This window comes from Ornithorhynchus anatinus, chromosome X1, assembly GCF_004115215.2.
Source record: "Ornithorhynchus anatinus isolate Pmale09 chromosome X1, mOrnAna1.pri.v4, whole genome shotgun sequence".
Lineage (NCBI taxonomy): Eukaryota > Metazoa > Chordata > Mammalia > Monotremata > Ornithorhynchidae > Ornithorhynchus > Ornithorhynchus anatinus.
Window position 1 is genome coordinate 41,447,325 of NC_041749.1, and position 61,585 is coordinate 41,508,909.

A 61,585-nucleotide genomic window follows, 5' to 3' on the forward strand; every position below is an offset into this window, starting at 1 on the left:
AGTCCCTCTCCCACATGGAGCTCACATCTCAATCCCCATTTTATGAATGAGGTAACTGAAGCACAAAGAAGTGAAGTAGTAATGTTGGTATTTAAGTGCTTACTATGTGCAGAGCACTGTTCTAAGCACTGGGGTAGATACAGGGTAATCAGGTTGTCCCACGTGAGGCTCACAGTTAAACCCCATTTTACAGATGAGGTAACTGAGGCCCAGTGAAGTGACTTGCCCACAGTCACACAGCTGACAAGTGGCAGAGCCGGGATTCAAACCCATGACCTCTGACTCCCAAGCCCGGGCTCTTTCCACTGAGCCACGCTGCCCCAAGGTCACACAGCAGACAAGCGGCAGAGCTGAGATTAGAATCCAGATCCTTCTGACTCCCAGGCCCAGGTTCAATCCATTAGGCCATACTGCTTCTCTGCAATCTGAAGTGTTTACTGCTCTCCTGCCCTGTAGGAAGGAAGCTGGCCCTGGAACCAGGAAACATTCTTCCAACCATGAGAGCCTGTTGGGGCTCAGCATGCCGCCTCATTGAAGAGAGTTTGTGCACATTTGCTTGGCATCTGAACAGGGGCACAGTACAGCACAAGTTTACTTTAATGCAAAGTTTCCCTCACATTCTAGAAGAACCCCAAGTCTTCAATTTTCACCCCTCAAGAGCTAGTGGAGAGCAAGAGGCTGCTAGTTATCTCAGGAAGAGGAAGCTTGGGAGGTTCAGGAACCCTTGGACGCCTAGCAACTGCACACCATGTGGTCAACAATCCTCTGGAAACATTGTCCTAACAAACCTCCTCAGAAGGGAGGGGTAGAGAGAGGGTGGGAATGAGGGAGGAAAGAGAGAGTAAGGGCAGAGTGTGTAAAGGGGAAAGGGAGGGATGGAGATGGAAAAGGTGATGGGCTGGTTTTTGAGGCCCAGTGGCTCAGGCTGTGATTGATTCATTCAATCGTATTGAGCACTTACTGTGTACAGAGCACATACTAAGCACTTGGGAGTGTACAAAATAACAATAAATAAACACATTCCTCTTTCCTCTCCATCCAAACTGCTACCTTGCTGGTACAAGCTCTCATAATATCCCGACTGGATTATTTCATCAGCTTCCTCTCTGATCTCCCATCCTGCTGTCTCTCCCCGCTCCAGTCTATTCTTCATTCTGCTGCCTGGATCATTTTTCTACAGAAACTCTCTAGGCATGTCACTCCCCTCCTCAACAACCCCCAGTGGTTGTCTATCCACCTTCACATGAAACAAAAACTCCTCACTCTTGGCTTCAAGGCTCTCCATCATCTAGCCCCCTCCTACCCACCTCCCTTCTCTCCTTCTACAGGCCACCCTGTTCACTCCGCTCCTCTGCTGCTAACTTCCTCAAGGTCCCTCGTTCACGCCTGTCCGGTCGCTGACCCCTGGCCCATGTCCTACCACTCACCTGGAATGCCCTCACCTGGAATGCCCTCCCTCCTCACATCCACCAAACTAACTCTCTTCCCCTCTTCAAAGCCCTACTGAGAGCTCACCTCCTCCAGGAGCCCTTCCCAGACTGAGCCCCCCTTCCCTCTGCTCCTTCTTCCCTGCCCATTCCCCCTTCTCCCTCCCTCTGCTCTTCCCCCTTCCCCTCCCCACGGCACTTGTGCATATTTGTGTATATTATTTCTCTATTTTGTTAATGATGTGTATATATCTATGATTCAATTTATCTTCATGATATTGGCGCCAGACTACTTGTTTTGTTTGGTTGTCTGTCTCCCCCGTTTAAACTGCGAGCCCATTGTTGAGCAGGGATTGTCTCTCTCTGTTGCCAAATTGTACATTCCAAGCGCTTAGTAAAGTGCTCTACACATAGTAAGTGCTCAATAAATATGATCGAATGAATGAAACGTTCCCTGTCCACAATGAGCTTACAGGGTAGAGAGGGAGACAGGCATTAATATAAATAAATTACAGATATGTACATAAGTGCTGTCGGGTTTGGAGGTGGCAGTGAATGAAGGGAGCAAATCAGGGCGACTCGGAAGGAAGAGGGAGAAGAGAAAAGGAGGGATTAGTCAAGATAGGCCTTTTAGAGGAGATGTGCCTTCAGTAAGGCTTTGAAGGGGGAAAGAGGAGGAGGGAGGGCATTACAAGCCAGGGATAGGACAGGGGCGAGAGGTAGGCGGCTAGATAGATGCAATCAAGGTACTGTGAGAAGGTTAGGATCTAACCTTAATCTTTGACTGAGATACCCCGGACCCTGTGTGGATCCTGCCATTAGTTTCCGAAGTATGAATAAGCTGCTTTCTTTAGGAATGGAAACCAACTCACATTTTTCTTCATATCGCATCTCTGGGGTTTAGTGTGGGAGAGCAGAAGAAAGGACTAAGGAGCCTGGTGGGAGGAGGAGATGAGAGAAGGAAGAGGAAGAAGGGAGGAGGCAAGGTAGAAGAGAGAAGGGGGAGAGAGAGAGAGAGAGAGAGAAAGAAAGGAAGGAAGGAAGGGGGGGAAGAGAGATTAAGTTATACAGAGTTCGTTTCCTGTGTGTCTGAGGGAATTGAAAGTCAATCAAGACCTCAGGGGCTCAGAGTTAACACACTACCCAGGTTGGAGCAGTTTGTGAATTGAAAACAGGGTGGCCTAATGGAAAGAGCAAGGGCCTGGGAGTCAGAGGACCTAGGTTCCAATCCCAGCTCTGCCACTTATTTGTTGTGTGACTTTGGGCAAGTCACTTCACTCCTCTGTGCCTGTTTCCTCAACTGTAGATGGAGATTGAATACCTGTTCTCTCTCCTAGTTAGACTATGAGTCCCATATTAGGCAGGGACTGTGTCTGACCTAATTAACATGTACCTACCCCAGCGCTCAGAACAGTGTTAGACACATAGTAAGCACTTAACAAATACCATTAAAAATTAAATAAATAATAGAGAAAGAGAGCTCAATAATGGTGGTTGCTGGGAGCTTCTTCCTCTACTAGACCAAGGTGGCTATGTGAAGGAGGAGAAGAAAGAAGTTGACACTTAATTGAATGTAGAGAATAGAAAGCAGTATTGGCTAGTGGTAGAGCGCAGGCGTAGGAGTCAGAAGGACCTGGATTCTAATCCCAGCTCTACCACTTTTCTGCTGTGTGACCTCGTGACCTTGTGTGACTTGGGCAAATCACTTAACTTCTCTGTGCCTCATCTGTAAAATGGGGATTAAGACTGTGCACCTATGGGATATGGCCTGTGTCTATCCTGATTAGCTTGTATCTGCCCCAGTGCTTAGTACAGTGCCTAGTTCATAGTAAGCATGTAACAGATACCATAAAAAATTTGGCAACCAGCCCTATTAGGCTGGGGAAGAGTCGCTCAAGAGATGAGTCTTTGTTGCTGAAGAAAAGGCTAAGGAAGCTTAGTAGGGTGGCCGTTTGTCCAGCTTTTTTCCTGGATAGTCTGTTTTTCAGCCAGTCTTTCCAATCATCTCTTATGTACGCTATTTTTTGTTTGTAAATGCCCAACAATGATATTGAAAAATTTGCCAATCCTGAAAATAACTTTTTTTGTATGTCCCTAGGATGTCTTCCTGACATTACAAGACTGTTGCTTGGACATCAGTGAACACGAAAGGGTTGTCTTCTTACTAGTTTAAAAATGAAAAACTTACAAATGTAGCCAGAAAGGCACAAAAGTACAAACACTAGTCATTTCTAATAGGTAAATCTTCACTGGTTTTAATTTCTGATATTTGCAATCTAATCGATCAATCAATGCTATTTATAAAGTGCTTACTGTGTGCAGGGCACTGTGTTAAGCACCTGGGAGAGTACAATATAACATTGTCAGTAGACACATTCCCTGCCTGTAATGAGCATGATAATTATTATTTTCATTTTTAAAAATAAAACTGAGTTTGGGAAGCCTGGGGCAGGAGGGGAGGAGATGATCAGCACAGAGGTATCCAGAATTCTCTAGTGACATTAGTGACCACTCTAAGGGAAGGGAATCGGAAGTTGCTGGTCTCTTATGACTCTGAACAAGTTGTATTTAGGGTAGCTCAACTCAGTCCTGGAAAAGTGAGTAAAATAAGGACCTATCTTTCTTGTTTTACTCTCAGGCTATCTGAGGAAGGCAGGGATTACAGTCAGCTCTCTTCAAATGTGGGGCATTCATTGTTGAAGTATCCCATGTTCAGGAACTTGTGTTATAACATGCACTCCCTAACAGGTGCTATGTGTCTGTACCTAAACTTTTCTTTCGATCTCATTTCCCCTTCTATCCGGACAGATGCATACCTTCTGAAGACAGTGCCCTAATTCACCCACAGTGTTCTATTCAAAATTTGTTGTGAAAATATGCTATGGAGGAGAATGCTATATGCCGAAGGGAAATCTAGTTTTCCACAGGAAAAAAGGGCATAGGTTTTCACTCCAAAATGAACTCATAATTCGGAATTTCAAAATAACATTCTCAGTTTGAGCAATCTCAATAAAAAGATACACACATATATGTATAATATATATATATACAGTACTTGTTAAGCATTTACTATGTGTCAGGCACTGTACTAAGTGCTGGAGTAGATACAAGCAAATCAGGTTGGTCACGTCCCTGTCCTACATGGGGCTCACAGTCTTAATCTCCATTTTACTGATGAGGCAACTGAAGCACAGAAAAGTGAAGTCACTTGCCCAAGGTCACACAGCAGACAAGTGGCGGAACCAGGATTAGAACGCATGACCTTCTGACTCCCAAGCTCATACTCTATCCATTAGGCCATGCTGCATCTCTCTACATATGTACTTTTATGGACGTACATATACAAATACCTTTATACCCCATTGTTTCCTCCTATCTGTAACATATTTTAGCGTTTGCCTCCATGGCTAGATTGTAAGCTCATTGACGACAGGGATCATGTCTCCACTGTATTCTCCCAAGTGCTTAGTTCTGAACTCTGCACAGTGGGAGCTCAGTAAAAGCAACTAATTGATAAAGGTTTAGAGGAACAAAAAACCCAGCTCCTGTGTAGGAAAGGAACTAAAACACGAAGTTATTTGGTACCTAGTTAAGCATAAGGTTTATTAGTTTAATAGCTTTGTCTAATGGTAAGAGATCTTCCTTTCTACACTGTAAACTCCTTGAGGGCAGAGATAACATCTATGAACTATGTTGCGTTATGCTTTCCCGAGACCTTAGGACAGTGCTCTGCACACAACAAGTGCTTAATAAATACCATTGATTAAATGATTGATGGCAGGAAAGAGACTGATTAAGGAAAACAAGATTACCTAAGTTTTGCCAAGTATCTGCATACGAACAGATAGTCAATAAACATACGATACAATTGACTGTGTCTGTCTGTAAAGTCTGCAAAAATATTTAAATGTCTGTAAATACGGGGACTGTCACACGAGTTGGGAAAGGAGGAATTATTGGCATCTTCAACTGTTCACTCTCCACTAGCTTTTTCCCCACTGCTTTCAAATATGTTCATGTCTCCCCTATCCCCAAAAAACCCTCTCTTGACCCCATGACTCCCTCCAGTTATCACCCCATCTTCCTCCTTCGATTCCTCTCCAAATTCTTTGAGTGAGTTGTCTTCATGTGCTGTCTCCAGTTCTTCTTCTCCTAGTCTCTCCTTGACCTCTCCAATCTGCTTCTGTTCCCTTCACTCCACTCCACAGAAACTGCCCTCTCAAAGGTCACCAATGCTCTACTTGTAAAATACAATGGCCTCTACTCTGCCCTAATCCTCCTGGACCTTTCAGCTGCCTTAGACACGGTTGACCACCCCCTTCTCCTTGAAACATTATCCAACCTTGGCTTTGCTGACACTGTTCTCTCCTGCTTCTCCTCCTCTCTCTCTGGCTGCTCATTCTCAGCCCCTTTCAAGAGTCCTCCTCTGCCTCCCACCCCCTATGTGTGGGAGTGACTCAGGGTTCAATTCTGAATCCCCTTCTATTCTCCGTCTACACCCACTCCCTTGGAGATCTCATCTGGTCCCATGGCATCAAATACCATCTCTTGCGGATGATTCCCAAATCTGCATCTCCAGCTTTAAACTCTCTTCATTTCTGCAATCTTGCATATCCTCTTGCCTTCAGGACATCTCTAATGGGATGTCCTACCATCATCTCAAAATTAACATGTCCAAATCAGAACTCCTTATCTTCCCACCCAAACCCTGTCCTCCCCCTGACTTTCCCATCACTGTAGACACAATCACCATTCTCCCTGCCTCAGAAGCCCATAAGCTTGGTGTTATCTTTGACTCATCTCTCTCATTCAATCTACATATTCCATCTGCTATTATATCCTATTAGTTCAATCTTCACAACATCACTAAAATCTACCCTTTCTTCTCCATCCAAAGTGCTACTATGTTAATCCAAGTGCTTATCCTATCCTGCCTTGATTACTATATCAGCCTCCTTGCTGACCTCCATGCCTCTGGTCGTCTGTCCCCACTCCAGTCCATACTTCACTCTGCTGCCTGGATCATTTTTCTACCAAACTGTTCATTCCATGTTTCCTCACTCCTCAAAAATCTCCAGTGGTTGCCCATCCACCTCCACACATCCTGCCAATCTCCACTTTCTCAATATTAAAAGCCCTAGAAGAATCATATTTCCTATTAGTGGCCTCCTTCAGTGCCTAAGGCCTTATTTCCCCCTATTCGCTCTCCCTTCTGCATTGCCTATGCACTTCATTCATTCAATCGTATTTATTGAGCACTTACTATGTACCGAGCACCATACTAAGTGCTTAGATCTGTTCCCCTTAAGTGCATGAAATTCATGCCGCTTCCTGCCTCACTGTATTTATATATATGTCTTTATCTGTAATTTATTTTAATGTCTATCTTCCCTTCTAGTCTGTAAGCTCTTTGTGGGCACAAATCTTGTCTACCCTCTCTATTGTTTTGTTCTCCCCCAAGTCCATAGTACAGTATTATGCACGCAGTAAGTGGTCAGTAAATACCATTGATCAATTGATTGACTGAAAAAGTGCCTTTGTGTTGGGCCCTTTTCCCCCAGGAGCAGGTGGGGACAGAGGGACAAGTGCTTTCAAAGGAAGGGGTGGACTGGAGACAGGGAATTAGCTAAAAACACAAAACAAGTGATATTACTGGTTGTCCATCGGATGGGCTGTTGGAGTGTACTGGAGGTCCAGGAAGCCTTGTGGGGGATGAGTGGGGCTGTGTAAGACACTGGTTGGGGAGGGGTGGGGGTGGACAGATGCTCTGAAGCTCTGATGCTCTCACACAGAGGGATCCACCATACTGCTACCAAGGAGGGCGGGGAAATGGAAGTCAGAGTGGTCACTGGGAGACCACAGGACTGACTAAGGCCTCCAGACCCCCACCCAGAGTGTCTGCCCCCAGCCACTGAATCAAAGAACCCACCAAACCCAAACCCTGTCTGTTGGTCTACAACGATACCAGGCGGAGGCAACCTCCTCAACTATCACTGCGAGAGACCAAGCGGGCACGACACTATGGGACAGGGCTGTGTCCAAAACAATTTGCTCGTATCCACCCCAGCACTTAGTACAGTGCCTGGCAAGTAGTAAGTGCTTAACAAATACCATGATTATGAAGGTTTTCCTGGCAGCATCTTGAACCAAAAGAACACCTCTCCCCCACCACAAAATAATATGCATGATATCACATTTCCCTCTCTGAATTGTTTCTTGTATCTTGTGGTGTGGGGCCGGGAGCTGTGCTTTGAACAGTTTCCTCAGAGCTCCACATCGTCTGAAGCTGGCCTGGGCTGCAAGAGCTTCAGGGAGAGGTCAAAAGGCATTTACACCCGCTAAACTCTTCTTCAGCATCAGCTTCCTCTCTGACTCCCTGCCTCCTGTCTCTCCCCACTCCAGTCCTTACTTCACTCTACTGCCCAGATCTTTGTTCTACAAAACTGGTCAGCCCATGTTTCCCCATTCTTCAAAAATCTCCAATGGCTGCTCATCTATTTCCACAGCAAACAACTCCTTACCATCGGGTTTTAGGCCCTCGATCAGTTCTCCACTTCTACTGTACCTTGCTGTTCTACTACAACTCAGCCCATAAGTTTCACTCCTACAACTCCAACTTGCTCACTATATCATGATCTTGTCTGTCTCACCATCGCCCTTGTCCATGTTCCCCCTCTGACCTAGAGATGCCTCCCCCTTCATATTTTTTAATGGTGTTTATTAAGTGCTTATTATATGTCAAACACTCTTCTAAGCACTTGGGGTAGATACAAATTAATCAGGTCAAAGACAATCCCTGTCCCACATGGGTCTCACAGTCTAAATAGGAGGGAGAACAGGTAATACATCCCCATTTTGCAGGAGAGGAAACTGAGGCAAAGAGAAGTTAAGTGACTTGCTCAAGGTCACCCAGCAGGCAAAGTGGCAGAGCTGGGATTAGAATTATGGTCCCTGGCTCTCAGACCTGTGCTTTATCCACTAGGCTGACTAATCCTTCATATCCTAAAGACCATCAGTCTCATCACCTTCAAAGCCTTAGTAAAATCATGTCTCTTCAAGAGGCCTTCCCCGACTAAGCCCTCATCTCCCCTACTCCCTCTCCCTTCTGTGTCATCTGTGTACTTTAATATTCACTCATCCTCAGCCCCGCTGTACTCACATACAATTCTTCATGCTCTCACATTTCCCCTGTCTATAATTTACTGTGATGTTTGTCTGGCCTAGACTGTAAGCTTCTGGTGGTCAGGGATCATGTTTTCCAACTCTTTTGTACTATACTCTCTCAAGTACAGTGTTAGGCATACATTAAACACTAAATAGGTATCACTGATTGATTGATTTCAGCATTGTTTTGGGCCGGTCTTCTGTGTAAAGGCCAGACATTTGAGATTGGGCTGTTCTCCAGATGATGCTTGATTCTCATAGTCCTGTTGATCCATATTGATACTGTTTTCAGCTTCAAACTTCTGCTTCCACATCTCCATCCTTCATATTTTTCCCCTCAGTGCTTGGACCATCCAAGCAGAGTTGGGCAAGTGAACTGGTTGGCCACTCATGTGGTTTCCTGCTGGCCTCAGGCCTCAGCCCCACAACACCAATGTACATCTCTGTAAATGATTTATTTATTTTAATGTCTGTCCCCATCACCAGACTGTAAGCACAGTTTATTTTGTTTTTTTTTTAAATGGCAATTGTTAGGCAATTGTTAATATTTGCCAGGCACTTTGTTAAACTCTGGTGTAGATACAAGATAATCAGGTTGGACACAGTCCCTATCCCACATGGGGCTCACAATCTTAATCCCCATTTTACAAATGAGGGAACTGAACATAGAGAAGCTAAGTGATTTGCCCAAGGTCACGCAACAGGCAAATGGCAGAGCTGGCATTAGAACACAGTTCCTCTGACTCCCAGGCCTACACTGTATCCACTTCTCATTAGGCCACACTGGGCAGGGAACATGTCTACCAATTCTGCTGAATTACACTCTCCCAAACACTTAGTACAGTGCTCTGCACACACTAAGCCCTCAGGGAATACGATGGAATGATTGATTGAGTGATTGATTGGTCTGTCCCCTCTCTGATACAGACAAAACCCCGGCATTGTTTCAGCACCCAGCGTCCCTCCACTGCGGTTTCTGCCACCGAACCCCGCTGCTCGAACATGGTGCCTTTGGTCTCAGGGACCCAGGAAGGCAAAGCAAAGGCTGTGGAAGAAGTGGGAGTGTCACGCCTCCTCCCCTCACCCGCCGAGGAAACACTCTATGACTTGGATGGACCTTGGCAAAATAGCACCTAGGACATCATTATGGTTCACTTCATGGCTCATTGTGGGCAGGGAACGTGACTACCAACTCTGGTGTTTTATACTCTCCCAAGCGCTTAGTGCAGTGCTTGGCGCATCATAAATGCTCAAAAAATATGGACTCATTGGTTGACTGGTTGATGCTCAGCAAAACGCACATGATGTCACATGCATCTCCTTGTTGTTTTAGAGAAGTAGCATGGAGTACTGGATAGAGCACGGGTCTGGGAGTCAGAAGGCAATGGGTTCTAATCCCTGCTCTGCCACTTGTCTGCTGTGTGACCTTGGGCAAATCATTTCACTTTTCAATTACCTCATCTGTAAAATGGAAATTGAGACTGTTAGCCCCACGTGGAACAGGGACTGTGTCCAACCCCATTTGCTTGTATCCACCCCAGCGCTTATTACAGTGTCTAGTGCATAGTAAGTCCTTAACAAATACTACAGTTATTATTATTATTATTATCTGTGAGGGGTGTGGGTGGTCGCTGCACAAACAGAGGAAAATGGTAAGGGGGAGATGTACATAGGGCTGCAATGAATGAATGAATCAAACGATTGCATTTATTGAGGACTTACTGTGTGCAGAGCACTATCCAACTCTTGGAAGAGTACAAATAGAACAATATAACAGAGTTGGTGGATACATTCCCTGTGTACAATGGGCTTGCAGTGTATAGAGAAAGACACCAAGATGAAAGATATCCACAAAACAACAGCCCAAAATTGAAGAAGGGACGGCAACAGACCAGAAGCGGTCGCCTAAAGGCATCTGATCCAGACGTCGATGTCGAGAGTGTAACTGGAAAACATATCAGCCAGTCTGACTGGTGAGATGAAGTCTGCCAGTGCCTTCCGCCGCCTTTAGACACTGGGCATCAGGAAATCTGGCTGGCTGAAAAGCTACCAGGAAGTTTGGGAAATAACTGGTCGGACAAGTGCACCGGTAGTCAGAACTCTGAGAGCAGGAGTGCTGAGTTCGTTCATCTCAATGTTTTTTAATTAAAATAGATGACTCCAATTGAGACAGGCTGCAAGGTCATTTCTCAACAACTGTGCTTTCCAACTTCCACTCCACTTGTTCCACAACATTGTTCTCACTCCCATTCCCTGGTCCCATCCCTATGATTCCAACATCACCGGTTTTTCCCTCTGATTGTGTTTATCATTTCTCCAGTTTAGCTTCTCTGTTTCTCGTAACTTCATTGTCACCTTCCGGCCTTGAGTGGAAAAGTGCCCCGAAGAAGATCCAGTTATTCCAAAGGTGTCTTCCGTCATCTTGTTACAATTTATTCCTTTGATCTCTCGCACAAATGTCACTAGTTTGTCCTTAAACAAAGGAAAGCTAGTCTTCAGACTTTTGCACGTTTGGTTATGGGTGTTATTTCTCTTCAAAGGAAGGAAAAAAAGAATGTTAATTGACATTCCTGAGTGGGGAAAAAAATCCCAGTCTTTCTCTTTCTCCCGAGCCCCATGAATACAAGTTAGCAGGGGTCCTCTCCCCAACTCCAGAAGACCAGAATTCCTCCTCCATCCCTCTTAAATGTCACCGAGCAGCAGTGCGGCCAAATGGAAGGAGCACAGACCTGGGAGTCACAGGACCTGGGTTCTGATCCTGCCTCTGCCATTGCTTGCTGTGTGACCTTCAGCAACTCGCTTTAATTTTCTGGGCCTCAGTTTCCTTGTCTGTCAAATGGGATTCGATTCCTAGTCTCCCTCCCATGAGATTGTGAACCCCATGTGGGACAGGAACTGTGTCCATCTTGATTAACTCTGATCTCCCCCCAGCACTTAGTGCTTGACACATAGTAAGTCTTTAACAAATATCATCATTATTTTTATTATTAATACCTACCACAATTATCATCATTAATATCATTATTTTCCAAAAGTCATACTTTTCTGTGAATCTTATTAAGATGGCAATTGGGAGTTCAGAATAATAATACTGGACTTTACATTTCAAAAAGTCAGGAAAACACACTTTCCACAATCCAGGGCAATGACATATAAATAGTTCCTTATAAAGAGTCCATTTTCCGAATATCATGACAGAGCTAGGGTGAGGACATTTAAACCTCATTTTGTTTGACATTTTATAAGCTATGATGTGTATAAGAAAGGCAGACTAACTCATCTCTGGCCCACTGACAGACTTTTAAACAGAAGTATCCATAAGAGGCAGGGATTGTTCAGTCAGCTGTGAGCAATCTTTTCTGTTGGCAGCCATTTAGGCTGGGAACTGAGAGACTGCAGAACCTAAATAAGCTCTACATTGGTCACGCAAAATGTGACACTCAGAAGTAGCAGACCCAGATACATATGTGGCTTCACACGCATTATGCTGGACAGGCAGTGTACCATAAAGATGTCATACATGTCGTTTTGTAGAAGTAAGTCTGAGACTTCTGTAGCCTAGAACATTTCTCCGTGGGGACTCCTGACTTCCTAAATGCTCCAGATCTGGTGCATTCCTGGAACAGGTCCACGAGAATGCAGGTGCCATTTCCAAGCTGGGACAACTCAGTGGCGAAAGCCAAGGTGGAGGGAAGTCGGGGCCTGAAAATAAAATTCCAAGCCCCTGGAGGGAAGTAATTCTGTCTACCAACTCTCCAAGTAGAGATATCTATCTTTCCCATCACTGAAGACAACACCACCACCCTGCCTACCTCACAAGCCTGTAACCTTGGCAGCCTTGCCTAGAGGAATGAGCATGGGCCTGGGAGTCAGAGAACCTGGGTTCTAATTCCAACTCTGCCACATGTCTACTGTGTAACCATGGGCAAGTCACTCCACTTCTCCATGCCTCAGTTACCACATCTGTAAATTGGGAATAAAAGCCTATTCCCTCCTACTTAGATTGTGAGCCCTATATGGAACAGAGACTGAGTCCAATCTGATTATCTTGTATCTACCCCAGGGCTTAGTGCAGTGCCTGGCACATAGTAAGCACTTGACAAATACCATTAAAAAAAAAACAGCCACCTCACTGACCTCCCTGAATCCTGTTTCTCCGCTCTCTAATCACTTATTCATTCAATTACATTTATTGAGTGTTTTCCGGGTGCAGAGCACTGTACTAAGTGCTTTGAAGAGTACAATACACCAGTAAACAGACACATTCCCTGGCCTAGTCCATACTTCACTCTACCTCTCAGATAAGTTTTCTGAAAACTGTTCAGTCCATATCGCTCCACTCCTCAAAAATCTCCAATGATTGCCCAACCACCTCTGCATCAAACAGAAATTCCTTTCCCATAGCTTTAAAACACTCAATCAGCTCTCACTCACCTATTTTACCTTACTCCTCTCCTACTACAATCCAATTTGCACACTCCACTTCTCTTACATCAACTTATTCTGTGTACCTTGATCTCGTCTATCTTACCACAGACTCCTGGCCCACATTCCCCCTTGGGCCTGGAACTCCTTCCACTATGTATCCATCAGACCACCACTCTCCCCACCTTCAAAATCCTCCTAAAGCCACATCTTCTCCAAGAAGTCCTCCTGCTATAGCCTTTATTTCCCCACAGGGCTTTTTTTAAAAATGGTATTTATTAAGCACTTACTATGTGCCAGGTACTGTACTAATCACTGGGCTAAATACAAAATAATCAGGTTGGACACAGTCCATGTCCCATGTGGGGCTCACAGTCTTAATCCTCATTTTTTAGATGAGGTAACTGAGGCCCAGAGAATTGAAGTGACTTGACCAAGGTCACACAGCAGACAAGTGGTGGAGGAGGGATTAGAATACAGATCCTTCTGACTCCCAGGGCTGTGCTCAATCCACTAAGCCATGATGCAGAGGCCCTCCCCTCTGCGGTGACTATGCACTTGGCTGAGTACTCCCTAAGTACTTTGATACTCACCCCAGCCTCACAGTAGTTACATACATATTCATTCAATCATATTTATTGAGCGCTTACTGTGTGCAGAGCACTGCACTAAGCGCTTGGAAAGTGCAATCCTTATACCCTACTCTTTCTGTAAGACTGTAAGCTCTTCTTGGTCAGGGATCGCAACTACCAACTTTATTATATTGTACTTACCCAAGTGCTTAGAACAGTGCCCTGCACATGGTAAACACTCAATAAATACAACTGATTTATTCATGCCCAGTTAGAATCAATAGTATGTTGAAATTTCCCTGGTATGAAGCTCTATTACTAGTCGTACTAGAATTCTGCTAATTCTGCTGTATTGTACTCTCCCAAGTGCTTAGTACAGTGCTCTGTCTGCCCCTTCTCAGCTGTGTGATTGTGGGCAAGTCACTTCACTTCTCTGTTTCCTCCTCTGTAAAATGGAGATGAAGACTGTGAGCCTCATGTGGAACAACCTCATTGCCCTGTATCTAACCCAGCGCTTAGAACAGTGCTCTGCATGTAGTAAGCGCTTAACAAATACCAACATTATTATTATTATTAATACATACCAGTGATTGATTGACTGACTGATTGTACTGTCTCTCAGATTAATAGTGTGAACAGATCTTTACTAAAGAATAAACCACCAGAGATCGGCTCAGTAGCAAGACACAGGTTCAGTTCTTTTTAAAATTATAAACATTTTTAAAGAGCAATAAATGCATTATTCCACCCAGCAGCTTTTACAATTATCAATATTTTTAAAAGTTTAAAAACTGAATGCCAACTCACATGTAATTCTGAACAGACATTTTGCAGGGCTTTCATGTTTTGTGTAACTCTTTGCAACTTTGAATCAGATTTGTTGGTCAACATTTGGTGGAGCGAGACGATAAACATCTGCGTATATTCAGCAAAGCAAGGCCGACACTGAAATAAATAGGCCATTACAGTTATAAATCTCACATTAAAATCTGTCTCAAATGTACATGCCGATAGCTAAGGAGACATGGCGATAGCTCAGGAGATGAACAATTTTTGAAGAGTAGTGGTAGATTGAAACATTAATCAAATCTCTTTGATCCCAAGATAACTGAAATAATGCTAATCAGTCAATGATATTTATAGTGTTTACTGTGTGCAAAGCACTGTTCATTTATTCAGAACTCTAGGTGGTAGGTTTATAAAATCAGCATGGTTTAGTGGAAAGAGCATGGGCCTGGGCATGAGTGGACTTGGATTCTAATTCCAGTTCTGACATCATAGCTACTGTGTGACCTTGGACAAGCCATTTAACTTCTCTATACCTCAGTTCTCTCCTGCAAAGTGGGGTTCAATACCTGTTCTCCCTCCTGTTTAGACTGTGAGCCCCTTGTGGGACCTGATTATCTTGTATCTACCCCAGTGCTTAGTACAGTGCTTGTGCACAGTAAGTACTTAACAAATACCGCAAATATTAATTGTAGGTATTGAGCAAACCACTAGGCACAGGGTATTGTACAAAGTGCTCTGGAAGTACAAAACACTGCAGTGGCATTTTCCCTGCCCACAAAGAGTTCACATTCAAACAGGGAAGAGGGACATCAATGCATTTACTAATAAAGCAATCAAAATGAATAGTAGATGGGCAGTGGAATAGACATATATATCTAAATCCTGAGGAGGGGAATAAATAAGAACATGAGGGCTAGAGGTGGATGATAGGTTTCTATGAGCTGGGGTGCTGATAGTCAATATGAGTAGGCTTTTTTTGAAGTGGCAGAATTTTAGGAGGTTTGAATATTGGGAGAGTACACATGTACTTATCTTAGCACTCACGTGCTAAATCTGGTCAATTTATTTATTTTGACAGTCTTCTAAATATTTTGATGTCCCTCTCCCTCATTAGAGTTCAAGCTCCTTGTAGACAGGGAACATGGCACTTCATTTTTCTGTACTTCCCATATGCCTAGTTCATTGCTCTGTGTTATTTCTACTATCAATCAATCGTATTTCAATCAATCAGTGACATTTTTTGGAGCTCTTACTGTGTGCAGAGCACTGTATTAAGTGCTTGGGAGAGTACAGCGTAACAGAGTTGGTAAACATGTTCCATGACCACAGTGAGCTACTCCTACTCCTCTACACTTATATTACTATCATTAGGCTCTGAGCCCCATGTTGGACTTGTGTCCAACCTGATTATTTTGTACCTACCCCAGTGCTTAAAACAGTGCTCGGCATATAGTAAGTGCTTACAAGTGTCATTATTACGATTACTACTACGGGTCTCTCTCAAGGTCACAGCTGGAGAGTTTCTAGTACTCTACCGGTCATGACTACAGGAGGGAGAGTTAAGCAGAGGCCTGTCCATTCCATTCCTAGAGAGTGGAAGACAATCTGCTACAAGTCAAAACTCACCTGTGCTAGACTGCAGCGGCACGGGAGAGAGTCGAGAGCAGAGACTCATTTACTGCACGGAAGGAGGCATTGGCAAATCACTTCCGTATTTTTACCAGGAAAACTCTATGGATATACTACCAGAACGATTGCAGGGGGAAGCGGGGCGTTCTGGGAGAGATGTGTCTATGGTGTTGCTATGGGTTGGACATGACTTTACAGCATAAGACAACAACAACTACTATGGGGGAAGCAGCATGGCATAGCTTGGGCCTGGGAGTCAGAAGAGCTCTGCCACTTGTGTGCTGTGTGACCTTGAGCAAGTCACTTCACTTCTCTGTGTCTTCACTTCTCTGGTTCAGATGAGTCACCTCATCTGTAAAATGGAGATTGAGACTGTGATCCCTACGTGGGGCAGGGACTGTTCCAACCTAATTTGCTTGTATTCACCCCAGCCATTAGTACAGTACCTGGCACACAGTAAGCACTTAACAAATACCACAATTATTATTATTATTGCTAGTACTATTACCACTATTGTCCAAGTCAGAGGAACCATGTGAGGGGACTGAGGCAGGAGACTTGAGGGGAAGGAAGAGAGGGAGCTGAAGAACAGTAGGTGAAGAGAGCGAATGGGTGGGAATTGGTGGAGAGCCCGGAGGTCAGTTGTGGGGAGCCTTTGTTGGATGCAGAGGGACAGAAGGACCCCTTGGAGGGTTTGGGGGAAGGGAAAAGTGGTCACTAAGCAATATGTCAAGAAGATGATTCATGGTGCAGTGTAGATTCAAGTGAGGAATGACTAGAGTCAATGAAGCAGGCAGTAAGAAAACAACCTAGCTGTGATATGACTAATGCTTGTCCTGAGGTTGTAGCTGTGGGTGGAGGGGACGGAATAGATCTGGAAAGTAATGTGTAGAAAGACTAAGCAGGACTTGGCAGTAGATGGCTTTTTTAAGGCAGTGAAAACTAAAAGTAACTAATAAGTAATAAAAAGAAAAACCTATTTGCTCCACGCCTTTCATTAATGTTTTTATATTGCACTATAACTTTCTGATGATCCACTTCAGTGATGAAATGTTTTTTGCTCTATCTTTAGCTTTGAAAAGAGAGGCCTGAACTTCCAGTCCATTTCCTTATTGCAGGAAATTCCTTATAAATCCACTGGGTCAGTCCAGTCCTTAGTGGTGGGAATTCCCCTACTTCTCTACAAGTGACCATTTCATAATCCAGTAAATTTCATCCTCAGGGAATTTCCCCGGGGAATTAATAAATTGAACTGATTTTACATTCTTTTCTAGTGATTTTCTTTTCCAAATGCAAATCAGATTAGAAATTTAACGGTGCCTGGAATTTTAAGAGAACTGCAAATCTTCATAACAACCCTCTGAAAGAAAATTATGCAGCAAAAATCTCATGAATGAAAACCTGCGGAGGCTTGAAAATGGACACTGTTTTGGCCTGAGGCAAAGAGCGCAGGCCTGAAAGTCAGAAGATGTGGTTTCTAATCCTGACTCTGCTACTTGCCTGCTACTTGACCTTGGGCAAGTCACTTACCTTCTCTTCATCTTCATTTCCTTGTCTGTAAATTGGGATTTAATACCTGTTCTCCCATCTTAGACTGTTAGCCTCATGTGGGATAGGAACTGTGTCCAACTTGATTACGCTGCATTGACCACAGCACTTACTACAATTTTTGGCTCTTAGAGCCAATTATTATTATTATTATTAGAAATGAGGAACCTGGTCCTCAGGGAACATGTCTACCAACTCTGTTGGGTTGGACTCCCAAATGCCTAGTACAGTGCTCTGCACACAATAAGTGCTTAATAAACACCACTGACTGACAGATTGATTGTTGCTGAAGCAAGAGGAATGAGAAGATTCCTACATCTGCCGAGAGGCTAAGGAATGGCAAGAAGCACGTGAGCATGTGCCTGGAAGGAAAGGGGAGAAACAGGTGGGAGCTCTCAGCTTCTAACTTGAGGTTTGGACAACTTTAGTAGTCTAGAGACCGAGGTCAATTGTCCTGAGCCTGGAACTACAACTGGACATGTATTTGGTGGGGGGTGGCGGGGAGAGTGCTCCAATCTGCTTAGTGGGACCCCTCCCCATCTCCAAAGCCCTTCTGAAATCTCACCTCCTGATTCGTTTTTTTCTTTTCACTAGATCGTGTCCTCTGACAGCTCAATACATTCAGTCAGTCATATTTATTGAGCACTTATTGTATGCTTCTCTGTGCCTCAGTTTCTTCATCTGCAAAGTGGGAGTTAAGTACCTGTCCTTTCTCTCCCTTAAGCTGTGGGACAGGGACTGTGTCTGGCCTGATTATCTCATATCTACCCCTGCACTTAGAACAGTGCCATTATTATTATTATTATTATTATTGTTATTATTGTTATTATTATCATGAATGATGCCATAATGACAAGCCAGTAGAGAATTCAGTCAGTGCTCCTAGAACATGAGGGTTGCATTTCTGATTAACTCTGTATTAAGAAAAACTTGTAACACTCCAATCATTCCTAGAGTCCCTATTTAAGGGACTGTACTGTACTAAGCACTTGGGAGATACATATAAACACTGTGGTTGAGTAAAATAGATTAGTTAAGATGAGAACTGAAATCTTAGTACAGCAGAATCAATCAGTGGTACTTATTGAGAGTTTACTGTGTGCACAGCACTGTGCTAAGCATTTCTCTATCTTCCTATTCTCTTTTTCCTCCTATCTTCATTATTTTGAGTCTGTCTCCCCCGTTAGCTTGTAAACTTCCCAAGGTCAGGGAGCATGACTTTTAACTCTATCGTGTGCTCTGTGGACAGAAGCGGCTTAATAATTACTACTGATTAACTGAGACAGTCACCTCCAGCCCAGGTCAAGAGACTTGAAGGAATCCAATTTTCAGGGTCACTGAGCAAAGGTCAGAAACTGCCACTTCCCTTTCTCTGTCACCCCTACTCCAGTTTGAATTTGTACTCATTACTACCCAGCAGGGTCATCCTTCAGTACCCTGAGGTTCCAGAGGAGTTAATAATAATGATAATAATAATTATAATTTTAATGGTCAATAGTTGTATTGACTATTTAAAAGGGTCCCTAGGTGACTATTGTTTGAAAAAACATGAATGGTGAAATACAATTAATTAAATTACAATTAATTAGCTTACAATTAATTAAAAGAATCAGCATGGCTTAGTGGATAGAGCACGGGCCTTGGAGTCAGAAGGACCAGGGTTCTAATCCCGTCTCTGCCACATGTCTGCTGTGTGACCTTGGGCGAGTCAGTTAACTTCTCTGGGCCTCAGTTACCTCATCCGTAAAATGGGGTTAAGAGTGTAAGCTCCATGTGGGACAGGGGCTATGTCCAACCTGATTAACATGTATCTATCCCAGTGCTTAGTACAGTCCTTAGCATATAGTAAGTGATTAACAAGTATCATTATTAAATACATAAGAACCGAAGTTTATAATAAACGTTTTCTACTCTTTGCCCTCTCCTCCTATGATCCGAGACAAGAAAATGTGCTCTTGGGGATGGAGCTGGGAGATGATTGACAATGGGGGTTCTCAGGCCCCTTACTCAAGATGCAGTGAAAGACACCCCATTGCATCTGGGCTGCATATTTGGAGGCTACATTTCTGGCACCCAAATGGGCCTTGGCTTTCCAGGGACAGTTCTCGACTCCCTGTGAACCTAGTTCAGCTCGAGAGAAGAACGCTGGAGATAGACTAAAGAATAGTGGAAATGAAATTGATTCAATTCCCTAACATTCTTCTTGTTTGTAGCATAAGCTTGGGGAGGGTCTCCAGCAATAACCAGAAGAAGTAATCGTCTCATACTATCAGGCAAGTAGCATGGCCTAGTAGAAAGAGTATGGATGTGGGTTCTAACCCTGGCTGCCCCCTTTTCCTGCTACATGCCCTTGGGCAAGTCGCTTGACTTCTCTGTGCCTCAGTTTCTTCATCTGCAAAGTGGGGGTTAAGTACCTGTCCTTTCTCTCCCTTAAGCTGTGGGACAGGGACTGTGTCTGGCCTGATTATCTCATATCTACCCCTACACTTAGAACAGTGCCATTATTATTATTATTATTATTGTTATTATTATCATTAATGATGCCATAATGACAAGCCAGTAGAGAATTCAGTCAGTGCTCCTAGAACATGAGGGTTGCATTTCTGATTAACTCTGTATTAAGAAAAACTTGTAACACTCCAATCATTCCTAGAGTCCCTATTTAAGCAATGTTGCAAAATGAGGCTTCTTACCTCTAAGTTCTTTGGTGTGGTAAAGCGACCCTGAAAGCAATGAAAATCAGTCAGTTTCATCTTTTAAAAATGAAAAGAACAAGAAAATGTTAAAAAAAACCACACTTACATTATGTTCTTCCTTGTCCTCTTGAAGATCGTGCAAAATTTCAGAACAGAGGATAGTAGCATTAGGTGGGGAAAAGGATGATATCTTCAAAGGTACAGAGCGGCTGTGGACCCCCAGACCGAAAAACATTAAGAATATATACTTGTACATTGTAATTAGATCTAGAAACTTCTTTCTTATCCACATGCCAAACTCGATGTCAGTTAAAATTGATGTCCCTATATATGCTTGTCTGAGGAAATGGTTTGCTCTTTATCAAATTCATCAATAGTTCAAAGAGGGAGGGAGGAAGGGCCCTTATCGTGGGGGCAGAATTAGCTGTTTATTTGATTTTTAGATATATTGCTAACTGTTTGGAATACAACTTTATAATGTGATTAGTGATTCCTGGTTTGAATACAGTTAAAGGTCTTGAAATCAGAAGAGATCTTCCTTACTCTGTACCATAAAAGCAACAAAACATGGTTTCTCATAAATAAGTACCCTTTGGATTGCTATCATAATAAATTGGTAAGCTCATTTTGGGCAGGGACGGTGTCTGCTAACTCTCTTGTATTGTACTATCTCAAGTGCTTAGTTCAGAGCTGAGTACATAGTTAGTGCTCAGTAAATACCACTGATGATGATGATGATGATGATGGTGGTGGTGATGATGTTAGTCTCTTTTCTTCTAATCATGGTGGATTCTACTGGAGTCACAAGTCTTTAATACTGTTTGTCTTTACCAATATCAAACAAACTTTCTAAGCCTCCATGAGCATAACGGAGGGCAGGATTTTTTTTCTACCTTATGTGTCTACCAACTCTGTAATATTGTACTGTACTCTCCCAAGTGCTTAGTACAGTGCTCTGCACATGGTAAGCTCTCAATAATAATAATGATGGTATTTGTTAAGCACTTACTACGTACCAAGCACTGTTCAAATACAATTGATTGATTGATAGTCTCTGTCCTCTAAGACCCCTCATTCCAAAAATGACACTTCAGACATGGGCCTCAGATAGTGAGGGTTGTTTTTAAACATGAGGAAATCCGAGGAAAAAAAGCATTAGCCAGAATTCAGTCTGAATTCTAAGGGGAATTCTGGAACTTTCTGAGAGCAGTGACTACTTCTCCAGGGCTCTGAAATCATCTTCCTTCAGGATTCCTTCCAGGACTTCCAGATGTTTACCACAGGAAAATGTGAGTGGTAAAGTTACCAGTAGGTTCAGGAAAGGATATATTTATGGACGCTGGACCAGGAGTGGATTAATAACAGTAGTAATGATAACTATAAAAATCAGAGTATTTATTAAGGCTTATTCTTGCCAAAGCACAATGCCTAGGCCTGGGGTAGGCACAAGATACTCAGTTGGGCAGAAGGGATTTGCATTTAGGTGGTGGGGAGAGCAGAAATTGTATTCTTATTTTGCAGATGAAGAATTGAGGCAAGGAGGAGAGAGGATGGCCAAAAATGTCAAAGCCAGCTGAGAGTTTGAGAAAGCTCAGGATGGACTAGAGGCTGTTGGATTTAGCAAGAAGGAGATCATTGGTGACCTTTGAGAAAGGAATTTCTATGGAGTGAAGGGGGCAGAACCCAGATTGGAGGTCTAAGAGAGAATTTTAGGAGCAGAACTGGAGATAGTGGGAATAGATAACTTGCTCAAGGAGTTTTGAGATGAATGTGGGAGGGAGATGGGGTGATAGTTGGAGGGAGCTGTGAGGTCAAGGGAGATGTTTTTTCTGGATGGGGAGACATGAGCATGTTTGAAAGCAATGGGAAAGGAGCCACTGGAGATGGAACAGTTGAAGATGACAGTCAGTCTTCCCTGAGGGAAGAAGGAGGGGGCAAGCACTTTGATAAGGTTCAAAGGGATGGGGTCAGAGGCACAGGTAGATGGGGTGGATTTTGAGAAGAAGCAGGAGATCTCTTGAGATACTGCTCAGAAAGATGGGAGTGTTGAAGAAGGGCCAGGAGGAGGGAGGGACTAGAGAGAAGCAAGGGAGATTTGGGGGAGATCATGCTTGAAGTTTTCATTTTTCTCAGTAAAGTATGTGGCCCAATCATTAGGAGCAAAAGATGAGGGAGGTTGAAAGACGGGGTTTGAGGAGTGAGTTAAGTGCCTGGAACAACTGGAAAGGGCAATGGGCATGGCTGTCAGTGAGTGGAGAAATAAAGTAGCCAGACAGAGGAGAAGGCAAGGTGGATGAAGGGAAGGGTGAGTTTGAGGTGGATGAGGTCGGTCTGATATCTGGATTTCTGCCAACAGTACTCTGCGGCTCAAACACAGGAGTGAAGGAGGAGGACTGTAGAGATGATCCAGGGTTGTGAGTTCATGGTACAAAATCAACGAAGGGATAGGTGATCGAGTGAGTTGAGTTCAGTAGAGAGGATTGTAGAGGGTGTCAATTTGGTTGTCAAGGGCAGGTAGTTTTAGTATGGAGACTAAATAGGGCACGTTCACTTGAGAAAATTGAATGAGGTCAAAAGGTCAGATGTCTTTGTGGAAGAACAGGACAGATTTGTGGGGAGGCAGATGTGCGGAAGAGAAGGCAGAAGAAGGAGAGAAGAATGGGTATTGAATTCTCATTTTAACAGATGACAAAACCGAGACCCGACTAAGTTAAGTGTATTGTCCAAGTTTACACAACAGGCAAGTGGCAGATAAGGAATTAGAATCCAGGTCTTCTGACAACAACCCCTGCTCTTTGCACTAGAGCACACTGCTTCTTGCCTTGCACCCATGGGTGGGTGGACATGAGTCTGACCCAGGATAATAATTTCGTATTTGCAGAGTACTAAGAACTGGGGTGGATATAAGCAACTTGTGTTGGACAAAGTCCCTGTCTCACATTGGGTTCACATTCTTAATTCCCATTTTGCAGATGAGGTAACTGAGGTACAGAGAAGTGAAGTGAGTCCAAGGTCACACAACAGACAAGTGAAGGACCTAGGATTAGAACCCAGTTCCTTCTGACTTCCAAGCCCCGGCTGTAGCCATTATGTCATTATTTAGCCTCTTGTAGCCTTCATTGGGTAAATTTATGACCTCCTCTATGATTCCAGGGACAAAACCCGAAACTATGGTCATGCACATAATTATCTCCCCAAAATGTACTTCCACAGTCTCCCAGAGTGAGGAATGAGCAATTGTACGTTTGCTTAAATCTCATTGTCTGGCAAGGGACTTTTTGGGACAGTCATTTCCACACTGACCCAAAAGAAAAATCCAGTGGTAGTGAGTCAGTGTTGCAGGTGTTTCTGGGTTAGACAATTAAGTCTTCCAGTGATCCATAGTAGAAAGTAGAGAACGAAGAACCAGATTCTTCATTTTAATAACACTTTTTTTTATCCTAAACTTCTGTTTGAAAGTGCAGTGCCCCAGCCATTGTGCAAGGCAAAATCCAAGATACTGTTGAAGAGATCAGCATTTAAACCCATCATGTTAATGATTTATAAAATCCCATGACAGTTATTTTTAATATTTAACTATGATTAGAGATTAAGCAATGCAAATTTTTTTTATTTAAATACTCCAATCTGGATTGAAAGGACAATCAAAATGACTCAAGAAAACTTATTCTCATGAATTCTCAAAACCAGATTAGCCAGAATGTTTAGGAATTTGGAAAGTATCTGATACAGACAGAAACCTCAACCCCCTTTAAAATTCATCCTGATAGAATCTGTGAGTCATAGAGTTAATTGCCAAAGGAAACTCTTAAATAAATAAATTCATAAATGAAAGTTTATTAGTGCTCCAAATATAATATTTTAAAATACCAAATAAAAGGGAGTCATTTACATCTACAAAAAAAGGGCCTCTAGTCCATCACAGCACATAAAAACCTTTAAAACCCAAATGATCTGAAGAATTTGTGTGGCCTGGGGAAGGAGCGCTGGCCTGGGGGCAGAGGGCCTGTGTTCTAATCCTGCCATTTGTTTGCTGTGCGACCTTGGGTAAGTCACATAACTTCTCTCTGTCTCAGCATCCTCATCTGTAAATTGAGAATGAAATACCTGTTCTCCCTCCTCCTTAGGCTGTGAATCCAATATAGGACAGAGATTGTGACTGACCTGATCATCTAGTATCTACCTTAGTGCCTAGTGAAGTGTTTGGCACATAGGAAATGCTTCACAAGTACCCCAATTATTAACAAGTAGAATCTCTGACACTGCAGTTGTAGAATTGTGGCCCCTTCAAGAAAAACAGTTTTAAAGACTTCTGCGGGATTTCTACTTGTATGTGGGTTGCAGGGTTAAGGGAAGTTAAAAAATGTAATCTAGTAATGTGGCAGAAAGAAACTGTGATGGCTTCTCACTCATGTCTCACTTCTAGGGAATTAGACATGTTTTCATTTTCAAAATCATAAGAGTCAGAAATTCATCTAAATACTTTAAAATATTCATGTCCTCATCCAGTATTCATTTTGCAGGTAGTTTCAAGTTTTTCCCATACAAATGAAACAATTTGGCTTTCAAATCACGAAACAATGTTAGCAATCATCTTATGTTATGTGGTGTTTTTAAAATGTATATTCAACCCGGTAGATAAATAAGCAGTTGTGGAAAATCATCTCTAGCCTTCCAGTGTATCAGAGAATCGAGATGCTTCTCCTGACACCCAACTGCTCCCCTATTGCATCATCCACAGCCCCAATCCTAATATGCCTTGCTCCGCCCTGGAAGAAGGCACAAAAGCAATGACCACATGTCTCCTCCACAGAATGCAGAACCTCAGAATGCTGTAGCTGTGGTGATTACCCTCTTTTTTTTTTAAATCCCTGCCCTTGTCTTGAATTTTGCTTTTGTGTGGCTACTGGTAATGTTTTCCTTTTGTGACTGCGTCCCCTCCTCTCTCCTGCCTTTATTTTATTTGTAATGCTATTTGTTAAGGGCTTACTACATGGCAAGTGCTGTACTAAGCTCTAGGGTAGATGTAAGCCAATCAGTTTGGACACAGTCCCTGGCCTAAATGGGGCTCACCGTCTTAATTCCCATTTTACAGAAGACATAACTGAGGCCCAGAGAAGTTATGTGACTTGTCCAAGGTCACCCAGACAACAAGCGGCTGATCAGGAATTAGAAGCCAGGTTCTTCTGACTCCCAGGTGTGGGCCCTATCCACTAGGTCATACTATTTCTCCTTTCCTAGTTCTAGACTGTGACTCCCTTGAGGGCCAGGGAACCTGTCTAATTCTCACCCATGTATTCTTTCCCGGCACTTAGTTCAGTGCTTTGCACACAGTAAGCACTTCATTCAGTCGCATTTATTGTGTGCTTACTGTGTGCAAAGCACTGTACTAAGCCCTTGGAAGAGTACAATATAAAAATATACAGATACATATTCCCTGCCTGCATTAATGAGCACTTTTACTAGTAGAAGGCAAAATATTCAAGGCAGAGACCGAAACCTTGGAAGAGCACTCAGTAGGCTTTGTCAGAGTTCTAGGATGGAAATCAGTGGGAAATGTTTAAGTTAGGAACCCCAGGGAGAGCCCGACAGGAGAACCCACATCAAGAAGTCAGACTGAGGTGTCACATCTAGGCCAGCAAACATAGATTCAATATCTAGAACAGTGAAATAATTAAAGTGACCTAGAGGAAAGAGCACAGAACTGGGAGTCAGAGGATCTGGGTTCTATTCCCAGCTCTGCCTCTTGTCTGCTATGTGAGCAGGGGCAGGAGCAGGGACAGGGGCACTATATTAACAGTATAACAGAGTTATTTATGTATACCTCTGTTATACATGTATAACAGAGTTGGTAGACATGTTCCCTGTCCACAAAGAGCTTACAGTCTAGAGGGGAAGGCAGACATTAATATAAATAAATAAATTATAGGTATATACATAAGTGCTGTGGAGCTGAGGGAAGGTTGAATAAAGGGAGAAAATGCAGGTGCAAGGAAAATATACGGAAATGAGGACTTGGCTGGGGAAATCCTCTTGCAAGTAGAGTTATTTTCTGCCTGATATGAAGAGGGGAGGCATTACAGACCAGAGACAGGATATGGGTGAAAATTCAATGGAGAGCTAGACAAGACTGAGGCACAGTGAGCAGGTTAGCATTAGAGGAGTGAAGTGGGTGAGCTGGGTGGTGATAGGAAATCAGGGATTTAAGATAGGAGAAGGCAGGATGATTGAGTGCTTTAAAACTGATGGTAAGGAGTTTATGTTTGATGCAGAGGTGGATGGGCAATGACTAGAGGTTCTAGAGGAGTGGGGGAAAATGAACTGAACATTTTTATAGAAAAATGATTCAGGCAGCAGAATGAAGTATGAACTGGAGCCGGGAGAGACAGGAGGCAGGGAGGTCAGCAAGGAGTTTGATGCAATAATCATGATGACATAGGATGAGTGCTTGGATTTACATGGTAGCTGTTTGAATGGAAAGGAAAGGGTGGATTTTAATGATGTTGTGAAGGCTGGACCAAGAGGATTTGATGACAGAAGAAATTGTGGGTGGAGAAGCAGAGAAGCAGTGTTGCCTATTTGATAGAGCTTGGACCTGGAAGTTAGAAGGACCTGGGTTCTAATCCCGGCCCTGTAACTTCTCTGTTGTGTGACCCTGGGCAAGTCACTTAACTTCTCTGTCCCTCTATTACCTCATCTGTAAAGTGGGGATTAAGATAGTGAGCCCCATGTGGGACAGGGACTGTGTCCAATCTGATTTGCTTGTATCTACCCCAGTGCTTAGTACAGTTGCCTGGCACATAGTAAGTGCTTAACAAGTACCTTAAAAAAAAGAAAGAATGAGAGAGCCGAGTCGAGAATAATGCCAAGGTTACGGACTTATGAGATAGAGAAGATGGTGGTGCTGTCTACAGTAACAGGAAAGAAGGAAGACAGGGTTTAGTAAGGAAGATAAGGACAGGTTTCGGACAGGTTTATTTTAAGGTGTCGACAGGACATCGAAGTGGAGATGTTCTGAAGACAGGAGGAAATGCAAGATTTAAGAAAAGACAAGATCATGTCTGGAGTCATAGATTAGGGAATTATCCACATGAAGATGGTAGTTGAAGCCATGGGAGAGAATGAGTTCTTTAAGGGAGTGGGTGTAGATGGAGAATGGAAGGGGGCCCGGAACTGAGCCTTTAGGGAGTCCCACAGTAAGGAGGGGGAAGCGGAGGAGGAGCCGGTGAAAGAAACCTGAGACTGAGCGGACAGAGGGTTAGCAGGAGAATGAGGACAGGACAGTGCCAAAGTTGGATAACTTCCAGGAGAAATGGCCAGTTGATAATAATAATTAAATAGCATTTGTTAAGCTTTTCCTATGTGCCAAGTACTGTACTAAGCACTGGGGTGGATACAATCAAATAGGGTTGACACAGTCCCTTTCCCAAATGGGACTCACAGTCTTATTCCCCATTTTACAGATAAGGTAACTGAAGCACAGAGAAGTGAAGTGACTTACCCAAGGTCACATAGCAGACAAGTGGCAGAGCGAGGATTAGAATTCAGGCCTTCCTGACTCCCAGGCCCACACTCTATTCATTAGGTCATATTACTTGTCTAACAACATTGAAGTGAGCTGAAAGGTCAAGGAGGATTAGCATAGAGTAGAGGTCACTGGATTTGGAAAGAATAGTCACTTTTTAGAGGTCAGTTTCTATGGAGAGAAAGGAGTGGAAGCCAGATTAGAGGGAGTCAAGGAGAGAATTTAGCAGAGGAACTGGAGACAGTGGGTGTAGACACCTTGCTCAAGGAGTTTTGAGATGAAAGGTAGGAGGGAGATGGGGTGATAACTGGGATCCATGGGGTCCTTTCCTCTCCACCCAAATGGCTACCTTACTGCTACGGGCTCTCGTTATATCCCGGCTAGACTACTGTGTCAGCCTTCTCTCTGATCTCCCTTCCTCCTCTCTCGCCCCGCTCCAGACTATTCTTCACTCCGCTGCCCGGCTCATCTTCCTGCAGAAGCGATCTGGGCATGTCACTCCCCTTCTTAAACAACTCCAGTGGTTGCCTATCAACCTCCGCTCCAAACAAAAACTCCTCACTCTAGGCTTCAAGGCTCTCCATCACCTTGCCCCTTCCTACCTCTCCTCCCTTCTCTCTTTCTACTGCCCACCCCCGCACGCTCCACTCCTCTGCCGCCCACCTCCTCCCCGTCCCTCGATCTCGCCTATCCCGCCGTCGACCCCTGGGCCACGTCCTCCCGCGGTCCCGGAACACCCTCCCTCCTCACCTCTGCCAAACTGATTCTCTTCCCCTCTTCAAAACCCTACTTAAAACTCACCTCCTCCAAGAGGCCTTCCCAGACTGAGCTCCTCTTCTCCCTCTACTCCCTCTGCCACCCCCCCTTCACCTCTCCACAGCTTAACCCTCTTTTCCCCCCATTTCCCTCTGCTCCTCCCCCCTCCCTTCCCATCCCCTCAGCACTGTACTCGTCTGCTCAACTGTATATATTTTCATTACCCTATTTATTTTGTTAATTTTGTTAATGAAATGTACATCGCCTTGATTCTATTTAGTTGCCATTGTTTTTACGAGATGTTCTTCCCCTTGACTCTATTTATTGCCATCGTTCTCATCTGTCTGTCTCCCCCGATTAGACTGTAAGCCCGTCAAACGGCAGGGACTGTCTCTATCTGTTGCCGACTAGTTCATTCCAAGCGCTTAGTACAGTGCTCTGCACATAGTAAGCACTCAATAAATACTATTGAATGAATGAATGAATGACTTTTTTAAGAACGGGGAGACATGAGCATGTTTGAAAGCAAGAGGGGAAAATCCATTGGAGACTGAACAGTTAAAGATGACAGTCAGGGAGGAAAGATGGAAGGGACAAGCACTTTGATATACTGCAAAGGCATGGGGTAGGAGGGAATGGATTTTGAGAGGAGGCAGGAGCTCTTCTGAGGTACTGCTCAGAAAGATGGGAGTGTTGGAAAAGGGGCACGAGGAGGAGATACTAGAGAGGAGTAGGGGAGATTTTAGGGAGATCATGCCTGATGCTTTCATTTTTCTTAATAAAGCACTTGGCCCTTAAATTAGGGGCAAAAGATGAGGGAGGTTGGGGGATGGGGGTTTGAGGAAGTCGTTAAATGCCTGGAACAACTGGTGAAGGCAGTGGGCATGGGTGCCAGTAACGATGGAGAAATAATGTTGCCAGCCAGACACGAGGTCAGAGTGAAAGAAAGGAAGGATGGGTTTGAGGTGGACGAGGTTGACCTGATATCTGGATTCTTGCCAGGTTTCTGTGGCTCAGGCAAAGGAGAAGGTGATCCAGGGATGTGGGTTAGAGGTATAAGAACTGCAAAGGGATGCGGGGAGAGTGAGATGAGTTCATTAGAGAGGGTGGTGTTGTGAGAGTCAATTTGGTCATCAAGGGAAGGGAATTTGGGTATGGAGACGAAATAGGGCATGATGACTTGAGAAAATTGGGTGGGGTCAGAAGAGAAGCAGCGTGGCTCAGTGGAAAGAGCATGGGCTTTGGAGTCAGAGGTCATGGGTTCAAATCCCGGCTCGGCCATTTGTCAGCTGTGTGACTTTGGGCAAGTCACTTAACTTCTCAGTGCCTCAGTTCCCTCATCTGTAAAATGGGGATTAAGACTGTGAGCCCCACGTGGGATAACCTGATTCCCTTGTGCCTACCCCAGTGCTTAGAACAGTGCTCGGCACATAGTAAGCGCTTAAAATACCAAGTAATATCAGAGATCTCTGTAGCGAAATAGGACAGGCTTGTGGTAAGGGTGTGTTGGAGAGAGAAGGCAGGTTCACTTTAGTTTTAGTTGGGACCAGAGAAAAAAATTTCCACAAAAATAAGAGCTAATAAGATATCAATACCCCTCTCAGGGTTGCTCCTGGAGAGTTTCCAGTACTCTATCAGTCTCGGCTAAGGGAGGGAGAGTCAAGCAGAGGAAATGGAAAATCACTTCTGTATTTTTACCAAGAAAACTCTATGGATCCACTACCAGAACGATTGCAGATGGAGAGCGGGGCATTCTGGGAGAGACGTGTCCATGGTATCGCTATGGTTCAGAGACGGCTCGACGGCATAAGGCAAGACAAGATATCAATACGTTTATGAAGGATCAACAGGCATCCAGAATACATGAAGATCTTTGAGCATGAGAAGATCGTAAGCTCCTTGAAGACAAGAAGCACATCTGCTAACTCTATCATCTCTCCCAAATGTTTAATTCAGTGCTCTACACATAGTAAATGCTCAGTGAACACTATCTATAGATTGACTGACTGATCTTTGTACACAAAGATTTCTCTGTCTCACCTTCCCTTGTTAACTCTGCTCTATTGCTTGAGATAGGAGGAAGGGGGAGGGGTGGGGGGCGGCCTATAGGATGAGTGGGATGCTCAGGGAGGTCAGGGGGTCGAGGCTGAGGTGAAGCAGTGATCTGATGCTGGCAGCCTGGAGCTCTTTGAGCTCTCAGAATAGCTCCTAGAGACCTGGAAACGGGAAGACGGCAAGAGGAGGGGACATGTCTAATTGCTCAATCTGGGCCTTTCTCACCAGAGTTACTTCCTGGAATCCTGCAGAGCAAGAAAATCTAGCCTTTTAGCCCTTGAACTCCATAAGGCTCCTGAGCACCCGCTATTCACGGAGCATTAATCTAAGCTTTTGGGAACATGGAACAAAAGATGTATTCCCTGCCCTCAAAGGACTTGCAGTCTAATAGGGAAGACAAGTAAATACAAATTACCAAATACAGGTGTACCTCACCTGTATTCCTTGAATATATGGTTCTAATAATAATAATGGTACTTGTTAAATTCTTATTACATGCCAAGCACTGTCCTAAGTGCTGGGGTAGATGCAAGTTAATCAGGCTGGACACAGTCCCTCTCCTGCAAGGGACTCACACTCTTTTCTTCATTTTACAGATGAGGTAACTGAGGCACAGAAAAATTAAATGATTTGTCCAAGGTCACACAGGAGACGTGTGGAGGAGCGAGGATTAGAACCCAAGTCCTTCTGTCTCCCAGGCTGGTGCTTGTTCCACTAAAGCCACGCTGCATCTCATATTCTGGAGTACTTTTTCCTCTACACTTAGTAGTAATAATGATGAAGCAGCATGGCTCAGTGGAAAGAGCCCAGGCTTTGGAGTCAGAGGTCATGGGTTCTAATCCCAGCTCCACCACTTGTCAGCTGTGTGACTTTGGGTAAGTCACTTAAATTCTCTGTGCCTCAGTTCCCTTGTCTATAAAATGGGGATTAAGACTATGAGCCCCATGTGGGACAACCTGATCACCTTGTACTCCCCCAGTGCTTAGATCAGTGCTTGGCACATAGTAAGCGCTTAACAAATGCCATCATCATTATTATTATTATTATTATTATTATGGTATTTGTTTAGCACTTACTATGTACCAAGCATTGCTCTACGTGCTGGGGGAAATACAAGGTTATCAGGTTGTCCCAGGTGGGGTTCACAGTCTTTATGTCCATTTTACAGATGAGGTAACTGAGACATAGAGAAGTTAAGTGACTTGCCCAAAGTCACACAGCTGACAAGTGGCAGAGACGGAATTAGAACCCATGACCTCTGACTCCCAAGCTCATGCTCTTTCCGCTAAACCATGCTGCTTACATATTATGAATTAGTATCAGTTCTAGGCCCTTTGGAATTCCTTCATGTATTATGTGTTGTTGTGTGAAAAGTTATTAAATTGTTGTTTAATCTTCGACAAAGTATGTTAACGTATTAGACGTAATAGAAACTAAATGTGAAGTTAGAGTGTGATTTTGCATGTTCTGCTCAATGTGGTAGTTATTTCTACATTACTGAAGAATTTGTCCAACTTAGACTGAACACTAACCTCTGCTTGTCTTCATAAAGTACTTTAGGAATAAACCAATTCCGCCTCGTTGTGGGCAGGGAATGTGTCTGCCAAACTCTGTTGTATTGTACTCTCCCAAGAATTTACCTCTGCATTCATTAAGTGTTCAATAAAGTCCACTGAGTGGAGAGAGAGCATGGAGCTAATTGGAGCTAGGAGGAACCAGTGTGATTAGAGGGCAGGGACTTGGAAAACAGGTGTATTTGAGGCTCTCAATAAATCAACCAAGAAAGCAAACATATTTATTGAGTGCTTAGTGCATACAGAACCCTGTATTAAGTGCTTGGGAGAGTACAATATGATGAGTTGCCCTTGCAATCCTTCAGTTTGTTCATTAGTCTGCAGCATGACATAATGGATGGAGCATGGGCTTGGGAGTCAGAAGGTCATAGTTTCTAATCCCAGCTCAACTATGTGTCTGCTGTATGACCTGTGTAACCCTCACTTCTCTGGGCCTCAATTCCCTCATCTGTAAAATAGGGATTGACACTGTGAGCCCCACATGGGACAGGGTCTGTGTCCAAGCTCATTAGCTCACATCCACCCCAGTGGATACAGTGCCTGGCACCTAGTAAGTGTGGTGAACCCACAGGTTGCCCTATTAGTGTCTGTTTGTGATCCCCTGGACAACAACTAGGAAGGGAATAGTGAAGGTACTAATGGGCATTACCTGAGACAGGTGATTGCTGCCCTGTGGGGAGAGAGCATGGAGGGAGGTGTGGCCTTCTTTCCCTGTTCTACCCAATAATGGGCTTGGACCAATCCATGACTGCTTTGTAGCACCACAGCTGCTACATCTATGAAAGACAAGATACTTGTTTTGAATGGTGAAGAGGCTCATGCAGAGGGTAAGTGAAGCATCTGGAAAAGAGGAGAAGCAAGAAGGAAGCATGTGGAAGACAGCAGCAGAATGGGCTCCCTTGACCAACAGTCTGGTATTGGATCCTTGGTGGAGTGAGTTTGTGTATGTGTCACTCTCTTGCACATTGGTAAAACTAAGTAAACAGCTTTCCACAGTAACCTTGGTGGTCAGTGGTGTGGTTTGCTTTTACTGCGTGTCACCAAGGCTCCCCTGGTTTGGGAAGGGCCTGGTTGGTATGAGCTGGGGGCTTGCAACAGTAAGGGCTTAACAAATACTATTATTATTATTAATGATGGCTTTCAGCAAGGGATTGGAGCTCCATGAACTTCCCCAGGAAATATCAAGACATGTCAGGAAGTATTTTTCCCTCACTGACCTTTCCTTTAACTGCGTGGCTCCCCAACGAAAGGGGAAAAAGTTTCTCTGACCAATTTGCTCCACCTAAGTCAGTTCACTTGCCTGTGGGCCAACTTGCTACTGGGCTCCCCCGATTAGACTGTAAGCCCGTCAAAGGGCAGGGACTGTCTCTATCTGTTACCGATTTGTACATTCCAAGCGCTTAGTACAGTGTTCTGCACATAGTGAGTGCTCAATAAATACTATTGAATGAATGAATGGGCTATGATGTCCTTGTGCCCTGATTTGGCTATTAGCCACTAGGGGGCAGGGCTGTGTCCCCCAAACATGCTTGTTGAAGCACAGAGTCCTACTGTCCGTATCCATTAAGGGCTCACTATGTGCCAAGCACTATACCAGATGCAAGATAATCAGATCTGACACAGTCTAAGTAGGAGAGAGAACAGCTATTGAATCCCCATTTTACAGAAGAAACTGAAGCTCAGAGAAGTTAAGTGCCTCACCCAAGGTCACACAGCGGGGAAGTGGTGGAGGTAGGATTAGAGCCCAGGTCCTCTGACTCCCAGGCTCATGCTCTTTCCACTGGGTCATGCTGATTCCTGCCCCCTCCTCTCCTGGGAAATGTTTGAGGGAGTTGGGCCATCCTGCCCATTAGGCTGGCAAAACCTCAAGCAATACCTACTCACTATGTCACGTGTCCATCTCTCCGGCCTCCCGGCCCTTACTTTTGCCCTTCCTCCTGCCTAGAACCTCCTCCCTACTTTCCAATCTGCCATAACTCAGCAATTCCCAACATCAAAGACCTTCTAAAACCCCACCTCCTACATGAAGTCTTCGCCTACTAAATTTCTCTATTCTAGGTCACATTCTCCCACTTACCTCCTCACCACCTCCACATTTAAGTAGTCCCACTCCTAATAATAATTATGGTACTTGTTAAGCTCCTACAATGTGCCAAGCACTGTTCTAAGTGCTGGGATAGATACAGGTTAATCAGGTTGGATGCAGTCCCTGACCCACATAGGGCTCACAGTCTAAGTAGGAGGGAGGAAGATCCAATCTTCATTTTACAGATGAGATAACTGAGACACGGTGAGGATTAGTGACTTGTCCAAAGTCACAAAGCAGAAGAGTGGTGGTCCTTGGGATTAGAACTTCGGACTCCCAGGCCTGTATTCTTGCCATTAGATCAAGCTCCTTCAAAGTCCTTCTAAAATATCACCTCCTCTAAAAAGGCATTTTATAATTAATCCTTCTCAACTTCCTTGTCTGCCACTGCAATAGCCATCTCATAAATCTTATCAGTTCATTTGTTATATTTTCCCTTCTTTGAATTATTCATACTTCATACTGTTTTCTCACTTGTAACTATCTATTCATTGTCCTTTAAAGTTTCAAAGACACAAACACTACTGACATTAATTCATTTCATTTATCCCCCAAAGTCCAGTTGACTTGTAGGGTTAACAATTTAAATAAGAAACTAGTACAGTGTTCTGTACATGGTAGCCAACCAGTAGTTAATCAACAGTATTCACTAAGTGATTTTTGTGTGCAGAGTGCTGACAAGACTACAATAGAGGTAAAAGACCCAGTCCCTGCCCTTAAGGAACTTATGGTCTAGTGTAAGAGACAGACAAAATCATTCACATAAGGAAGAAAAAGAAAGTATATATACATTCTTTCCATATACACATATATATGTGCACGTGCGCACGCATACACACCCACACATATGGAAAAATTTATCTGTCCTATTTGCACAGGTCAAGTCAGTTCTTTTGCCTGTGAGCCAACTTGTTACTGGACTATGATGTCCTTGTGCCCTGACTGTGACAAATATATCTGTGTGTATAGTCAATCTGTACAGAAGTGCCAGGGAAGAGAAGCAGCGGCATGGCCTAGTGGAAAGAGCATAGGCCTGGGAGGTCAAGAGACATGGGTTCTAATCCCAGCTTTACCACATGTCTGCTGTGGCAAAAGCTCCTCACCATTGGCTTTAAGCAGTCCAGCACCTTGCCCCAACCTGCCTCACCTCGCTACTCTCCTATTACAACTCTCCTACTACTTCACTCCTCTAATGCTAACTTTTTCACTGTGCCTTGATTTCGCCTATCTTGCCACCACCCCTCACCCACGTCCTACTTCTGGCCTGAATTGTCCTCCCTCCTTAAATCCAGAAGACAATTACTCTCCTCCTCTTCAAAGCCTTATTAAAGGCACATCTCCTCCGGGAGGCCTTCTCTGACCAAATCCCCCTTTTCCTCTTCTTCTACTCCCTTCTGCCTTGCCCTGAATTGCTCCTTTTTATTATTCCCTCCCCAGCCCCACACAGCCCCACAGCACTTATGTACATATATATAATTTATATTAACGTGTCTCTCCCTCCTTTACTGAAAGCTTGTGAGAAGGGATTGTGTTTACTGTATTGTGCTCTCCCAAGTCCTTAGTACAGTCCTCTACTCACAGTAAGTGATCAATAAATATGATTGAATGAAAGAATGCTGTGTGACCTAGTAAGTCACTCTGGGCCTCTCATTCCTGAATTTATCCCAACTCTTCTTGAACCTATTGATAATTTTTGCCTGGACAGTTTCCTGAGTTAAAAACAAATAAAAACAAACCAGCTGAGTGGAAAAGTTTTCCTTTTATTTGTTTGAGTCTACAACTATCAAGCTTCAGTGGGCATTCTCTACTCCTTGGAGTTGCATGCTTTGATCTACCTCAATTGTGGATTTTCCTTTCATGACTTTATGTATGCTTTATGCACATTAAAGGCAAAATCAAAATATTCTTCAGGAAATATTTTTAAAATTGTGCTTGGGCCTTGCAGGGTGTGATCACTGCAGTCACCAAGCTCATCTATCACTTGCCCAACATTTGCAAGGAGCAGTGGCCAGTAATCTCTTTTTGGCCATCAGACTGGTTGTTCATCGTGACATCAGTCAATCGATTCCTTTGCATTTAGAAATCATCCTTGCTATTCTCTTGCTCAAATCTGAAATGCATTTTCCAGAACCCAATCTCTCAAGTAGACAGACAGTGGGCCCGTTGAACTAGAATGCACCCAGCACACTATTAGGTGGATTAGGACTTTTAAAATGTGTTTGATCATCAATCAAGCAATAGTGTCTATTGAGCACTTAATCTGTGCAGAGCACTGTACTAAGCACTTGGGAGAGTACAACAGTGTTAGTAGACACGATTTCTGCCCTCAAGGAATTTACACTATAGCAGGAGAGATGCACTAAAATACCAACTCCATTATTCTGCACTTTCCCAATGCTCAGCACACAGTAAGCATTCAACAAATGTCTTTGATAAAATAAATTACAGGTAAGATGAAGCAACTGAATTTAAATAAGAGTATCTAAATGCTTTGGGGGAGGGCTGGGGTGAATACCTAAGCTTAAGGGGATGAGGACTCAATTGCATAAGTGATATAGTGGGGAGGGATGGGGAAGGGTAGCATGGAAGTGAAAGGGAGAGGTGAGGTTAATGAGAGGAGGGGATGTGATTTAAAAATAATAATGGTATTAAGCACTTACTATGTGCCAAACACTGTTCTAAGCACTCGGGTATATATAGGGTAATCAGGTTGTCCTTCGTGGGGCTCACCCTTTTAATCCCCACTTTACAAATGAGGTAAATGGGGCACAGAGAAGTTAAATGACCTGCCCAAGATCAAGCAGCAGACAAGTAGCGGAGCCAGGATGAGAAGCCGTGTCCTCTGACTCCCAAGTCAATGCTCTTTCCCGGATGCCACGCTGCTTCTCTTCTTTTCTCAGGGCATTAAAGATGGGGAGAGTAGTGGCCTGCAGAATGTGAAGGGGAAGGGAATTCCAGGAAGGAAGGAAGGATAGCAAGAAAGAATAAAGCAAGATACAACAAGATATGATAGTTTAATAGTAATATGTGTTAAGTGCTTACTATAGCCAAACATTGTACTAAGTACTGAAGTAGATACAGGTAATCAGAACCCACATGGGGCTCACAGTCTAAATAGAAGGAAGAACAGGTATTGAATCCCCGTTTTGCAGATGAAGGAACTGAAGCAAAGAAAAGTTAAGCAACCTATCAAGATCACACAGCCGACATGTGCCGGAGCAGGATTAGAACCCAGGTCCTTCTGACTCAAGCCTGTGCTCTTTAAGCGAGATATGGGATTGCAACCCAGCTCCTCAGACTCCACTAAGCCATTCTGCTTTCCTTGATAGTGGGCAGGAACAAGAGTAATTTGAGGGAGTATCAAAAAATACTTACATTTAAGTTCAGTAAGCAGGCAGGCCCCCAACACCAATGCTTCTGCCTCTTCCAGCTTCCCTCCAGGACCACCAGGCAACCTTGTCTCTTCCCTGGCTTCACTGACTCCCAGAGAAGCCAACATGCAGCACCAGAGCTGTTACATTTCCTTTCTCTGTTCTGGTCGCCTGCTGGCACCAGACCCAACCTCAGCCGGATTTCAGCTGGTCTGAGAGAAAGGAAGTGAGCGGACTAGAAATCCACAGATATTCAGAAGGTAGCAGTGGCTTTAGTCCCTCATCTGAAAGATTTCTGGTAGTAAACTGCAGAGACCTGAAATGGGGGAATCAGACCTCAGGGGATTCTTCAAAGCAAGGGGTACAGCCACCCATCGAGAGATCTTGGGGATGATGAAAATTCCAGAGGATCCAGCATAAAACAGCTGTGGAAGCAGGTGACAAGAGCAGTTTGCCCAGTGTTTTGTGCTTTTAAGCTGAGGACAGAGGTTGGCACATAGTAAGAGGCTTAACATTATTATTATTAAGATTTCTCCAGGTCAACTATGTCAGCCGCTGCTCTCCCAGAATCAATCATATTGACTGACCTCTTACTATGTGGAGAGCTCTGTACTAAGTACTTGGGAGAGTAAAACAGAATTAGCAGACATGTTCCCTGCCCACAATGAGCCCACAGTCTCGAGGGGGAGAAGAAAGGCTTTGGTGTAGACTGGGTGAGTGGAGGTTGGGGTGTGAGAGAGGTAGGGTATAGGAGGGGGTCCAAGGAAGAGCTTTGGTTTCTAAGAGGGAAGTACACATTAAAAGTGGTTCTGGTGAAACCTTGAAATTGTAGGGGTGTGGTTTCTTGAGGTGGTAGAAAACCCCTGGTTTTATTGAAGAGCAAAACCTCCCAGAAATAACCAAGACAGAGAGGGGGAAAAAAAAACCTGGCATCATAATAAAGAGTTCTCTGAGCCTCTAATTTGTAAGGATGCTATTTTTCACTGGCAGCTCAAAATGTTAAATGTGCATGTCTTAGCACCCCTAAACTCGTAAGGATAATAATGATGGAATTGTCCTAGCTACCAAAGACTGGGCTAGATATCAGGTACTTAGATATGAGATAATCAAGTCTTTTTACAATGAATTTGAACGTAGTAAAAATGGGACTTAAAAGCATTAACCAGAGGTGCTTTGGTGAACCAGACCCTCCAAATAATGCCTCTAAGGTCAAATAAGTTGCCAATTCTGTGTTTCAGCTAAGGTCCTTCCTTCCTCTTTGGTCCAGGGATGGCTATGATAAGGAATAGCTCTTTTCTCAGACGGGCATTTACTGGGTCCTACAACAGAAATCAAAGAGAATATATGGAGAAAGAAGTTATCTTTTACTCACTTTAATATGGACAAGCATATATATTATTGTAGTCATGACAATGGCATTTACTGGGCTCCCACTCACTGTGTGCACTGAACTACTTGCTTGGAAAGTACAAAATAATGAAGTGACACATTTCCTGCCTACAAGAAGCTTATACTCTGACAAGGGAGAAAAACTAAAATATATACAACTAGTGTGGTAAAAATAAATCATAGCATTTCTCACTCTGGTGGCAGACTGCTGTTTTGTATTATAAAAGACAAACTTAATTTTACCACTATAATTTTACAACTCTATTCTGAAAGTTTATTATATATATCTTTAATTTGAGACATTTTGGTTGTTTCATTTCAAATTTGGAGGGTACTGACTGACTTGGTTTCTTTTAGGACCTTGAAAGCTCCACCAGACCCTGAGGTAAGATGCTGCAGTTCAGAACACTGTTCATATGGATGATTTTGTGTCTTAGAGTGTTGCTGAGTTGAGTTTTGCTAATGGGAGAGTGAGAAGGGTGAGGTCAGAGGCTATCCAGATGGCACAGCCCTGGAGGGAATTTCAAGAACGCCTAAAAAGAGGGAAGACAGTAGAGGAAAACATCCTTTTTGAGTACCCAACATCAGTCAAGTTTTGAATCTCACAAATTGGTGAGATTCACCTTGGATTTAAATTGGGGATTTAACTCTGTGGGAAAATGTGAGCAGAAACAAAGGTAACCAATAACTTTTTCTTCCCAGATCTCATGGCCTCTACACCATCTTAAAACTCCTAGACCTCTCAGCTGATCATCATCGTCATCAATCTTGGCTTCACTGACACTGTCCTTCTCTTGGTTCTCCTATCTCTCTGACCATTCATTCTCAGTCATTTTTGCAAGCTCCTCCTCTGCCTGCCACCCTCTGACAGTGGGGACTCCCAAGGCTCAGTCTGGGTCCCCTTTTAGTCTCCCTTGGAGACTCTCCCCTGGCTTCAACTACCACCTCTAGGTGGATGATTCCCAAATCTAAATGCCCACCCTGACCTCTCTCCTTCTCTGCAGTCTCAAATTTCCTCTAGAATTCAGGACATCCCTACCTGGATGTCTTGCAGACACCTTAAACAAAACACTTCCTAAGTTGAATTCCACTGGTGTGTAAATCTCCTTGACAACAGAAAGATGTGTTTGGTTTCTGCTACACTTCTTGCCCTCCAGAAAGTTAATATATTCCTTTGCACTAAGTAGGTGCTCAGTAAATATCACTGACAATGATGATGATGATGATGGATGAGTAGAAAGCAGGGCACATCCACAGTGGTGCTACATTTGGGGCAGTGCAAGAGAGAGGTAGGATTCTTCTTTGAGGTATGAATAGGAGCTTACTGGATAGACCAGAGTCTGAGAATCAGGAGACCTGGGTTCTAAACCCCAGCTGCTCTACCTACTCTGTGACCTTGAGCAAGTCAATCAGGCATATTTATTGAACACTTACTCTGTGCATAGCACGGTACTAAGCACGAGGGAGGGTACATCATATCAGAGTTGGTAAACATGTTCCCTGTCCCTAAGGAGTTTACAGTCTAGAGGGGGACTGCTCTAAAGGACAAAATCACCTAACCTACTTAAGGGACTAAGTCACGTGACTTCTCTGTGTCTCAGTTTCCTCATCTGTAACATGGGGATCAAATGCCTGTTCTCCCTTAGACTGTGAACCCCATGTGGGACATGGACTTTGTCCAGTCTGAATATCTTATCTACCCCAGTGATTAGTTTGGTGCTTGGCACACAATAAGCACCCAAAAATATATAATTATTATTATTACTACTATTATTTTTATTATCCAACTCCACTCATCAGACCTAGTTGGGAATGAGTGGGGAACAGGGAAGTAGCAGGATTGGAAGATAACTGGCAGTATTGGAAAAATAAAAGTCACACAGCAAACCCACAGAACTTATTTACATATCCATAATTTTTAAATTTATATTAATGTCTGTCTCCCCATGTAGACTGTAAGCTCATGGTGGGTAAGGAGTGTGTCTCTTACATTGTTATGTTGTACTCTCCCGAGAGCTTAGCACAATGCCCTGCACACAGTAAGCACTCAATAAATGACTGATGATTGATTCTAACGCAGGCTTCACTACTTGTCTACTGTGTGACCTTGGGCAATTCACTTATCCTTTCTGTGCCTCATTTACCACATCTATAAAACTAAGACTCTTAGCTCCCTGTGGGATGTGGACTGTGTCCAACTTGATTAGTTTGTACCTACCCCAGTATTTAGTACAGTTCTTGGCATATAGCAAACTCTTAACAAATACCTTTTTTTTTTTTAAAAAAAAAAGAAGCAGTTAATCGAAACCTCAAATGATTCTGCATCCCAGCTGAAAACTACCAGTTAACTGTGGTGGGTAGTCCAACCCACTGTACTGTTATCAAGAAAGGAGGGACTCCTTTTTGAGGCAAAGTTTCATAAGGAATGAGACAAGGGGGCAAAGGAAAAACAGCACCAGAAGCTGCAAACTTGGCAACACAACAAGGAACAGTTATCTCCACATTGTGTTTTTCAGGTCATGTGCTCTAATTGAATTCACTATAACTTCTTAAATACACACACATATACACACACACACACACACACACACCCCAATGTTCCAGTCAGCCTAGTATTCTTCCCCTAACCAGACAATAATGGTTGCTTGAAAGAATGGTATGATCACTGCCCTTTTTAATTTCAGCCTCATGATTAGTGAAAGGATACACAACTTAACATCCCAAAATTTACCCAACTACCAATCACTGGTTAATGGGTGTAATGGGTTTAGTCCTGTTAAAAAAAAAAAAAAAACCATGTGGAGTCTAAACTTTTGTCAATCTACCTTTAGGTTTTCCCCAAACTGACATGACCACTGATTTTGTAAGTTACAGGTAGATGCTGTTGAAATCCAGAGAATGTTCAAGATAAAAAATGAGGCTTTTCTCTTTTATGTAACATTTAAACTATGAAATTTTGCCTGAAGATGTTTGTTTGCATGTGACAAATTTTTTGAAGACCGTGAAAATATGATGTTTAGAAATGAAACATGAAAACCAACTGCATTCATAATGTACATAGTCAAATGTCTGTTACTCTGAGATAAAAATAAGTGACAATACAGTTTTCCTGTAAATATTTGTCAACCAGCATAAGTATCCCTGTTTTCTTTTTTCTTTACCTATTTTAGCATGATTCTTCCCTGATCAGTTTTGGGGTTAGAAACTGTAATTATAAATAATTGTTTTAAATTATCTTGAAATTATTAATCTTCAAGCTGAAGCATGGTAATTTTTTTAAAAAATAAGAGTTTTCTTCTATCAAACCACACTTATAGTGTAAACAGGAATAAAGTGCCAAACGAAAATGACTCTGCTGAAATGTCAAAGTCAAATGAGCCAAGGAATAAAGATCAGAAAATTTTTAACTCTTGAGTTTTCAGTCAATCTTCAAAATGCTTTCCATTTTATTCAAATACAATAGAGAATCATTTGGTTGAGGCACTTGAATACTTTTCTTCAATAAATACAGAGTACCCAGCACTTCGCATGGTGCCTGGCTCACAGTAAACACTGAACAAATACCATAAATATTAATTATTACATTTCATAAAATAAATAAATATCTTAAATAAATATTTAAATAAATATATAATATATGAATATAAAAATATTATCAAACCCAATGTAAAAATCACTATCCCCTACCCCATTTCAAGCAAAAACAACCAAATATTAAGGAGTTGGTTCACCATGGACAAAATATGACTTTCATTCCACCAAAGTACTTGAAGCTATTTTGAGGTACAGGAAAGTTTATAAAACCCATAGTCGGGTCTGCGGTTGGAGCAGTTTATGATGACACAGAGGTATTTCTGTTCACGTGTGCAATCCAGGATCAGAGGTTCAAGTAAAGTGGCAAGAGGAAGGCTCCATGTCTTGTCAATCCTAGGACTAGTTGGTACTGATCATGTTCTCACATTCAAAAGGTATGTGCTTCAGAAAGGTCTGAACATATTTTGCAAAGGTTCTATTCCCCATTTTCTCCGTTTTGCAGGCAGCTCCTTTGGTCTCCTTTGAAAAGTGATAACATCAAAATTTGTTATGGTGAAAAAGTTAACTATCAGTTTTCATTTTTAACTGCAAGCTTATACTAGTTTAAGCGGTCAGTCCTCTGTCCTTACAGGAACACTGATCCATGAAAATGGCGGGAACAGCAGATAAGCAAATGCCTGAATCATCATTAAGAGGTGGGCAGGGAGCATGTTTTTTGCTCCTGCCGGACTTTCCCAAGCATTTAGAACAGTTATCTTGCACTCATAGGACACTCGATAAGTATACATTACCACTCTAAAATGAATTTTATTCTCCTTTCTGCAAGATTAAAGGGCAGGTGTGTGTGTGTGTGTGTGTGCATGCGTGCACGCCGCACAGACACTTACAGGTCAAGATCAGAGAGGATGGCTATTTAAGCTTGTGGCTCTCTGTTGCATGTCTAGCTGCTCACCCTTCTACTTAGCCCAGAGAATCTGCTCAACTGGTAGAGGGAAATGGGAAGGGGAGGTTAGTTTTGGTGGGGTTTTTTTAAAATGGCATTTGTTAAACTTTTATTTTGTGTCAAGCATTGTTCTAACTTCAGTAGATTCAAGTTAATCAGGTTGGGCACAGTCCCTGTCCCACACGGGGTTCACTGTTACAGACTCACAGCTCACAGTTCTCACCTGAATAAGAAATTATCAAGTAATTTGGAAAAAGAGCAGGTTTGTGGCCGAATGAATGTGATTTTTTTGAACCAGTATTCTGCAGGGGAACTAGTTTTGAACATGATCTAGGTACAGGGAATGCTATCTGGTGAAATTCAACTTGTTCTGAGTATTTGTGGGTAAGAATGAGATTTTTAAAAGAGTGACACCTGGCTGGAGAAAACTAGTGAAAAACAATTTTAAGCATTTACTATAAGTACTACCACCTGTACTAGGCACTGCACCAGGCTTTCATCAGGGAAAATCCACCAAAAACCAAGTAAAGAGCCATGAGTTGGCATGTGCAGTATGGTCAGATCAAATCAAAGTTGGGAAGAAAAAAAAAGAAAACAGGATTGATGAGACCTGATCAGGATAATAACCTAACAAATAAATGTTTGTGTTTGCGATCCCCATGTGGAACAGGGACTGTGTCCAACCTGATTAATTTGAATCTATCTCAGTACTTAAAACAGTACTTGACACAGAGTAAGAACCTAAATACAATAATGATGATAAAACAATCATAAAAAACAATCATCAGTGAGGTACACAGCTGTTTTGGGGCTGATGTGAGTCAGTCATTTTCTGGGGAAAAAAAAGGTATAGCTGATATGATTTTCTCTGCTTTACCTTCCTCTGCTCTATTGGTGGGGATAGGGGAAAGAGGGAGGGGCGGGGGCTGGGGGCAGAAAATGGGAGGGTCAGGTTGCTCAGTGAGTTGAGGCGTCGAGGCCGAGGTGAAGCAGCGGCCCGCTGCTGGCTGACCAGAGCTTTCAAGAGCCATGGAAAAGGCAGACAGCAAGAGGAGGAGGAGGAGGAGGTTTGGTGCCTCAGTCTGGGCCTTTCTCACCAGAGTATTTCCTGAGGAATCCTGCAGAGCCCAAGCCAGAAAGTCTAGTCTCTGAGACCAGACTCTGCCCAGAGTGGGCTTCTGATGAGTGTCATAGCTGCTGAGGATGGGGAGGAGGAAGAGCCTAAATTCCTTAACTGGTACACTCCAGCAGCCTTCTCATCTGAGAAAGACATTTCTCTGATTTTCAGTGCTTGTCCCTCTGGTACTAAGCACTCAATCTGCCCTCCTGAAAGTTATATCTATTTCAATAAGGGAAGAAGCGACTGATTTTACAAATGCTATCTATTCTATTCCCCAAACTGAGACATAAAGGACCCTGCAGTGTACCTAAATGGCTCATTTAAAATAGCATAAACCCATTATACAGAAATAGAAGAGGAAAACGTACTTTTATGTTTTCACATTGCTTGACAATTCTGGAACTGATATGACTGAAGATTGTGATGATAGATGAGTTTGTTTGAACAGAAAAGTTTTCAGTCAAATATTTCTTTATGCAGCTTATTTCCTGCCAAGAAAAAAAGTCAATTAATTTAGTAAGTCCTTGTGAAAATCAGCACCTTACCTTTCCTTATTTGAGTGCATCCTTATGACGCAAAGAGGCAAACACTCTTAAATCACTCCAATTTCTACTTGTAGATGTCTTTATCCCACGTGACCTCATGAACCTGAAGTGACCTATCAAAACTTAGGGAGGTTCATGTGGTCTGATTTGCTTGGTAGACTTAGAAATCCCCTGCAGTTTTTTAATGGTATTTAAGTGCCACGCACGGAACTAAAGGGATTGATACAAGCTAATTAAGTTGGACACAGTCCCTGTCCCAAATGGGGCTCACAATCTTAATCCGCATGTTATAGATAAGGTAACTGAGGCACAGAGAAGTGAAATAACTTGCCCAAGGTCACAAAGCAGACAAATGGCAGCGCTGGGATTAGAACCCAGATCTTTCTGATTTCCAGACCCATGCTGTGTCCACTAGGCCATGCTGTGTTCTATTCCGGAGTGTACCCTAGCTGTTTCGCTTTGGACAGATCACTTAACCTCTCGGATCCTCAGTTTCCCCTCTGGAAAAGGGATGAAATATAGTCCCTGTTATACCAATCTTCCATGATATTGTGAGGAGAACATGGAAATCCAAGGAATCAATAAATAGCATTCTGAGTAGTTATGCTGTAAATATTTCAGAGCACTTTGAGTTTTTCAGAAAAGTGGAGCAATATTCGCCTGAACAAGTTAGAGGCCCCTGGACCACTATTGCTTGTGCCATCTTTGTACCAGTCCATTGCGGTTGGTATGTTTCAACAGCCTGAAAGTGAACTCAGACATCCAGAAGCGATAGTGCCATGTGGCCCAATCTGATGAATAACATTGCAATTCATAGGCAATTTCACATCAATACTTTGGCACAATTTTTCAAACTCCTTCTGGACAGTCTTACAAGGTGCAAATTTCTCTCCACTGTGCACTGATTGGTTGATCCAGAGTGGACAACTAAAAATCACACTTACAGAGGCAGAGCAAATTTAACAGCCCGTAGCCAACATCAATCGAAAGCCAACAAGTAAGCAAATAACTATCTTCATCCTCCTTTAGCCTAGCAAACAAACTCTCCATTGATTTGGGCTGAGTTCTCCCTGAAGTTCTGGAAATTACCCCTAGCTTTAGAATACAATTTAACTGGCTAACTTCTTCCCTCTGCAGCTTCTGGAAATGCAGTTTCCCTTCACGCCTCAAACTGGCAAAGGGCCAAGATGGGATTGATGCCAGGAGGGTTTGATTCTTGGAGGGACTGGAGGACACGTTTTCTATAACACACTGTCTCCTTCTCCCCACAACAGCCAAATTTTCTACCCCTGACGTTACTGACAGAGCTTAACTGTTTCCTTTTTTAAATACTTTAAAATTAAGAAGTACTAATCGTTTGCATCCAGGTTCATAACTTTAGGTAGCTGGAGCTGGATGGTCATCTTATCCTCAAAAGCAATCTCCCTTAAAATTTTCTTCATAAAGACAAACAGCAATTTTTGAGGCAGAATTAGCACTTACCCATTCTACATTTCCCCAATCTGCAGATTGATTCAGTCTAACAGCCTGCATAGGAGAAAAAGTTTGCAAGTTAGCTCAAGTTTGGAGAAAAGAGACACTGACATAAAAAACAAAGTTTTTTTGGTTTTTTTTTTAATGTCCACTGAAAGTTCACTTACCGACGTGTTAGGGGGAAGAGTACCATTCAGTAGACCTTGGACCTCTTTGGTACTTCTCTGAAGGAATTCTCTAAACTCTTTGGCACTTGAAGTCTTTATGGGCGAGGAGTTACAGCAGGCTGCAGTGCAAAAGAGAAGTACGATCTGGAGCCACTTCATTGCTACGGGCTTTTCTCTTCCACTCTGTGATCTGTGCTTGATCGTCTCTTTGAAGTTCTTATAAGTACAAGTTTGAGGAAATGAATAAGTCTCACCACAAATAGGCGGGGGGTGGGGAGGGGTGGGGGGGATATTACCTTTTTCAATGGAATCTCCAGATGTTATCAGATCACCCACACATTTAAATCTCCTCCAGCTAATTAATACCTTTATCAAATATTGGAATTGAACTAGCTATCCTGTTCAAAAGCCAGAATTCCTGCTCTAGGGAAAGGACCTGAGTTTAGAAAAATTGTGCTACAGGGAAAATATATGGCACAGAGAAATCTACAAGCTGTGGTTCTTTTGTGGTTCTTCTGTGTCAAGGGACACACAGCTTCAGATTTAGCTCTTGTAAAGGCAATGGGGTGGACCAGATCACCAGAGCCAAGAACTGGGGAGGATGAAATGGAAAAGTTAAACAACTGGACACAATCACAGCTAATTCTTTCTTTCTTTTTTATTTTTATATTAGCCATAAGGAAAGCATTTTTCCTTCTTTGTAAGATTATCAGAGGCAGGAACTGGGTTCTTTACCTCCAGTATAGTCATCCAATCACTTAATACAGTCCTCAGCATATGATAGGTGCTCAATTTTAAAAAATGATTTTTTTTTCAATAGTTTGACATAGCTATTGGGAAGACTAACTCTGCAAAAAGATTTCCCCAGGATATTCTGACAAGATCTCTAATGATCTCTTCCCTTCCGTGAAATGGATTCCAACAAGCCTTACGTTCTATCTGCCTAAAGCCAACTAGGTTTTCAGGCATATGGTTCTCTCCCAGGGTGATTCCTTCTGTTGGTGCTCCCAGGGGCCATTACCCTTCAGTTAATCAATTGGTGTTTTTTTTTGTTTTTTTCTTTTTATGGTATTTGTTAAGCACTTACTTTGTGCCACGCAGTGTACTAAGATCTGGGGTAGATACAAGTTAATCAGATTGGACATAGTTCCGGTCCCAAATAGGGCTCACCATCTTCATTCCAATTTTACAGATGAGGTAACTGAGGCACAGAGAAGTTGAGTGACTTGCCCAAGGTTACTCAGCAGACAAGTGGCAGAGCTGGGATTAGAGCCCAGGTCGTTCTGACTCCTAGGTGTGAGCCCTATCCACTAGGTGCTTTAGAGAGAACAACAAAAGGCATATAGTCTCTGTCCTCTGTGAGTTCTCAATCTATAGAGGGACACCAATAGATAGGCAAAAAATATTTACAAATAGTTTAAGTAGGCAAATACAACAGGAAGTATATATTTAATAATACTGAGGAGAGGATCAGAACACAAAGGAATTGGTGCTAAGGGTATCTGTTGGGTGGACATTGCTAGGGTTTGTGTTGTAGAGGAAAGCTTCCTGAAGGAGGTGGGATTTTAGGAGGAGCTTGGAGATGTTGAACAAGGGATGGAGCTGCAATCTGACAGATTGCTGGGAAAAGATGCAGAGTTCCAGGCCCTTGACACCAGTCACAAGAGCCAGCTCCTCAAGTAGTACCCATACTCCCTCTTGGAGCAGTGTGGGAGAAGCCCTCAAGTTCAGTCTCCTTGGTCAAGCTGGACTCTCCTAAGGCTGATGTCCAATCCCTTTTCCCCAGTTCAAACTGAAGTTCACGGGCCATGTTGGTCCAACCATAATGCTTTGCAAGGAGATGGCAGAAGTCAGATATTTCAGATTCTTACTCTGCCATCCCCATCAAACATAAAAAGGGAAGGATGCATACCATCCCCAGTCCAATATCCCACCAGATACAGATCTGCCAAAGGGCAAGCACCCCTTTCCTTGATTAACACCCCATCGGTTGGAGCCCCTTGCTCTGAATTTGGCTGGTTCAGAATAGGGAAGGAAGGGATTTGCAATCTGTTAACCAACTGCCCCATCTACCTGCCGGGACCAAAATGGGGATTTTGGTTTATGTCTTTGTTGGCAACTTTGTTCTGATGAGTTGCATTTTGGAAATCACCCTGAGCACTGCAGAAGTGAGAGGCCCCAGTTATAGTCAGAGTGAGGAGAGCTGGATGGTGGCAAATGGACAGAACTAGCATCCACTGAAAGACCATGCCAGCTAAACTAACCCAACATGAGGCAGCAGGAAGTTTACAACAAATCTCTGATCGCTGCAGAGAGGCAGGGGGCTGAATTGCCCATCCACCTCTGCCCAGCAATAGAAGCTCCTGACCATCAGCTTTTACCTTACCTTACCTCACTGATCTCCTACTACAGTCCAGCCTGCACACTTTGTTCCTCTAACACCAACCTTCTTGTGTTACCTTGATCTCATTTATCTCACCCCCATCCAAGTCCTCCCTCCCCCTTCACATCCCTTTTCCCCATCTTCAAAGCCCTCTTAAAATCACATCTCCTCCAAGAGGCTTTCCCTGATTAAACTCTCTTTTCCCCCATTTGCACACCTTTCTGTCACGCCTATGAAGTTGAAACAGTACCTTCTAATCATTTGCTATTCACCTCATCTCCAGTGCTAAGGCATTTATGTACACAACCATACACTCTGCCATTTCATATATAAATGAATATATATACAAATATATATGAATATTTATATATAAATGAATATAATTTATTTTCATGTCTGTCACCCTTTTGACTGTAAGTTCCTTGTTGGCAGGGATTGTGCCTACATAGGGTACTCTCCCAAGCGTTTTGTACACTGTCTATGCACAGTAAGCACTCATTAAAATTCCACTGATTGATTCATCAATTGATTCACTGCTTTCTCTGCTTCCAGTGTCAATGGATTCAGGGAATCGGGACTCAGTGGCCAGGTTGTCGATTACATGTGAACTCATGCAACAGTTTGCACGTGCTACTTGGAATGTAAAGAAATGATCAGATGCTGGTTGAGTGTGAGAACTAGGGTTTTAGGATTGAACAGAGCAAAATGCCCATCCCCTTAAATAATGAGAGGACCTGGAGCCATGGAAGTGTTCCCAAGGAAAGGTTTTGCTTTTCAAAATATTTCTGTAACCTTTCCAGTCCCAATAGTGAATAATAATGTTGCTTGTTTTACCAGAGATAAGAGCCTGCTTAATCTTTACCTCTGTGATTAAGAAACAGCAAAGGCCAGGGAGTCAGAGGACCTGGGTTGTAATCTCAGCTCCACTACCTACTAGCTCTATGAACTTGGGAAAGTCGCTTGACTTTTCTGTCCCTTAGTTTCCTCAGCAGTACAGTGACGCTTAAATATCTGTTCTCCATCCCACTTAGGCGATAAGTCCCATGTGGATTGTGTCCAACCTGATTATCTTGAATCTATTACTGTGATTGGTACATAGTATGTAAACTGTCGGCACATATCACAATTATTACTATTATATCAGAGCTTTTGAAAGGGGGTTGGATGGGTATATCTTAGCATCTGCCCCATTATCTAAGGAAGAGTCAGTGGAAGGTTTCTAGAGAGAAGATGAGAACTGCCACTCAATGACTGCTACAATGCCTGCTGCTTTTTGGAGGAGTCCCTCTCCATGCTCATGACAAGGGTTTCAGTACCCAAGGGTGGTGCAGAGGTGAAAGACCTGCAAGCTGAGGCAGAGTGGGGGAGGAGAGGGAAAACCATGGCACTGGGAATTTTGGTGCCCATCCTCCAGTCACCAGAGAAAGGTCCGTTTTCCTTCTCCGTGGATGGCAAACCGCTGGCCCATAAGGTTCCGATGTTATAGTCAGCTGTACTTAGATTGTCCCCACTGCGGAAAGTACTACCCACAATCTCCTAACCCCAGTAGGTTTCTTCCTTTTGGTAGGGCTGACTCAATGAGTTCATTCATTAGCGGAAGAGACTTGTTGCTCAGAGTTCCATGGAGGAAAAAGGTAGTGGCCCGGGATTTCCCCAGATTACACCTTCTCCTGGCCCCCTGTGGGTCATTTTCTAAAGGAAATCATTAACACTGGGAGAAAACTCACTTGGATTCTGTCATAGTGAAAAATCACACATGAGCTTTTTTTCTTGGTATGACCTTTCTAAGTCCAAGTTCCATCATTTGAGGGTAGTGACAAGGCAACAGTAATTCTTATCTGGAAATCAGGAATTTCTAGATGGCAGAGATCTTGTCTTCGTTGGTTAGACTCATTCAATGCTCACAAGATGTGAAATTGATCACTTCATTCAAGTTTCCTGAAGCTAAAAACAAAGCATTGTGTAAAATAAAAGATTTCTAAATAACTGTAAGACATGCCTCAAATCGAACAGTTAAAAAACAGCTCTCTGAGAAGTTGTTAACAGATTCAGTTAATTTAGAGCTACCCACCTGGGCAAGCCTGGGGTGCATCTTTTACTAAACGGATCACTACTCTTAATTTCTCCAACCATTCTTTTATATGTTCCATACTCATCTTCATCAATGGTATTTTCTCAATGCCTACTGAGTGTGAATCCCTTTACTCAGGTTCTTGAGAGACTACTACAGAGAAAGACACGAATTGTGCCCCATCCCCTGCCCCAGGATCTTATGATCTAATGGGTAGAGAAACCAAATTGTTTACCAAGGATGCAATAGATAAATGTACAAATGTATCAGGATGAAATTCCTGAAAAATAATTGAATATGCAAATAAAAATATACCTGGGTGCCTAATGCTGAAGATAGAAATAAAACGTGTGCCAATGTGATATGTTGACATGACTGGGATATAGCATGTCAGGTCAGTAACTCTTCTCCTTTCCAGCTTTGATTGTGAGCCACATTTTAGGGACTGTGTCTGACCTGAATATCTTGTATATACCTCTGTGCTTAGAATAGTCTTTGCCAAATACTATGTACGTAACAATTGTCATATTCTGATTATGATTATTATGATTTTATGAATTACCAAGAGAAGGATTTTGCAAGAGGTGGGATCTAAGAGGGCTTTAATGATCAGAGGTTCCTAAGGGCAGGGATTGTATCTATCAACGTATTGCATTGCACTCTCCCAAGAATTTATTATAGTGCGCTGCATATAGTAAGTGTTTAATAAATCCCGTTGATGTGGAGAACTCGGGCTTGGCAGATTTGGGTGATGAGGGCGTTTCAGACTGGGGGACAGCATGAGCTAGGGAACAGAGTGAGAGAAGTGAGACTGAGATACAGTTAAAAAGGTAAGTTTGGAAGAAGCAAAGAATGCCAGATGGGGTGGGAGGCCGAGAGAGTTGAGATGGAACGTATAGCAGTCTAACAGTGAGAATGTTCGTTTATTCATTCCATCATATTTATTGAGCGCGTTCTGTGGAGAATGTCTAGCTCAGGACAAAGAGAGCACAAAGCAGATCCAAATCTGAAAGAGCAACAGTCACCCCTCCACAGAGGCCCAGAGGGTAGAGACTGAGAGGGAGAGCTCCCAGGAAGATGGAGAGGATGCCACTCTGGAGCCAATAAAGAAGTGAGAGGCCAGGAGCTTCTAGAATGGCGGAGAAGAGTGAAAGGAGTGATTCAATCTGAGGAAGCCATTTGGAAGATGGCTCTTCCACTAGGTATAAAAACTAGGAGAGGAATGTAACTCCTCTGGCCTTTACCATATTGAAATGTAACAACAGTACCTAAATCCCACTTAAGTCATCTGATTAATAGCCCCGAGGGATAAATGGTGACTAATAGGCTAAAAATGATAACTTCCCACTTTATAATGAAGCAGTATGGGCCTGGGAGTCAGGGGACCTGGTTCTATTCCTACTTTGCCACTTGCATGCTGTGTGTCCTTGGACAAGTCACTTAAATTCTCTGTCCCTCAGTTTCCTCATCAGCAAAATGGGGATTCATTATCTGTTCTCCCTCCTGCTTTAGACTGTGAGCCCCATGTGGGACAGGGACTGTGTTTGCCCTAATTGTCTTGCATCTGACCCCGTGCTTGGTTAAGTGTTTGGCACATAATAAACACTTAACACACACACCACCGTTATTATTTTGAAGATCCCACTGCAATAGTGCCTGTCCTCAGTAACTGTGAGATCTGAAAGGTGTGGACCCTAAAACAGACAGGCACTGTTCAGCCTGAGGCAAGGTGTGGAGTCGGGGAAGAGGGGGAATAGCCTCAGAAAGAAAAAGCTTGCATCGGAAACGCGGCCGAACAAATTCAGAGGCCAGGTTTATGGCGGCACATTATCCGGTTAATCCAGATCTAAGACAGATTTCATCTCCTTCTGTCTACTTCTCGCAAATGCTGTGGCTGGAAATGTCTGATTAATGGATCCTGTACTCTTGGCTGCAGAGGGGGACTGTGGAGGGCAGAGATACACGATATTCATTCTCCCTGTAGTCATACAGTCCATCTCTGTGGCCGAGTCGTCATATGGCACATCTCCCCTAAGTCTTCCCTGTGGTCCTTCTGAATTATGTTTGGGGGCAGGGTGTCTCCTGTTCCCGGATAGAGAGGAAGTGGGGAGCTTGGAGGACGTGGGAGGAGGGAAAGGAGTGTCTAACTCACCCTATTATGTGAACCTCAAACCCAGCTTCTCTTGATCTGAGGATAATAGTTTATTTCTCTATGAGGGCATTACAGCGGTTGCTACTGTGACCTTAATGAAGGTCCCGGCAACAGCGTTCTCAAGAATCCCCCACCTGGATGTCACCACAGGTGTTTTCCATTGATGACACTGTTGAGGGATAAGAGATATCAGAGTTGATAATTGATGAAGCCTAGGTTTCAGAGCGGGAGGGTTGGGTTTGGCTGTGCAAGACTGCCCCCTAAAGGGTGAACAATGTTGCTTCGTTAGTTTGCCGATGAATACTCATTCACTGAATCGTCTTTACTGAGCGCCTACAAAGCACCGCGCTAAAGGCTTACTCATATTCAGTCTCACCCCCGGCACCCTTCGTCTCCCCTAGTGATTATTTAGCAACATAGCATAGTGAGAGATGCCCCATGGTGTACTGGATAGAGCCCGGGCCTGTGAGTCAGAAGGTTATGGGTTCTAATTCCTGCTCTGCCACTTGTCTGCTGTGTGACCTTAGGCAAGTCGCTTCACTTCTCTGGGCCTCAGTTACCTCATCTGTAAAATGGGGATTGAGACTGTGAGCCCCACGTGGGACAGGGGCTTTGTCCATTCTTATAAACTTGTACCTACCCCAGTGCTTAGTACAGTGCCTGGCACATAGTAAGGGCTTAACAGACACTATATATTATTATTACTATTATCATTATATATTCATGTACATAAATCAGGTACAAAGAAGCAGCATGGCCTAGTGGAAAGAGTTCAGGTCTGGGAATCAGAGGATCTGGGCTCTAATCCCAGCTCTGCCACTTATCTGCTGTGTGGTTTTGGGCAAGTTACTCGACTTCTTTCGGCCTCAGTTTCCCCGTTTGTAAAATGAGGACTCTACACCTGTTCTCCCACCTACTTAGATTATGAGCCTCCTGAGGGACAGGGACTGCATCTGATCTGATTGCCTTGTAATTACCCCAGTCCTTAGAAGAGTGCTTGGTACAGAGTAAGTGCTTAACAAATGCTCATAATTTATTATCTCCATTATTTATCAATGTTGGTTCCACCTCCAGACTGTGAGTTTTACTGTGGGCAGGGAACATGTCTACCAACTTGGTTATATTGTACTCTCTCTAATATTTAATACAGTACTCTTCATATAGTAAGTGCTCAATAAATATGATTGATTGATTGAACAGCTACCACAATTAATTATTGAGGGCTTGTTCTGAGTCAAGCATTGTGCTAAACTCTGACAGGAAGGTATCATTAGATGCAACTCCCCTTTTACAGGAGTTTGCAAGCTAAGAGGGAGGGAGCACAGCAATCTTATTCCCATTCCATAGATGAGGAAACAGTGTCTTGCTCCTGTCAACCCCCTACAAGGATTTAGTGAAGGGCAGGGCACTCTCTTTCTCTCCTCTCTCTGTCTGGCTCCTTCTCAGTTCCCCTCAGTCTCTATCCTTCTTTCTTCCCACACTTGAAACTTCCACTTTTTGATCTATATATCGGTATATATATCTATCGATAGATATATAGATATACACACATCTATACAAATATAAGTATATTTTTTTGTTATACATATGCAAGGTACTAAGTGCTGGGGTAGATTCAAAATAATCAGGTCCCATGTGAGGCTCACAGTCTTTTTGCAGATGGGAGAACTGAGTCACAGAGAAATTAAATGATTTTGGCCAAGGTCACACAACAGACAAGTGGCAAAACTGGGATTAGAGCACAAGCCTGGGAGTCAAAGGACCTGGACTCTAACCAAAGCTCTTCACTATTGGCTTTAAAGCATTTCATCACCTTGTCTCTCCTCTTCAATCCCTCTCACCAACCAACGACTTTACCTCACTTCTCTCCTTCTACAGTGCAACCTGCACACTTTTCTCCTCTAGTGCAAACCTTCTCACTGTGCCTTGATCTAGCCCCTGTCCTGCCTCTAGCCTGGAACGCCCTCCCTCCTCTATTCTGACAGACAATTACTCTCCCCACCTTCAAAGCCTTATTGAGCGCATATCTCTTCCAAGAGGCTTTCCCAGAATAACCCTCATTTTCTCTTACCACCCACTCCTTTCTGTGTCGCCCTGACTTGCTTCCTTTGTTCTCCCCCTCACCCTGCCCTCATCCCCACAGCACTTATGTACATCTCTGTCATTTTATTTATTTATATTGATGTCTGTCTCCTCCTCTGTAGACTGTGAGCTCATTGTGGGCAGGGAATGTCACTGTTTATTATGTTATACTTTCCCAGCACTTCATACAATGCTCTGCACACCATAAGTACTCAATAAATACAACTGAATGAATGGATAATCCCAGCTCTGTCACTTGTCTGCAGTGTGGCCAAATCACTTAATTTCTCAGCAAAGTGATTGTGGGCAAGGAATGTGTCTGTTTTTTGTTGTATTCCTTCTATCGCATTTATTGAGTGCTTACTGTGTGCAGAGCACTGTACTAAGCACTTGAGTATTCTATTCTTCCAAGTGCTTAGTACAGTGCTCTGCACTCAGTAAGAGCTCAGCGAATATGACTGACTGACTGATATGGGATATCCTTATCTTGTATCTAACCCAGAACTTAGTACCATGCTGGGCATATAGTAAGTGCTTAGCAAATACAACAATTATCATTATTATTTTCCAGTAGTGGTGGTAGTTTGTGTAGAAGCAGGCTCATTCTTTCCCCCAGTCCTCTTGTAATAGGCAGTAAGCATTGCAAGATGACCAATTGGGTCTAGGCTTGCAATCTGTGGCCCCAAGACAGAATATCTCTTGGTGCACACAGAGTAAACTCATTGTGGGCAGGGAATGTGTCTGTTAATTGTTAAATTGTACTCTCTCCAGCACTTAGTACAGTGCTCTGCACACAGTAAGTGCTCAGTTAATATGACTGAATGAATGGATGAATGTGCTTTGCTGCAGTGGACCCTGCTGAATCTTCATCCATTTTTCTCAGATACTGCATTTGGGACTCACATCTGCCAGGCTAAAGACTTAGATCTCTTTGTGTTTTACAAATACCACAGTTATTATTATTATCATATTATATTTATTCTAAGATAATGGCATATACATTTAGCTCCCTATCAGAGAGCAGTGATGAATGATATCGCTAGGTGTGGGACTAAGAAATCACAGGCAGCAGATGCTTTTGCTGAAGGAGTTGTAGGCTAATTGAAAAGTTAAAGGAGAAAGGGCTACGACAGGATATTTGAAGAATTGGAAATTTAAGGCTCCATATACATGCACATACGTGGAACACTTTGCCTTTGCCCTAGAAATTTGTTCTTTTTTAATGGTATTTGTTAAGCACTTACTATGGTAATAATAAAAATAATGTTGGTATTCATTAAGCACTTACTATGTGCAGAGCACTGTTCTAAGCGCTGGGGTGGTTACAGGGTAATAAGATTGTCCCACGTGAGGCTCACAGTTTTAATCCCCATTTTACAGATGAGGTAACTGAGGCACAGAGAAGTGAAGTGACTTGCCCACATTTACACAGCTGCCAAGTGGCAGAGCCGGCATTTGAACCCACGACCTCTGACTCCCAAGCCCGTGCTCTTTCCACTGAGCCACGCTGCTTCTCTAGCAAGCACTGTTTTAAGATTTGGAGTAGATATGGTTAATCAAGCTGAACAAAGACCATGTCTCACATGAGGCTCACGTAGGAGGGAGAAGAGGTATTGAATTCCTATTTTACAGATGAGGTAACTGAGGCGAAGAGAATAATAATTGTGGTATTGGTTAAGCATTACTATGAGCCAAGCACTGTACTAAGCGCTGGGGTGATTACAAGCAAATCAGGTTGGACACAGTCCCTGTCCCACGTGGGTCTCACAGTCTCAATCCCCATTTTACAGAAGAGGTAGCTGAGGCACAGAGGAGTGAAGTGACTTGCCCATGGTCACACTGCAGACAAGTGATGGAGCCAGGATTAGAACCCAAGTCCTGACTCCCTGGCTCACTAGGCCTGCTGCTTCTCTAGATACAACCAATGACCTGTCCAGACCAAGGATCTGTCTCCAACAGTGGCAATCAACTAATCAGTGGTCCTGTGGTATTTATTGAGCACTTACTGTGTGCAGAGTAGTAGTTTTGGTAGTAGCATGTGTAGAGCACTGTACTAAGCACTGGGTAAGAATTCATGGGTGGAGCACTGTACTAAACAATTGGAAGAGTAGAATAAGTAAGATGATATGATCCTGCCCACTGGGGCTTCCAATCTAGAAGGGCATAAAAGGGGTTTGGATGAAAAGTGTGATTATCAATCTATTGGCACCCTACTGCATGGTGAGAAATGAGCTTTCAATCATGTTTACCTTTTCTCTCTCAAAACCTAAGAACCTCCTCACTTATGAATGCACACAAGTTCTTTGTCTTCCCATCAATCAGTGGTATTTACATGTGCAGAGCATATACTAAGTGCCTGGTAAAGCACAATACAATAGAGATGGTACACACAATTTCTGAACCTCAAGGCAGCCTAGTGAGTGAGACAGGCATTGAAATAAATTATAGGTAGGGGAAATGGTCGAGTACAATCATATGTCCATTAGTTGCTATAGGGCTGGGGGTCGGGTGAATATCAAAATGCTTAACTAGTGCACAGGCAAGTGCACCAAACAGAAGTTGGGGTGGCAAATGAGGTGGGGAAATGCAGAGTTAGTCAGGGAACGCCTCTTGAACATATGGTTTTAATAGGGATTTGAAGATGGGGAGAGTGGTAGTTTATGGACTATGAAAGGAGAGGGAGTTCCAGGCTAGAGGGAGAATGCGGAATAGGGGTCAGTGGCGAGATAGACAAGATCGAAGTACAGTGAGTAGATTGGCTTTTAGAGGAGTGAAGTGTGTGGGCTGGGCTGTAGTAGGTAATCAGGGAGGTAACGTAGGAGGGGCAAAGGCAATTGAGTGCGTTAAAGTCGATGGCAAGGAGTTTCTGTTTGAGGAGGAGGTGGGTGAGCAGCCATCGGAGGTTTCTGAGGAGCAGGGAGACGTGGATTGAACTTTTTTTTTGTAGAAAAATGTTTTGGTCAACAAAATAAAGTATAGACTGGAGAGGAGAGAGATGGGAGGCAGGAACGTCAGCAAGGAGGCTGATGCAATAGTGGACGTGGGATAAGTAGTTGAATTGGTTTGGCAGCAGTTTGGATTTTGTGGAAAAAGTGAGTTCTAGAGATGTGGTAAATGTAGAACCTACAGGATTTGCAGGTTGAATGAGAGAAATGAGTTGAGGATAATACCAAGGTTACAGGCTTATGAGACAAGGAGGATGATGGTGTCATCTACAGTAATGATAAAATCTGGAGGAGGTCAGAGTTTGAGTGGAAAGATGAGGAGTTCGATTTTGGACAGGTAATTGTAGCTCCCATCACACGGAAACTCCTGACCATCAGTTTTAAGATTCTCAATCTGCTCACTCTCTTTCCTTCTTGTCCTAACTTTTCTTCCACTACAACCCAACTCGCACGATTTGCTCCTCCTTCTCAATCTTCAACACCAACATACTCAAATCATTCTCTACTCTCTTGCCATCAACCTCCTTCTCACATTCTCCCTCCTGCTAGGAATTTTCTTCCCCATCGCAACCGGTGAATCACCACTCTCCCCATCTTCAAAGCCCTTCTAAAAATTACACCTCCTCCAGAGGCTTTTCCTGACAAACCTCCCATCTCCCAACCCCATTCCCCCCCGACCCTATATTGCTCTACCTATGAACTCGATACTTCACTCCCTAAGCTTTTAGATACTCACCCCCCTCTCCAAATACATTTATTATGCATCTTTAATCTCTCTTGCTTCCCTCTATCTGAAATTTGTTTTAATGGCATCTTCCCCCATTGGACTGGGGGATCATGTCTTTTAACTCTTTTGTACCCTTCCAAATGCTTAATACAATGCTCGGCACAGAATAGATACTCAGAGATACTATCGATAGATTAATTTCACTTGAGCTTACTTGATATATTCCATATTTGCAGTTTTGCTGTCATATTGAATCCCAAAATCTTTTCTACCCTTTATGTGACGGTTCTTCAAGCTTCACTGAGGTCCCCTAGGCCTGGAGTGGACTACAGGTGAAGTCCGACCCAAAGCTGCTCACACCCTTTCATGATATTTAGACTTTATTCGCGGCCCCTCCCAACCTTCATCTTCATGATGGAAGAGACCTAATCCTTGCAGTCCATTGCACTTGCCAAACCAGAAAAGTGGCCCTTAATCCTTATCCTTTGTTTCCTATCTTTAGTCAGAGTTCTATAAGGACTGAGCAATCCTTCTGATGTCATAATTTCTAAATGTTTTTTAAAAGCAAGCTAGGGATACCCACATACTCATGGTTCAATCTCTTGGAATTTTTATTATCAGGTTTTAGTTCTATTAACTACATAAACCAGAAACAAAGCCCGTGTTCCTCATTATCATTACCATCATCATCAATATCATCAAAATAGTTTATTAAGAAAGTAATATGTCCAGTGATACTCAAATGGAGGCTTCATTCATTGGAAGAGATTTGATGACAGAGAAAGCAGCGGAGCCTAATGGAAAGAGCATGGGCCTAGGAGTCAGAGGATATAGGTTTTAATTCCAGTCCTCCCCACCTGTCTGCTGTGTGACCTTGGACAAGTCACTTATCTTCTCTGTGCCTCAGTTACCTCATCAGTAAAATGGAAATTAAGACTGTCAGCCCTGTGTGGGGCAGAGACTATGTCCAACCCAATTATCTTGTATCTACCCAAGGCCTTAGTACTGTGCCTGCCGCATAGTGAGTGCTTAATAATAATGATGGTTAACAAATACCATTAAAAATGAACAAACAAAAAAGAGGTATTACCTGACCTATTTATCTTCTCCCAGGACACATTACACCCTCTTCCACCTCAGCACTCCTGCATCAATTCCACACTTAAGCCCTCGTAGCACTTTTGCACATTTCAGTTTACATACCCTACTATTTAAGCACTGGCTCATCTACATATCCATTTTCCTTTCTCTTTTTCTATCTATAAATTATTCTGTGGCTGTCTCCCTTCTATACTGTAAGCTATTTGAGTAGTAGTAGCCAGCAATCAATCAATCAGTGCTATTTATGGAACGCTTACTGCGTACAGAGCACTATAGAAACGTTCCTTGACCACAAGGTGCTTACAGCCTAGAAGCACCAAGTGACCTTCCCAAACTAAGTCCCACTTTTCCTCATCTCCCCTCCCTTCTGTGCTACCCTGACTTGTTCCCTTTGTTCTTGCCCCCACCACCACAGCACTTATGTATATATCTGTAATTTTATTTATTTGTATTGATGTTTGTCTCCTCGCCCCTCTCTAGACTGTGAGCTCGTTGGGTGCAGGGAATGTCACTGTTTATTGTTGTGTTATACTTTCCCAAGCACTCAGTACAGTGCTCTGCACACCATAAACACTTCATAAATACGATTGAATGAATGAATGAATGAGTAGTAGTTTTGGTTGTAGCAAGTAGTAGTTTTCGGTCAGAGCTCATTTGGTGTGGTGCACTGTAGCTGGTGCTTAGGAAGTACAAAATAACAAAGTAAAAATTTCCCTGCTTATAGGGACCATAGGAAGCAGCATGCCTAGTAGACAGAGCATGGACCTCAGAGGACCTGGGTTCTGGTCCCAGCTCTGCCTCATGCCTGCTGTGTGACCTTGGGCAAGGCACTTAAATTCTCTGTCTCAGTTCCCTCATCTACAAAATAATTGTGGTATTTGTTCAGCACTGTTCTTAGAACTGGGTAGATACAAGATCAGTGGGTTTCCTCAAGGGGTTCACATTCTCAATAAGGGTGAGAATGATTATTGAATCCCCATTTTAGAGATGAGGGAACTGAGACACAGAGAAGTTAAGTGACTTGCTTCAGGTCACACAGCAGGTAAGTGGCAGAGGCAGGATTAGAACCCAGGTCTTCTAGCTCCCAGGCCGTTGCTTTCCATTAGCCACACTGCTAAATGGGGACTCCTATTTAGACTGTGCACCCCATGTGAGACCTGATCTTCTTGTGTCTACCCCAGTATGTAGTACAGCTAGGCACATACTAAGCCCTTAACAAATACCACAGTTATTATTACTTTTTATTGTTATGCACTTGAATGAAGAAAAAACCACAAAAATATTTAAAACCAGTGTGGTCAAAATAAATAAAATGAACAGGCATATATACATTAGT

At 43.2% G+C, this 61,585-nt stretch overlaps 1 protein-coding gene across 1 annotated transcript; it reads right to left on the minus strand.

Moving 5' to 3' along the window:
- Window positions 1-10,856: 10,856 nt before the first annotated feature.
- LOC114806573 lies at window positions 10,857-20,564 on the minus strand. The gene is made up of 4 exons (XM_029051703.2): window positions 20,357-20,564; window positions 20,248-20,277; window positions 14,396-14,533; window positions 10,857-11,123 (listed from the first exon to the last, which is right to left on the minus strand). The coding sequence occupies exons 1-4, from the start codon at window positions 20,540-20,542 to the stop codon at window positions 10,857-10,859; spliced, it is 621 nt and encodes a 206-aa protein (XP_028907536.1). The 5' UTR covers window positions 20,543-20,564.
- Between the last annotated feature and the right edge of the window lie 41,021 nt (window positions 20,565-61,585).

Bases quoted from the DNA above. Each gene is read 5' to 3' on its own strand.
- LOC114806573 (XM_029051703.2), bottom strand. From the start codon at position 20,542: ATGTGGATAAGAAAGAAGTTTCTAGATCTAATTACAATGTACAAGTAT. The intron at 14,534-20,247 runs GTAAGAAGCCTC...TATTTATTTCAG, and splicing joins CCACACCAAAGAACTTAGAG to TGTCGGCCTTGCTTTGCTGA. The intron at 11,124-14,395 runs GTGAGTTGGCAT...CTTCCTTTGAAG, and splicing joins ATGTCTGTTCAGAATTACAT to AGAAATAACACCCATAACCA.